The sequence below is a fragment of the Zootoca vivipara genome, chromosome 1, assembly GCF_965207765.1.
Source record: "Zootoca vivipara chromosome 1, rZooViv2.hap1.1, whole genome shotgun sequence".
NCBI classification, from domain to species: Eukaryota; Metazoa; Chordata; class Lepidosauria; order Squamata; family Lacertidae; genus Zootoca; species Zootoca vivipara.
The window spans coordinates 132175504-132247592 of record NC_142582.1 but is presented as its reverse complement, the minus strand read 5'-3'; the positions used below and the strand labels follow the sequence as shown (position 1 = coordinate 132247592).

The following is a 72089-nucleotide window of genomic DNA, read 5'->3' as shown; positions in this document are numbered from 1 at the left end:
CTCCAGCACCATAATTCAAAAGCATCAATTCTTTGGCGATCAGCCTTCTTTATGGTCCAGCTCTCACTTCCATACATCACTACTGGGAAAACCATAGCTTTAACTACAGGGACCTTTGTCAGCAAGGTGATGTCTCGGCTTTTTAAGATGCTGTCTAGGTTTGTCATTGCTTTTCTCCCAAGAAGCAGGTGTCTTTTTTGTGACTGCCGTCACCATCTGCAGTGATCATGGAACCCAGGAAAGTAAAATCTCTCACTGCCTCCATTTCTTCCCCCTCTATTTGCCAGGAGGTGATGGGACCAGCTGTCTTCTATACAGATGTAAATAAAATGTTTTAAGTGTGTTGTAAAGTGATTTTACAAATGTGACACTAGATGACGATGGTGAGCTATAGCAAATTCAATATATTTTTCAAAACTTTTTTTTAGGGCATTTTCACAGCATTTTTTATATGTGTGTAGATTCCACCCTTGTTTCTCCATTTGTCACAGCTTTGGATCCAGCACAGAGCAAGCAGCCCTCTGTGTCTCCAGCTTCCAGCCTGCTCCCAGCCCAGCTCACGCACACTTTCACTACATAGCTATTGAGTGGGGTGGAGGAAAGGCCCACCATTGGAGGCCCCCATCCCTAATTGTGGCTCTTGCAACCTGGCTCATAAGACAGCGTGCCTCCTCCTGGGAACTCCTGCAGCCAAGCTGGTGCCAAATATCTTGCTCTGCTTTCCTTTGGGCCCCATCAATGAGGCTGAGATGGGACTCTTGTCGTCTGGCCAGCCCAGGACCTCCAACACACTGCCCAGGTTTTCGCCCCATGGTGGTCACTTCAGTGCAGCTATCACAGCAGGTTGCCTCATTCCCCCAGGTGCGCTCCATTGCCTCTTGAGACAGATGGATATTTTTTTTAAAAAAAACTGGGAAAGAATGAAAGCGAATGTCACTGATGCAGCTAGGAATGAATGGAATTGGAAGTTTTGTTTTTTTCCAGATAATGATGTGCCAAAAAATAATAATATTGTGTGCATGGGGATGGGAAGACTGTGATTCCCCGTCTATTTATGAGAAAAGCAATTCTAATTCATGGAGGAGAGGGCTATCAGTGGCTACTAGCCAGGATGGCTCTGTTCTGCCTCCACAGTTGAAGGCAGCAATTCTTCTGGACATCAGTTGATGAAACATTAGGAAACATTAGGAAGAACTTCCTGACAGTAAGAGCTTTTCGGCAGTGGAATTTGCTACCAAGGAGTGTGGCAGAGTCTCCTTCTTTGGAGGTCTTTAAGCAGAGGCTTGACAGGCATATGTCGAGAATGCTTTGATGGTGTTTCCTGCTTGGCAGGGGGTTGGACTGGATGGCCCTTGTGGTCTCTTCCAACTCTATGATTCTATGAAAAGCACAGGAGGGGAGTGTGCTCTTGTGCTCAGATCCTGCTTGTGGTTTCCCATGATGGGCATCTGTTTGGCCAATGTGAGAAGAGGATGCTGGACTCGAGGGGCCACTGGCCTGATCCATCAGGTTCTTTTTCTGTTCTTAACTGCGGGATCTGGAAGATCACCAACAGTCTGTGATGGGTGTCTGGGCATTGAGTCTAGGAATAAAGAGGAGTTGATCTAGCCTGTTGTTAAAACCTATTGTTTTAAGGAAAACAGGATCTTCTCTTTTTCCTGTATCTGTGAGGGTGGCCATCCAATATGTAAGGATTAGCAAAGCTAAACTCTTTGCTCTTAATAACCTGGTTGGTAGGGCAGCCAGAAGAGAAGGAATCACTCAGATTACTCACCCCACCCCTGTTCCACGGGAATCAAATTCAAAATTCCATTTCTCCTGAAACAAATGGTTTGTTTCCTTGCTAACGGAAAACACTCTGACTTCTCCTGAGCCACTTTGCATTTGATCATGTTTTAGAGAGCTCTCATATTACAGGAAAACCTCCCAGAGATAAAAGCGACAGATCGAACTTTGTGTTAGGAAATTCACCAGGTGAGTTATTAACACTACAGATGGTTATTTATTGACTTTTTCCTTTCTTTTTTGGCCGGGGGATCCAAATATATTGCCTTTCTGTAGCCAACTGTCTTAAAACAAGCACCTAATGAGGACAGGAACAGAGAGTTACAGCAAACCAGAGGCAATAAAGCACATGATTTTTAATCAACAATGCCACAAGTGAGACAATGTATTTAAAACGAAAAAGAAGAGTGGAGAGACCGAATCTAAAATCCTGCCTGGTTTTTATTGAGTCCAATGTAGCCAGAGAAGAAAATGCAATGTAGCATTTTGTGTGTTTCATTTCAGATGTGCATTTGTGTATCTTCTTCTTCTTCTTCTTCTTCTTCTTCTTCTTCTTCTTCTTCTTCTTCTTCTTCTTCTTCTTCTTCTTCTTCTTCTTCTTCTTCTCCTCCTCCTCCTCCTCCTCCTCCTCCTCCTCCTCCTCCTCGGTGATCAATCAGAGCCAAGTAAGATTGTCTTCCATGAACACGTTCTTAACAGTGAGTACATAAGTGATTGGTGACTGTGCAGGCCAATTCTGGATCCACATATCCTTCCACAGGGAGGACATAGGTTTCTGGGCAGGAGTTGATCACAGTGTGGATTTGCCAAGCGTGCCTTCCTATTAGTACGTTACTTCCTTGCATCCTGAGTTCGAGCGTCTTCAAAGTCCATGACACATTTGACACATTAGGTAAAGGCTGTTCTCCAACTGGAGCGCTTGCAAGCCAGTGTTTCCCAGCTGTTGGTGTCTTTGAACCTCTTTTGTTGACCACCAGCATTACACTTTCCATTTTTAAGTTCGGAATAGAGTAGTCGTACCTCAGCTCCTGAACACCTTGGGAGTCAAACATTCCAGCTCCCAAACGATCAAAACCCGGAAGTGAGTGTTCCAGTTTTTGAACGTTCTTTTGGGAGCTGAATGTCCAATGGGGCTTCTGTATCTTCTGATTGGCTGTAGGCGCTTCCTGCAGCCAATCTGAAGCTACGCTTTGGTTTTCGAACATTTCCGGACTTCCAGAACGGATTCTGTTCAATTTTCGAGGTATGGCTATAGTTGCTTTGGAAGACAATAATCAGGCATCCGAACAACATGACGAATCCACTTGGGGGCCACACGCAAAGAAACTTCTATGGACACATAGGAAGCTGCATGATGCTTTGTTCATATAGCTCAGTATCACCCACACTGGCTGGCAGCAGCTGTCCAGGGAGTTTTCCCCAGTCCTACCTGGAGACGCAGAGAATTGAACTCAGGACCTTCTTCATGAAAAGCAGACACACGGCCACGGAGATGCTTCTTTCCACCTATGGGCCTGAAGATGTGCCTTCCGGAGGCACTTGCTGATGAGGGAATGCCTAGGCTACCCTTTGCCCTGACAAGCAATTAAATGTGTGGAAGACTCAAATCCATAGCAACCTGCAGTTGGGTGCCCACACTATGTGTGAGCCTGCAGCTTCGGGAACTTGCAGGGCAGATGACTGCCAGATTTTGGGTACCATCCTGCCTCTTTCTTTGCTAGGAGTGTGGCTGCTCCAGGTGGCAAGTCACTGCAGTATCTGCCTAGGTCAGGGGCTGCCAACACAATTCCTGAGGACTCAGTGGTGCTTTGTGGTACATCATATCAGAGAAATTTTCTTGCAAAAGTATGTACATTCAGAGCAATGCATTTTCACGAGGAGCTGCTTCTTCAAAAAAGAACAGCAAACTCTATAAAGCTAAAGGGACCCCTGACCATTAGGTCCAGTTGTGACCGACTCTGGGGTTGCGGTGCTCATCTCGCATTATTGGCCAAGGGAGCCAGCGTATAGCTTCCAGGTCATGTGGCCAGCATGACAAAGCCGCTTCTGGCAAACCAGAGCAGCACACGGAAACACTGTTTACCTTCCCGCTGTAGCGGTACCTATTTATCTGCTTGCACTTTGACGTGCTTTCGAACTGCTAGGTTGGCAGGAGCTGGGACCGAGCAATGGGAGCTCACCCCGTCACAGGGATTCGAACCGCTGACCTTCTGATCAGCAAGCCCTAGGCTCAGCGGTTTAACCCACAGCGCCACCAAACTCTATACTGCCACACTATGAAAATGTTTGCGAGACCAGTCACAATCCTGCACCCCATTCATTTCATTCAGATTTCATCTAGGTAATGGAAGCATTCCACAAATCCAATAAAATCCGTCTATTCCTACCCCAATGTGCACAACTCATTGCGTTTCTCCCTCGTTCCAGAAAAAGAAAAACATCTGGAGATCAAATCAGGCTTGATTGAGGAGATTCATCCCCCCCCCAAAAAAAAACACTCTCTGTCCCCAAAAGTTTTTCCTCTCTTTGGCCGAATTCCATAATTTCAAATGCCCATTATTATCTGCAGCTGGAATCAATTGGCAGGAAAGAGGATGGTGTGCAATAGCATTATGTTGACCTCATTTATGCTAATCATATTGTTTTAACCACCCGGATCAATTTGGTATCGCCAGCAAACTTGGCTGCTTCACTGCTCGTCCTATAAAGGTCATTTATGGACAGCCCTCCCCTCCCCCCGGAAACACCCAGTTACTGTGTCACTTATGCCCAGAATTCCACCCCATGGGTTGCTCTCACTGAATCACGGCAAGAGGACCAGCCCAAGACATTTTGCTGCCTGCGATGCAGAAAGTTGTCTTACAACGAGTCAGATTTTTAGTCTTTCTAGTTAAATATTGTATACACCGATTGGCAGCTGCTCTCCAGGAATTCAGGCGGGGCTCTCTGCTAAAGACATATTAAAGAGGACTATCGGAGGCTGCTTGCCATGATGGTTCAGCTCTGTCTCCACAGTTAAGAGGCAGTAATGCTTCTGAATATCATTTTCAGGAAAACACAGGAGGAAAGAGTGTTGCTTTTGTGTTTGAATCCTTCTTGTGGGTTTCCTTTAAAAGAAAAAAGATTTTTCATTTGATTTTCCAAAATTTAAACATACAACAACAATTCCCAATCTAATTATCACCTGACTTTCTCCCATCCCATCAATTCTATTTTCAACTGCATATTAATGCTTGTCAGATTTTCCATCTTCCTAAATTATCTATACCAGGAGTGTTAAACAGGTCGATCACAATCTACCAGTTCAATCGCGGGGCGTTCCTGGTCGATCCTGGTTGATTGCGTGATCCTGACAGATCTTTACAAGATCCTGATAGCCTCCCCATATGACATCCTTTCATATATTTGAACATGGCTATCATATCACCCCTTAACCTTCTCTTCTCCAGGCTAAACATACCCAGCTCCCTAAGCCGTTCCTCATAAGGCATCGTTTCCAGGCCTTTGACCATTTTGGTTGCCCTCCTCTGGACACGTTCCAGCTTGTCAGTATCCTTCTTGAACTGTGGCGCCCAGAACTGGACACAGTACTCCAGGTGAGGTGTGACCAGAGCAGAATACAGTAGTACTATTACTTCCCTAGATCTAGAGGCTATACTCCTATTGATGCGGCCACTGTGAGAACAGGATGCTGGCCTGATCCAGCAAGCCATTCTTATGTTCTTATAAATCTTCTGCTTCTGGATTCATTCAATGTTCTCATCATGAGATGCACTCAATCTCCGCCTCGTTCCATCCACACAGCAGCTCACATGCCTTCCCTCTTGCACCTGCTTTCTGAGGGAAGGAGCTTTTCACCATAAAGGGAGTAAGCTTTTCCAGGATGAATGCAACTGGCCTTTGACAATCCTGCACTGATCTCCAGCTGCAGCGACAGGACCCCACTCGCTTAAAGCCAGGGCCACCTGCAACACCGAAGCTCACAAATCTGAAATCATTTCAGTCTCGTGTTGTTGCCTGAGATGGTAATTACATCTGGGAAATGCAAAAAATGTCTTTCCCCTAATTGTTATTATTGTTTAATAATTACAAAGCAGATGTAAAGCCGAAGAGAAAAAGGAAGAGACCTGGTGGCTCAGGTGTGCTCTCCAGCAAATAAATCTGGCATTAAAAGAGGATTTGGTACCCGACGGAGGACAGATTGGAAACAGTCGGTGCCTGTTGCACACCTGTTTCTTTTTTCATACAAGGCGTAATTAACTTGTAGGGTTCATCCCAGCTCCAATGCCATTAAAGTGGATCTGATGATGGGAATAAAACATCAGAGATTCTGGGACCTGAATGAGGAATCACATGGTGCATAGGTAAGATCTAAGGGTCTAGTGACCTACCTTGATCGGTGCTTGGACTCTACAGCCATCTTATTTGTTTGACAATTTGCTTGATTATTATTATATTTGCATCCCACCTTCCCTCAGAGGACTTCCAGGTGGGATACATAGGTTCCCCCTCCCCATTGTAGCCTCACAACTGCCCTGTAAGGTAGGCTGGGCTGAGAGACAGACACTGGAACAAGATCATCCCAGGGAGTTTCATGGCCAAGTGGGAACTTGAACCCAAGTCTCCCAGGTCATAGTCCAACATTCTTCTTCCTTCCTTCCTTCCTTCCTTCCTTCCTTCCTTCCTTCCTTCCTTCCTTCCTTCCTTCCTTCCTTCCTTCCTTCAGCAATCACTCATAGCTGAGTAAGATTGTCTTCCATAAACATGGTTTGAACAGTGGGTCTGTAAGTAACTGTGGAGGCCAATTCTGGATCCACACGTCCTTCCATAGGGGGGACATTGGTTTCCGGGTGGGAATTGATCACGGTGTGGATTTGCCAAGCGTGCCTTCCTCTTAGCACGTTTCTCCCTTGCATCTGCATCCTGAGTTCTAGCATCTTCAAAGCCCATGATACCTTTGATAAAGGTTGTTCTCCAGTTGGAGCACTTGCAGGCCAGTGTTTCACTGGAAGAACAGATCGTGAAGCTGAGGCTCCAATACTTTGGCCACCTCATGAGAAGAGAAGACTCCCTGGAAAAGACCCTGGATGTTGGGAAAGATTGAGGGCACTAGGAGAAGGGGACGACAGAGGACGAGATGGTTGGACAGTGTTCTCGAAGCTACAAACATGAGTCTGACCAAACTGCGGGAGGCAGTGGAAGACAGGAGTGCCTGGCGTGCTCTGGTCCATGGGGTCACGAAGAGTCGGACATGATTAAATGACTAAACAACAACAGGTTTCTTTGGAAGATGATAATCAGGCATCCAAACAACATGACCAGTCCAACAAAGTTGATGTTGAAGAAACATTCACCACTGGCGATCTTTGCTTCTTCCAGTACACTGGTATTAGTTCACCTGTCTTCCCAGGTGATGTGAATTTTTTTTCGGATACCCCATTGATGGAATCTTTTGAGGAGCTGGAGATGGCGTTTATAAGTGTTCAATGTTTCACAAGCATATAGCAAGGTTGGTAGTACAATAGCTTTGTAAACAAGCATGCATTTTGGTTTCCCTGCGAATGTCCGGGTCCTCAAACACTCTGCACTTCAATCGGGAGAAAGCCGCACTCGCAGAGCCATTCTACCCATTACATCACAAAACAGAATCAATGTACTGTACGACAACATCTTTTTTTTGGGGGGGGGGCGGACCACAACCCAGCATATTTGACAAAGGTCTCTCAATGCATTGTTACTGAAAGTCATTTGCCATCATGCAGCGACCAGGACTTGCAAAATGCAGCTTCCCAGGTAAAGCAAGTTAAGTGCCTTGTCAAAAGCCCATCAGACTCTAAGTCCTCGGAGTGAGGCTTAAACAGGATTAGAGCTGTGTGGCTCATTGGGTTAGGTGCTTCACAAGCTAACCTGGCAGATGATCCTCCTCCTGTGGGGGAAGTCGGTGCACTACTTTCTGCTACAGGTACCGTAGGTGTCTATTTTGTGCCCTGTGATTAATCTTCTTGGCTTTTGTTCTGTTTGCTTTTAAAATGCAAAACCAATGTGGAAATGTGGCAAACCACATCAGAGTGGGAAAATGAGACACGGAGAGAAACTGAAACAAACACATCCACCCACCCTGATCCTAAAAGACATTTAATGGTGACCTTGAAGACAATGATGCAAGGGCTTTTCCCCTGCTAAGAGGAGCATTAGAACAGCAATGGCGGAATAAGTCACTATGGTCTGGGTTTTGCAATTTCCCTGTTCTAGAGACCATTGCATTTTCAGCGTAGGGGTATTTCATTTCTATTTCCAAAAAATTATACACTGCTTGATTGGGGATTCGACGTTAAAATCCATGGCATAGCTTGTTGAAGAGAGGTACTTGGTGTGCATAAAGAAAAGAATTGACTCTTTGGTTTTCCCATTTCAGAGAAACCATGTGCATATCTGTGTGGGCAGGAGAGTAGAGCAAAAGAGACTTTTTATGGTGGTTGGGGGAAAATCAGGATAGAGCTTTAAGGGAGCTATAAAATATTTAATTGCTTTTGATGCCCATGCTTGTGACAGTGGAGAGTTAGGTTATGAAGTCCATCTGCCTGTTTCCCCCCCCCCCCAGTAATAAAATAATTGAAACCACAGTAGAGGCAAGATCCAGAAGACGACTTAAGGAGGAATGCTTAGTTGACTCTCAGTAATTAATTTTCTTCCCCCTTGAGTGAATTAAACCATAGATCAGATTGTAGCAGGGAGGGGTGAAAGATCCTTGCGAATTAGGGGGGGGGGAGAGAAGGAGATTAGAAAGGGGAAATTGCTACTTTTCAGAAAGCCAGGTGCTACTTGATTTGACTGGAGCAGGCATCCCCAAACTGCGGCCCTCCAGATGTTTTGGCCTACAACTCCCATGATCCCTACCTAAGAGGACCAGTGGTCAGGGATGATGGGAATTGTAGTCCAAAACATCTGGAAGGCCGAAGTTTGGGGATGCCTGGACTGGAGTTTACTACATGTTTGTAAAGTTCTTTACACCACCCTGAGTGCTTACAGATAAGACTAACTGGTTTATTGGGGCAAGGACCCAGTTGAACTGCTCCTCAAGTGCCACATTTCTGAAAGAGCAACAAAAGCCTTGAAGATCAGCCCGAGGCTAAATAGAAAAGTTTACAATGCAATGTGAAAGTAGCCCTTTCCCCCAGAGGTTAATGCAGCTTTTGTCGGAGAAAGTGGTTTAATGTGAGCATAATGTTCCTCACATTTGCTAAAAGGCTGAGCTTCACTCTCAGATGTCTAGGAAAAGAAATGAATGTCCACTCTTTGGCTTGAGTTATAAGCCTTATTAAGAGGCCCGTATTGCCCTTAATGGCTTTCCTTTGGCCTGTTGGGGGTGGGGTGGGGGAATGCTCAGTGTTGAGTACTGCGGAGCCAGGGAGCAGCCCCAGGGAAGGGGGAGATATTGCAATAAGGATATTGCTTCCCATAAGTCTTTGCCTTTGTTATTACCATCTTGTTCCTTCCTTAATAAGGCCTTCTGGGGTTTTAAAGAACAGGGCCATCACAAGAGTTTAAAGCGGGCATAAAATGTAGAGCGAACAGGGTTCACTTTGAGGTGGACTTTCTGTTATTTGCGAGGCCACTGTGACCTACACAAGAACACCCTGTTATAAGCAAAAATCTGCCCTTATTCCCTTATGGGGTACACAAGAGCCCTTATTGGGTTCTCCATCAGTCGGAGAATATAACAGAGGCCAACCAGAGAATTTTGAGAAGCAAGGACCAGTCAAGGAGGAACCTAACGTTGGCCATTAACGTGAAAAAGAACTCAAGTTAAGGGTTCCAACATGTACAGTAAAAAATAGGTTGAGTGAGTTGCATTTCAAGGACTCTGGTTGGATGAGAGGTGGTGAAATGGCAGAAGGTGATTGGGTGGAGGTGGAGCAGCTAAGATGAAGTATCTTTTGCCTGTATAGGGTGTGCCCTAAGGGAAATGCTCTCTCAAATTCTTTGCCCGGTAAAATATTACTGAAGGAAGTCTGACGAAAAGGGAAATTGGGAAAAATTGAACCCCACGAGGGGAATGTATTCTGCAACACCTGGGCTGTGGAGTGTAGAAGGTTTTTGGGGGGGAGGGGGCTGCCCTTTTCCCTCCTAAGTCAGCTGCAGCTAAGACCTATCTGCAGGTCAAAGTAGTTGAGTGGGCACATAATGGGCTAGGGAATCCCACAAGTAAATTGGTCCCAAGCTATTAAAGGCTTTATATGCCAATTGTAAGCCCTTGAACTCAGCCCAGAAACATGTCAGTAACCAGTGCAGAACTCTGAGCAGAGGGTGCGGACAAGATCTCCCCCCTGCGAGCAGCTCTCCTGTAGCTTTCTGCCCTGGCTGCACTTTCTGAACCATGGGAAGCCCTACAAAGAGCACATTGCAGTAATCCAATTCTCAAATAATCAGTGCCTGAACTCATAGAATCATAGAGTTGGAAGAGACCACAAGGGCCATCCAGTCCAACCCCCTGCCAAGCAGGAAACACCATCAAAGCATTCTTGACATATGCCTGTCAAGCCTCTGCTTAAAGACCTCCAAAAAAGGAGACTCCACCACACTCCTTGGTAGCAAAACTCCTGCGGTCAAGCTATCCTAGTCCAGGAACAGCCGCAGTTACTGCCCCGGCAGTAGTTTCTAGAAGGAACTTCTAGTCACCGAGGCTGCCTGGGCCCCCGGCACAAAACTGTTGGCATTTCACCCCTCCCATTGCACGAATCGCCTGATCTTTGTTTTGCTCCCATGTTATGAGAAAGGAGGGGGCAGAAGCTGCTCTTCGGTTCTTCCGTCTCTTACCTGAAAACGTTTCGCTCTTATCTATGTAGAGATAAGATGTCTGCATGGGAACTGCTCTTCTCATGTATGTCTGTAGTGCTTTGTAGTGACTGTTAGAAATAAATTAGGTATGCTTCAAAACCTCCACAGCTTCGCTTCCATTACTCTGCTGTGTTTGAGGTGCTCACAATGAGCAGGTGTGAGTCCATTGTACCAGGACCTTTTCTCTGTGAATGCTGTCTTCGTTCCTGTGATCGGAAGGTCGGTGAAGGTGCTCCAGTCGCCTAGCCCAGGCACGCGCTTAAGACGTGGGCTAAACAGGGCATAGAGACAAAAACTGGGTCAAAAAGTACCCCAAAACTAAGAACCTGCTTCTTCAAAGGGAGTGAGACTGGGGCAGAGGGAGACAGAGGGTGAGTTAGAGAAAGAGTGAGCCAGGGGTTCCATGATAGAAGCGATTCCTTAATTGCAGTGCGTCCCTTCTGGTGCTACATGTCTATTCTGAACTTAAAAATGGAAAGCGTAATGCTAGTGGTCAACAATTTCCGCCCTCACCCTTCCCCTCAGGTGGGTGGGGTTTGCGACATCGCACAAGGCTTACCTGGAACGGGTGCCACCCACCTGCTCGGGTTGGCCTATGACCCACCACCTGGCCAGGTAGGACAAAGGATGGCTGGCCGGGGGGGTGTAGTTACGGCCAAAGAAAGTAGGCTGAGCCTTGTGGTCAAGCCTCTTGGTTCTTTCTTCCTGCTAGGAGGTTTAAAGAGGTTTAAAGACTGTCTCAAAAAAAAATGTAGTATAAACACCAACAATTGGGAAACAATGGCCTGAGAGGGCTCCAATTGGAGAACAGCCTTGACCAGCCTTTACAGCCTTTTGTTCTTTACTGCATCAGACCAACACAGCTACCTACCTGAATCTAGAGCCTTTACCAAAGGTGTCATGGGTTTTGAAAATGCTCGAACTCAGGACGAAAGGGAGAAACACACTAAGAGGAAGGTACGCTGGCAAACCTTCATTGTGATCAACTCCCGCCCAGAAACCAGTGTCCCCTCTGTGGAAGGACGTGTGGATCCAGAATTGGCCTCCACAGTCACTTAAGGACTCACAGTTAAGACTGTGTTTATGGAAGACAATCTTACTCAGCTATGAGGGAAAGAAGAAGAAGAAGAGGAGGAGGAGGAGGAGGAGGAAGAAGAAGAAGAAGAAGAAGAAGAAGAAGAAGAAGAAGAAGAAGAAGAAGAAGAAGAAGAAGAAGAAGAAGAAGAAGAAGAAGAAGAAGAAGAAGAAGAAGACAGGTCTATGATTCTAAGTTTAAATAATTTTGCATGGCAAGGAGAATGTGGCTAGAGAAACACGAGAATTCACTGACATCTGATGAAACTGAATATTGGGAGAGTCAAGACAGATAAAAGTCCTTCTTCTTGCAGCACAAAGTGTGGAACTCCCTGCCACAGGAGGCAGCAATAGCCACCAACTTGGATGGCTTTACAAGAGGGTCAGACAAACCCAGAGAGGAGGAGGAGAGGGCTGTGGATGACTGCTAGCCAGGATGCTGACCATGCTTTGCCTCCACGGTGGGAGGCAGCAATGCTTCTGAATACCAATTGCAGGAAACCACAGGAAGGGAGAGGGCTCTTGTGCTTGAATCCTGCTTTCAGGTTTCCCATAGACATCTTGTTGGCCACTGTGAGAGCAGGATGCTGCACTAGATGGCCTCGTTGGCCTCATCCAAAACGCTCTTCTTAAGCTCTTCACTGATCTGGAGCCTGCCTTCTGCTGCCAGAATGCTCCCATGGCGAGTGAGAGAGAGACTCAAGAAACCAATGTGGGACTTGCCTCAGTTCCTTCCTCTGGATCCATCATCTCTCCAGGCAGCATATAAATTCAACCAATAATCATCATAATAATTCTGCTCACAGTGTAAATACAGAGATGCAGAAACAGCTGCGGCATGGTTTGCAAAACGGGGCCAAAAGGCAAAGAGAGAGGGGGGTGGCGGTGGAAAAGGCGAGGCATTCACATGTTAATTTTAAAGAGGCCTTGTGGTGCACAATGAGCCATTTGCAGAGAAGGCAGGCTGTCAGAGAAACTGCCTGGAATTTAGCCTGTCAATAGAGTGGCATGCTGGAGACTCAGGACTCCTGCATATTGCATGAGCCGAGAACTTCTGGGCCCGGTCTGCTGCCATAAAAGATTCATGCTCAACGGTGCTTTTCGCTGCTGCGCCAGAAGGCGCTTGCTATATTTGGCATCCCAGAACGTTACCTGCAAGCAGTGAAAGGAATGACGGGCAGGAGCCAAGAGTAGCTGACTCAAGCCTACCTTTTCAGCGCTATCCAGCATTTTCTGCACACACACACACACGCACACACACACCTGTGATGATGTTCTGGGGTGTCACTGGTGCTAGCCTAACAGCTGCACAAATTTAGGATGCTATATTCAAGAGCCAAGCCAGTGTGGTCTAGAGCTTGGACTAGGACCTGTGAGACCAGGGTTTGAATCCCCACTCAGCTAGGAAGCTCAGTGGGTGACCTAAGGCTAGTCATAGCCTCTCAGCCTAACCTGCCTCAAAGGGTAGTTGTTTGGGTAAAAAGGGGAGGAAAAAACCATGCTCATCCCCTTGAGCTTGTGGGAGAAAATACTCTTTGGAGGTTCAATAAGGATGCTCACACCAAATTTCCAATTAGATATTATTCAGAAATGCATCGCTGGAGCCCAAAAAGGTATGTGAAAACATGTCCATTAACACATACTCTGTATGGGAAATAAATGTCATCTTAGCTGTTCCATCCTCCACCCGAGCATTTTCTACCACCTTTTGCCACCCCAGCACCTTATCCTCCTTTCATCTAAACATAATCCCTGAAACGTAAAAGGTAAAGGACCCCTGGTACAGTACAGTCAAAGGCGACTATGGGGTTGCGGGACTCATCTCGCTTTTAGTCCGCGGGAGCTGGCATTTGTCCGCAGACAGCTTTCCAGGTCATGTGGCCAGCAGGACTAAACTGCTTCTGGCTCACTATGGAACACCATGACAGAAACCAAAGCGCATGGAAATACTGTTTACCTTCCCACCTCAGCAGTACCTATTTATCTACTTGCACTGGTATGCTTTTGAACTGCTACGTTGGCAGGAGCTGGGACAGAGCAACAGGAGCTCACCCCATTGTGCAAATTCGAACTGCCCACCTTCCAATCAGCAAGCCCAAGAGGCTTGGCGGTTTAGACCACAATGCCACCCACATCCCCTGAAAACACTTACTCAACACAAGTATTTGCGCTGTATGTGCAAAGACCTCCTCCTCCTTCTCATTACTACTACTATTATATGTATAGCATCCTTCACTCCAGGTGACAGCAAAGGTTTCAGAAGCACCCCCAAGCTCCGTGCCCTCTCCTTCAGAGGAAGTGTAACCCCACTCACAGCTTATAATTGCCCTATTTGCATTTGTTTTTCACTCTTAACAGTCAGCCATTAGATTCCTCTTATATATTGGCACTGATAATGCATTTTACAGCATTTCCAGCTCACAAGCGCTGAGAATGATTTTGAAACAATGTGTGTTATCTTTGCAACAGGTGAAGGAAATCACTGACAATGGGAAGTGGTTTTTCAATACTCATGAAAAACCAGCTTGAAACTAGCCCTGGCTCCCTGCGAACTAAAAGGTGGCTTTGGTAACAACAAGAACAACAAAGTTTTCTAGGCCTTCAGATGAGAAGATAAGGTTTGGCATTTATGTACACATTTGGAAATATCACCCCACCCCGTAAAAAAAACACCCAATTGACCATTATGTTGTGTAAGCACCTTTGTAGTCCAGCCTTCGCTTGCCAAGAATGCTCAAAAGCGCCAAGTTGTTCTTTTTCGAAAGGGGAATTACCTGATGAGCCATTTAGCACCTGGCATAATTTCCAAATGCCAAGTCCAGAATTATGTTCTCTCTTGCAGCCTTGTTCTGGGGACTACAAACAGTGATGTGAGTGGAGTTTGCCTCCTCCTCCAGGTGGGACTATTGCCCTGGCTCTTTATTTGCGCATAACATCCTTTTTCTTTATGAACCTTCTGGACTGCTATTCTTGCAAAACATTTACCCTCTCTCTCTCTCAATCGGCCTCCTTCTGGTTTTGCAACCGTGCTTTGCAGGTTGTAAAAAACAGAAGGTGTGGGGTACATTAGAATGTGCTGCGTTGGGACTGCTCTTGGCATTTGTGCTGTGCTTTCTCTGACTAATCATGTCAACATTTGCAGAAGAACTGGCAGGGAAAAGTATGATTCCTGCTAAACATGAATGGGTAGACCAAGTCCATTCTGTGTTGTACCTTTTGAAAGAATGCATGAAAAGCCAGCATGTTCATTGTACACGTTTTTGGGTTGCATTCAACATAGCGCTAAGCAAAATGTTCCATCAGTGCATGCGTCTCTTCTTGCACAATGGGATGTTCCTCCAACCTCCTCCTGACCCCGTGCACACCCTAAATCTGTTCTGGGGATTCACCATTTGAGGATGGTGCAGGGTTCACAGGCTGGGGAGAAGAAATTGTTGCATTAGGAATAGTATTTGGTCTAGTGCAGCTATCATAGAATCATAGAATCATAGAGTTGGAAGAGATCACAAGGGCCATCTAGTCCAACCCCCTGCCAAGCAGGAAACACCATCAAAGCATTCTTGACATATGCCTGTCAAGCCTCTGCTTAAAGACCTCCAAAGAAGGAGACTCCACCACACTCCTTGGTAGCAAATTCCACTGCCGAACAGCTCTTAGAATCATAGAGTTGGAAGAGACCACAAGGGCCATCCAGTCCAACCCCCTGCCAAGCAGGAAACACCATCAAAGCATTCTTGACATATGCCTGTCAAGCCTCTGCTTAAAGACCTCCAAAGAAGGAGACTCCACCACACTCCTTGGCAGCAAATTCAACTATTCAGCTGAGTGCCACCGTTTGGACACACCCTTTACACACACACACACACACACACACACACACTATGATTTTCCCTCCAAAGCTTTTCCATGCATTTCCCCCAAAATAAGCATTTTGTTACATGGGCACTTTCTGGAGACTTGAAACTGCCTTGCAAAATCTGGAGAAGCACATAACCCAATCAATAGCTGCATTCTTAGCCACAAGCAAGTCTGGGAACATTGGATGCTGCAAAAAGACCAAAAGTTAACCTTCCCCCATTCTTCCTCTTAAACTTGGTAGTAATCCATAGCCTTCATGACCTAGAAGTCATTTATACCCCCACCCCCCATTCTTCTATATACCAGTTGGTGCTTGCGGGTTCCCCATTGGTTGCCCACTGTGAGAGCAGGATGCTGGACTAGATGGGGCCATTGGCCTGATCCAGCAATGCTCTTCTCATGTCCGTTTGAGTAACACCCCTTTGGAGCCCTCTGAGCTGGTGGCCATCATGGCATCTTGTGCTAGTAAATGTCATCGCTTAATTATGTATTGTGTGAAGAATGCATGTTTTCTCCCTATTATAAAAAGTGAAGTGGATATACAAGACTGTATATCAGAAGGTCTGGTAAAAACAAACCAACCAAAGTACAATGTAAGAAAAGACTTGTTGGTTCAGTCCAAACTGAGCCCTACATCTTAGCCAAGGAGCAGGGCAGGTGGCCCCATTCTCTGCCCACCAGAGAGCAGGTTAGCACCGCCCTCTTCTGGCCAGCTGCCAAGGGATTAAGGCAACTGGGTCTGACTCATCCTCCGTGTCCCCTGCTTGAGATCCCTCGCTGGGGCCTTACATGCTGACACAATTGCAGACTGACAAGTCCTGGTGTAAACCTTTTAAAGCTTATTGCAAAGCGAAGAGTGGAAAGGATGTTTTTGAGCATCTGCTCACTTTGGAGCTGACCTCCCGTTCACCCTGCCCACTCGCTTGGCCCTCATCCACAAAGTGAGCAATTGGCGTTTTAATTTCGGGGGATGGGGGAGAGAATTCACAGACACAATGGAAAAGAAGCCAGAGATATTACTGGGAATGTCTCATGAGCTGCTACATTCCAAAAGAAGAGGGGAGGGGAGGGGGGAAGAGGGGTGGTGAGGGAGACCTATTGGGGGGTGTCATTCATTCAATACAGGTAGGTAGCCGTGTTGGTCTGAGTCGAAGCAAAATAAAAAATTCCTTCAGTAGCACCTTAAAGACCAACTAAGTTTATATTTTGGTATGAGCTTTCGTGTGCATGCACACGAAATCTGTATCTGAAGAAGTGTGCATGCACACGAAAGCTCATACCAAAATATAAACTTAGTTGGTCTTTAAGGTGCTACTGAAGGAATTTTTTATTCATTCAATAGTTGGCATCAGCCAGCATCCTTTTAAATAACTGGAGAGTTGCTCAAATGTTGACCATCCTGAAAATGTGGACCCAGTGCTGGAAAATGGCAGCTAAGGAAACCCACCCCAGCCCATCCCTGGAGATGTTTAGAGAGAGAGATGCAAAGTTATCATTTATTTATTTACATGTAAGCTATACATTTCATGCATATAAACCATACATTTAATTCAATGCACAGCTTTAGTATTTTCTTCCTCTCTCTGACCAAACAGGCTGTAACCTGCACCATAAGAACAGAAGGAGAGCCTGCTGGATCAGGCCAATGGCCCATCTAGTCCAGCGTCCTGTTCTCACAATGGCCAGCCAGATGCCCCAGTGGGAAACTCGCAAGCAGGATCCGAGCACAAGAGCCTTCTCCCTTCCTGCACCTGCTAGAGGCAGGTATTCAGAAGCATTGCTGCCTCTGACAGTGGATGCAGGGCATATCCAGCTTTGCTAGGAGCCAGCCATGGTCAGCCTTATTCTCCCTGAATTTGTCTGATCTTCCTTTAAAGCCAGCTAAGTTGGTGGCCGTCACTGCCTCTTGTAGGAGCGAGTTCCATAGTTTAACTATGTGCTGCTTCGTAGGTGAGTGGAAAACCTCCGGCTGCTCCTTTTCAGCCACAGCATTCAGGAGCTCCTTGGTCCTTGCTTAATGCAAAACAACAGGATAAGGCACCAAATCCACATTGCTCCAGATCCAAGCCACAGCTGCAATGTTTCGTTGGCACTGTTCAGAGCTGTGGGTTTGCCTGTCCATGCCCAGTATCCTATGTCATTGGGTGATCGTGGAATCATAAAATTGTAGTTGGAAGGGACCTTGAGGGTCATCTAGTCCAACCCCCTGCATTGCAGGAATCTCAGCTAAAGCATCCATGACAGATGGCCATCTGACCTCTGGTTAAAAACCTCCAAGGAAGTAGAGCCCACAACCTCCCAAGGGAGACCATTCCACTGTCAAATTTCAGCTTGTACTGTCAGAAAGTTCTTCCTGATGTTTAGTTGGAATCTCTTGTAATTTTAAATCATTGGCTCGAATCCTATGCTCCAGAGCAGGAGAAAATAAGCTTATTACCTCTTCCATGTGACTGCCCTTGAGGTATTTGAAGATGGCTAGCCTATCTCCTCTCAGTCTCCTCTTTTTCCAGGCTAAGCATATCCAGCTCCTTCAACTGTTCCTCATAAGGTTTGATGGGCAATCCTTTGGATCTTTCCCAACTCCACAGTTCTGTGCAACAGCCTTGGAGGCCAAACAGGGAGAACTGGTAGGGCTGACTAGAACTGCTGCAAGCAGGAGGTTCACCACCCCAGCTCTATCCCTATTGTAGATCGTTTTCTGAATGAAGCGAAGGCTTCAGTTTGCATCATTCAACTTCTGGGTCCCCTTTGAACCTTCCACTGATCTTTTTCATCTATGGTGATGCCACTCTCTCTCTCTTACAGTGATTCAGTTATTTCTCTTCAGTTCTTCAAGTGCCTCTTCAACACATCTTCAGCTAGCACCCCTGTTTTCCAGACTGGCTTAAAATGTGTGGAATTCAATGTTGTGCTAATACAATTGTTCTGTCGATGCAAGCAATTCGGCTCGCAGGTGGAACAATCTCTGCTTTCCTCCTGCTGGGCCCCCCAGTGCACTTTTAGGGGGCTTCTCCTTATACTCCACACTGGATTAGGGGGATGTGTAGGGACGTGCAGGGGGAGATGAGAGGAAGCTCCACTGTGCTAGCAGGAGTCCTTTCACTGGCTTCCACTACTGCGCCAGGTTAGTTGAATCTGCCGCAATACATTTACATTCTCTTTTAACCTTTAAGCCTATTAGAAGGAGAGAGAAATCCTGGTTATGTTTCAATTTCTCCTTAATTGCCAGCTCCTAAGGCTGAACTTTGACCCTCGTGTGTAGAACCTCCCCTAGTGAATTTTTGACCTCCTGTGCAGGAGAACCTTTACAGCAAAAAAACAGACATTTAACAACCCAGGTTTTCCAACCCAAACTCAAACACTAGGTAGATGCCAGAAAGTCCTGTTCCTTCACACACACTCATTCGTAGGGCCTGATGCTAAAAACTAAACCCATGATGTACCGAAGATTTCATTTGCTCAGGACCCACTGCCCTCTTCAAGCATAGGAGGAAGCAGGTGTGTTTGTGTCTGGTATCAGCATCTGTGACGCAGTACGACATCACTGGATTGGGCAGGAGGCCTGTTGCGAAAAGGGTGAGTCCCGTGTTAGGCAGGATTAAGAAAAGGATTAGAAATAGTATTGCCACTAGCACCATGCTTTTACACAGATCCATAGCACGACCACACTTGGAATACAGTGTATGACTTTGAATGTTCTATTAAGTGCTATGCAGCACACAGTCTTACAGTCTTTATGAGATGAATGTGACTGAGATAATAACGAGGCGGGAGAAAATACATCTAATAGCAAAGCTATCCTGATCCACAGCTATCTCTGCCCCTGCCATGAGAAGGTGGCCGTTCAAATGAAATGATGGAAGCAGCCTCGGGGCTTCCCACGCCAGGTTTATGCTGAGTGAGGTTAGGACCCTGGACAGAGCCCAGGTTGCTGGCTCAGAATTCAGAAACAAGAGTTTCAGGACCATGGAGAGCAGCTCTGGTGCTAAAATCTCAAGATGGAAAGGTTGCTTCATTGCTTGTCACAATGGCTTTGAAAATCCAGATTGAAGCCCTTCCTCCTGGGCCAGTGCCATAGAATCATAGAGTTGGAAGGGGCCACAAAGATCATCTAGTCCAACCCCCTGCAATGCAGGACTCTTTCAATCAATGTGAGCCTCGAACCCGCGACCCTGAGATTCGGATGAGTGCTGCCATTCAGTCCTCCTTGGTGGTGGGTTCAGGAATTAGCAGAACTGCAGGGTTCCTAGCCAAAGGTGTACCCTCAGGTCTGTGGGGTAGGGCAAGCGAAATGCAGAATCTGGTGCCAGTGAGTATACATGAAATGGGCCAAGGAGTTAACCCGTCTCCTCCTCAGAGCAACTACTGCTCAGGGACTCTCGGTCCAAGGACTCTGAATGTAGGGCTAGACAGCTAATTCTGCCCCATTTCTGACTCACTAGCACTCAATGATAGGTCATTTGCATCCATTTTGGGTCCTCTTTCATCACAATTGGGTCCTGTTGCACAATGTGGTTCAAAGTGGTAGAATACACATTTTGTGAGTATCATTTACATAAAGTATGTACATTTGTACATGGAAAATGCATTGTCAGATCCGCAGAAGTGCATCATCGGACCAGGAGTTGCTTTCTGATCTACAAGCAAGATTACAAGTATCAGATTAGGTCACCCCACTGTGAAAATCAAGTTGAATTATTTCTTCTCCCAATCCTATCTGGCCCCATGGCAAAAGTAGGGGCAGGTAAGAGCAGCTGGGGTGATGCAGGTGAGGGTTTGCTTCTAGGTCTCTCCCTGCCCAACCCAATGGTTTTCCTACAGCAGCCTCCACAGACATGATGCCCACTCTCTGAGGCTGAGAGGAGTTGCAGTCCAAAACATCTAGAGAATGCCAGGTTGGCGGAGTCTGTTTTGCTGCATTGCGCATCTGCAAACAAAGTTATGTCTTGCGTGGGGTTTGCTTTTATTTATTTATTTTTTCCTCCTTCCTGCCATTATGGGCAGAGAACTCTTCTGAAAAACATAGCTAATCTTTTCGAAATTGCTTTCCCCTTTCCTACGGTTCTCATCTCTGCTTCACTTTAGGTGAGATTTTGTGGGAATGCAGGGCTTATTCCACCATCACCAGACAGCTGCAACATATAGCATCGAGCGCTCTGGAGGAGCCAGCCCCTGAAGCTGCGCAGCGCAACGCACAATGCACATGACATCACACATGCAATGCACACCAGGCTCCCTCAACATTGAAGGGGCCTGGCCCCCTTCAAACAAATATGCAGGGGGCCAAAGGCACCTTGGCACCCTGGAATTGTTGCACCTGTGTAGAGGTGTGCTGAGCTCCCTTCCCTGAATCTTAGGACTTATCCACACCTCGATTCACCCTACCACTCCACACACACACACCCGAAACCCACCCTTTAGTTCTTACTCGGAACAAACGGCAACTGGGTTTTGTGCAGATTGCAATTGGTTCCAATTTAGCAATAAGAGTGAGTTTTCCAGGGAGGAATAACATGGCAAAGGCAAGCAACTCAGACCCCTGCCTAGAAAGTGTGGGAGGAGAAGAAAATCACTTGGACCCATGCTTCCTAGGTGCCAGGAGTATGGGCAGGAGTCAGGCTCTAGGGCCTGTAGTGCTCTGCAGGACTGGGGCCTGCCTCAGCTTGTGCTGGAGAAGCAAGGCGTGGCCACTCAGGTGAGACCACTTGATAACTCACTGCACCTGGTGGCAAGAGCTGGGAGGGATAAAAGCTCAGCATTTCCCTTCAGCTCTTTGCCACAGCAACGTGATCCCTGCCTTGTTGCATCTGGCCTCCTGTTCCTTGATCCTTCACCTTGCTCCTTGGACCTTTGCCTTGCTGATGCCTTGCTCCTCGACCCTTGGACCTTTGCCTTGCTGACGCCTTGCTCCTTGACTCCCAGACCTTCGCCTCCGCCTTGCTCCTCGACCCTGTGACTGCCTGCTGCTGGACCCTCAGCCCTGCACCTGTTCCTGCTTCTACACCACCATCTTGCCTCTGGTCCTGATGTCCTCAGCCAGGGCTTCAACTGCCCACCAACTGGACCATGACACTAGGTATGGGAGAAGCAGAAATGCCAGAGTGGCGCATGCAATATGCTCTATGTGGGGCTATCTTTGAAGGTGACCCGGAAACTACAACTAATCCAGAATGCGGCAGCTAGACTGGTGACTGGGAGTGGCTGCCGAGACCATATAACACCGGTCCTGAAAGACCTACATTGGTTCCCAGGATGTTTCCGAGCACAATTCAAAGTGTTGGTGCTGACCTTGAAAGCCCTAAACGGCCTCGGTCCAGTATACCTGAAGGAGCGTCATCACCCCCATCGTTCAGTCCAGACACCGAGGTCCAGCTCCAAGGGCCTTCTGGCGGTTCTCTCTCTACAAGAAGTGAGGTTACAGGGAACCAGGCAGAGGGCCTTCTCAGTGGTGGCACCCACCCTATCTGATGTTTTGAAGATATCTGAAGGCAGCCCTGTTTAGGGAAGTTTTTAATGTTTGAAGTTTTATTCTGTTTTTAGTGTTCTGTTTGGAGCTGCCCAGAGTAGCTGGGGAAACCCAGCCAGATGGGTGGGGTATAAATAATATGATGATGAACAAGCCCATGCTGGCCTTTCCTGGACCTTCTTGGAGAAACTGTAGGCTCACAACTAGACTCTAGTTGCATCTGCTCTCTTTTTCTAAGTTGATTTCACCAGAGAAACATGCTAAAATCAACATCCCAACCTTCAGAATTAAAGAAATCTTTAAGAAACAACAACCAGCTGAATAAATATTCCATCTTAACAAGCTCCCGCTATTTGATGTTGCTCGGCTGATGCAGCGGCTTCCCCTCAAATTGAGCCATGTCTAGCTGCTCCCAACCCTGCAGTCTCTCTTCCCTTTTCCTAAATTGGTTCCGAGTGCCTGCTTAAATTCCCAATATAAAGCAGAGTCGTACGCGGCTGAGAGTTAGAGATGTACTGAGAAATGAAAGGCACGCAACACTCTCCTCGTAAACCTCTCTCTGTTCTGCTCCCGCTGCATTGCTGGCTTCCGTAGAGGCTGAGCACGGGCCCTTTTGTAAATGTTACCAATTAATTCCGAGCTCTACAGCGTTTTCTTTTCTTTTAAAAAAGATCTGCTCAGAAATTCATTAACTTCACAATATCAGTGGACGGGCTCCAGGCGGCTTGTTGCACCACGAGAGTATTGCAAATAAATACAGTAGAGAGCAGCCCTCAATAATTGGGAAAGAAATACCCACACAAATCGGAAGCCTCTGTGGCTTCAGAAAGGTGGAGACACCAAGGAGAGATCGCTAGGAGGACCAAGTGCAGACTGCCAACTGGTGCAATGATTCCGATGAAGCAAGATGTCAAATGCTTCTTTTCGTGGGGGTGAACATAAAAAGAGTCGGCTGGATCAGGCCAAGGGCCCATCTAGTTCAGCATCCTGCACTCCCCATGGCCAGCCAGGTCTGCAAGCCAGACATGATTGCAACAGCACTCGGCCCACCGGTGATTCCTGGCAGAGGCAGAATTCAGAGGCAGAAGAAGAACAGCGTTTTGACAGCTTGTAACGTGGCCCCAGGTCCATGGAATCATAAAATTGCAGAGTTGGAAGAAACCAAAGAGTCCTCTAGTCCAACCCTCTGCACTGCAGGAATCACAGCGAAGGTTCCCTTCTGTTATTGTGGAGCAAAAACTACGGTTGGAGGCAGCATGCCTCCGGATAACAGTTGTTGTTGTTTTTAAATTTTATTTATGTTTTTCAGGTTCATACATTTCACTAATTTTACAATCATTTTGACGTTTCAAAAGTTGATTTCCTCCCCCCCCCCTTAAATTTATTTTTAATATCTTCTGCATATCCAAATTAACTTAATTTATTCATCTACTTCAAATATATACTGCAGGTTATTACAATATTCCTGCCAATGTTCTTATCTGTTTACAATTTATCTCTAAATATTCAACAAGCCATTTCCATTCTTTTATAAAAAGTCTGTTACCAGGTAACAGTTGTTGGTAGTCACAAGTGTGGAGAACACTGTCGCACTCGGGGGGGCAAAGGGAGACTTGCCGTTGTTAGACCGAAGTCAGAAACTCTTTTTCACTCTATTGCTCTGTTGCACTGTGATGTTCAGATAAAGACAGATGATACATTTTAAGAAGACTCATGAATGAACCCAGCTTCACAATTCATATTACGAATGGACACAAGCACGTGGCGAATGGGGGGGGGAAGTAAATAGAACCTCCCTGTTGAGTGGCAGTGTATCACTGAATACTGGATACCAGGGATGGCAACTCACCTTGATGAGTGCCATCATCAAGCACATGAGCTTCCAAAACCAGGAAGCAATTTATCGGACCAGATCCTTCTAATTCCAGGTATGAGGATCAGCTCTCAGTGTCGGAGAACCAGCCGGCAATGGTGCGAATAAGTTGAGACAGACAGGGATCCGCAGATGCAAAAGGTATGCCGAGAAGTGCTGAGATTTCTCCCAGCCTCTTTATTAAGCATTCTCCCCTCGTAAATATACATTAACCTTTAACTTATACATCACTCATGCCAACAAGGAAGATGTGTAAACAGACAGACTGGCGCCAGTGGTCCTGTGGTCCTGTGGTAAATCACTTGATGGATTGCCCCCCAATAAACCGTGCCTTGTACAGATAACTCCATTTGTACACTCCCACATCTCAGTATTTTTCTTCCCCTTGTGCAGGGAGGCTGATACCTTAATCTAGATAGGGGTTCATACGTCACCTTAATTCAAAAAAGAATTTGCAACATCTTAGCATGGTTGCAAAACCACTCATAACACCTTGGAATTGGAGAGTTGGAATGTACCCAAGGGTCATCTAGTCCAACCCCCTGCAATGCACCCTTGAGAGTCTGTTTGGGTGGATGTTGGTGACTTCACAGTTGCTAGCCAATAGGTATAGCTCAGCTGTTCAAATTGAACCATAAGTAAAAACCTGCAGAACATATTGTGTGTGTGGGTGGGTGGATGGGTGTGTGTGTTTTCCCCCCATTCAGATCTTACTCCAAGGAAGAGGTTGATCTCAATCAGCTCCAAGAAATCCAGCTCCAACCTCCAAGAAAGAGGTTGAGCTCAACCCTTTTAAAAAATGTAACATCTGTATTCAGTGTTAGTGAGGCTCCTTGCCAAAAATAAAATAAAAATAAAAATGCCCTTGCTTTCAGCAGGAGGTCTTCCCAACAAGTGGTCTACCGCTGAAAATAAATTTGCAGAAATGTTTAAAACGATTGTTATCCTTTGCTCAGAGGGCTTGCTGTGCACACAGAAAACCAATGATCCGTTTTCTCAGTGAAAAGCTGTCTCTTTCCAGCTGTAAATGAATGCCCTGTGCAATCCATCAGTCATTCTCTCAGCCTCTCCTGCCCACTGATTCCTTCATTCCCCACTACAACAAGTCTGCAGTTCAACTCGGCACCTTTGGGAGAGTCCCTTTGTGCACGACTTGTCCCCGCCAGGGTGGAAATCTAACAAGCAATCTTGCGCTGCAACAGGGGCCTTTTATAGATGCTGCAAACACTCCGGCCTCATGTCAGGAAGCCAATGTGTCAAAGCAGCCGGAATTTCCAAGCAGGACCTGCGAATATGCCTTCTGGGAAGCAGAACGGAGAAGCACAGGGGGGAAAAAGAGCACAGGGGGGAAAAAGAGCCAGGAGCGTAGTGTCGTTATACAAATCTATGGTGCAAGCACACCAAATGGTATGTGGTTCTGGTTGCCTCGCCTAAAGAAGGTTACTGTAGAGATGGGAAAGGTTTGGGAAAGGGCAACCAGAATGATGAAGAGGATGGAGAAAGCCCGGGGGGGGGGGATGTTCATGGAGGCAGGAGGGGATATATTGCTTATTAATATCCTTTCTAACTTGCGCTAGCAAATGCTAGAACATAGCAGAGTTTTAACATTCCCTTTTTAAATGCACAGCGGGGAGCTGGTTGAAGGTTTGTTTAAGGTTCTCAATATAGATTCCTGGTAAGAGCCCTTTATTTCCCTCTTAAAAGAATAAACACACCACAATCTTATTTAAGATATATAAAAGTAGTTTACTGACACCATCAGTTCACAGTTGGATCCCTGAAGGCAGACTTGGTTACAGAGATAGATAGATAGATAGATAGATAGATAGATAGATAGATAGATAGATAGATAGATAGATAGATAGATAGATAGATATGAGAGTCTATTTCATATGGGAATAATTCCAGCTATCAGCTATCTCATATGGGAATAATCCCAGCATCCTCTGTTGGCTGGAAGCCAACAGAGCATTTCTAGCTAAAAAAAAAAAAGCTGCTCCAACGAAAAGAGGAAGTCAAAGAGAGAGAGAGAGAGATGGCTGTGTGCCTTGTCCCTTTTGTTACCTGGACAGGTAAGGTCACGCCCACCTCTAGTCACATGCAAGAGGAAGTATGTCCCAGCCAGGAGGAAACAGGAAGTCTTCGACTGGCTGGACCAAACATTCCCCCGCATGTCCACTCTAGGAAAACAAGGAATGTTGTACTTGACTGCTACTTATGTATCACATCCCACACTGTGAAGAAAGGTTGCAGTGTTTTGGACTTTAGAGGAAAAGCAATTAAAGGCAGCATGACAGAAGCTTATAAAATTATGCCTGGCATAGAGGCAATTGGAAAGTTTCCTCCCTCTCTCATAACACTAGAACTCATGGATGTCCAACGAAGGTGTTGGAAGATTCAGGACAGAGCAAAGAGAAATCATAAATCAAAAATGGAAGTACATCTGCATACAGCACGTGGTTCAGCTATAGAACTGCCTCCCACAGGAGAGAGCGATGGTCTCCTGTTTGGAAAGCGTCAAAAGAGGATTAAACAAATGACTGGAGGAGAGGTCTATCATTGGCTACTAGCCAGAGTGGCTGTTCTCTTCCTCTGCACTGCTTCTGAATACCAGTTGCTGGAAAACACAGGAGGAGAGAGTTATTTTGATGCAGAACTAACTTGTTGCACAAAGGTGAGCATGTCCAAAATTTGACACTCCCACCCCACCCAGCCCTCAAACTGCCTTCCCAAAGCCCAGCAAACAAGGAGCAGGGCTTTGGGGAGGAAGTGCAAGGCTTTGGCAGAGTCCTAGCACCGTCGCAATTCCGTCCCAAAGCTGGGAAATTGCTAACTAGGCTTTGGGAAGGAGTTGGGAGGGTCTAGGACCCCGTCAGAGCCATCGCGCCTCTTTCCCAAAGACCAGCACCTCAACTGGCTTTGGGCAGCAGTTGTGTGTAGGGGTGGGGTGTCAAATGTTGCCTAGGGCTGCCCCAAAAGGCCTCAGGCTGCCCACTGGATCTCTCTGACCTGTGTGTTTGTGCACAGACATTGGATGGATATTGAGTATAAATTGCCTTTTAGAAATTGCTACAAATAATAATGAAATAGGTCTTTCACTTCCTGACATTGCTGTGTTTGGAGACTCTCATTTCTCAATTTTAAAAATTGCTAAAAATAATAATTGCTAAAATTAATAATGAAATAGGTCTTTCGCTTCCTGACATTGCTGTGTTTGGAGACTCTCATTTCTCTGTCTCTGGACAGGTGAAGTTTGGACCAGACCAACAGAGAGGTGGAGCAGAGGATGGAGTTCATTCGAGGCTAAAGCATTGGACAAGCTCTCCTGGCTCCTCTCGCTCGCCTGTTAACCCCAATAAGGGCCCAGGGATGTGTAGTAATTATGCCCAGCCTGCAGACACTCTGGACTGCGTTGGCTGGAGTCCATGCAGGCCCTTCTCCAGACTGCATTTGTCAAAACAATGACAGCAGCAGAGATCAAAGAAGCGAGAACATCATGGAGAAGTGAAGTGGAACATCCTTAGTGATACTACTGGAAGGGATGGGATCCAAGCCATAGACTTCATGATGATTTTAAGGTCCAGGATTCCCCTTGGGCGCACAAATGGCTCCATCATGCGTGGCTCCACATAAGAACCTAAGAAGAGGTTGCTGGATCAGGCCAATGGCCCATCTAGTCCAGCACCCTGTTCTCACCATGGCCAACTAGATATCCATGGGAAAGCACACACTGTGTCAGCTCCGTGAATCTCAAACCTCTCCTGCCTCCACTGACAGAGCCTGAGAATGTGAGGGGAGGGCAGCCAAGCTGTAGACTCAAGAGAATCTGTGAGAAGAGGGGGGAAGAAAGAAAGTGAAAGTGGAGGCTTCTTTGCTGGAGGAGGAAGGGGCGGAGCTCAGACTCGGCAACTGCAAGCTGGGGTGAGCACCCCGAAGACTGAGCTCCGCGGTGATTTATGAGTTTGAGCAATAAACCTGAGATAATTACTGCTGGAGTTGTCTCGCGTCTGTAGGACCCGAACCAACGGATTCATGTTACAAGAAAAGAGATTGAACTAAATGTTAGGAAGCACTTTCTGAGAGTAAGAACTGTTCGACAGTGGAATAGATGACCTTGGAAGATGGTGAACTCTCCTTCACTGGAGGATTTTAAACCAATGTTGGGTGGCCATCTGTCAGGGTTCTTTAGCTGAGAGTCCTGCATCGCAGGGGTCTGGACTAGATGACCCTTGGGGTCCCTCCCGACTTTACAGTTCTATGATTCTGTTCCATGATTTCAAGAGGTAGGTCACCTGAAGGTGCTGCGTCGCATAGAAGATAGTAAAGACCACAACACCGTACATTTAAAGCACTCTTATACCATTCCAGCAGTCATGGAGAGTCCTGGGAACTGTCATTTAATAGTGCTGGGAATTGTAGTTCTGTGACGTCAGCACCCCTGACCAGTTCCTGTTACAAGAATTCTTTGGAAGGGAAGCTATGACAGTTAATATGGTTCAAGACAACTTTAAACCTGTGATGTAGATGTGCCCTTGTTTTTGTGGGATGGAATACTGGGGCAGACAAGTCACAACAGTTCCTAGAGTGTACACTAAGAGGAACTCACCTGGAGGAACACCTGACCAGGTTAGTGTCAGTTTCCTGTTCCTCCAGACATGCAGATGAGATGGATTAGCTGGCAGATAGAAGCTCCCAGCCTGCAGCCATTCTCTCTCTTAGCCATTTCTTCTTCAATGGGAACACAACTCCAGAGAATCTACAGTTAGGATGGTTCTCCCTCTCGGCCTGATGCCAAGAGAGAGACCAAATGGAGCCTTACTTTACTAAGTAGTCTCCACATGTACATATTTGTAACTTTTCTACATAAGCCTGCCTTTCTGAGATTATGCTGTTAACTCAGGATGTCATGTGAGTAAACTCTATCTTATTTTTATACTATCGTGTCATGTATTTCTTTTAAGAGGGAAAAAAGGGGATTTGCCAAGAAGTATGACTGGACGTAATGGTCAGGGGTCCCTTTACCTTTTTTTTATAATGTTGTAGAGGTTTTAACAAACCTGAACGCACACTTTTGCTGCACACAAAAGGAGAATGTCACTCTGCTGATATTGGAAGCTTGATAACACAAGCTTGGATAGGATCTATCTAATAATATATGTGAAATATACTCAGAGTCGAGAGTGAATTTCATGCTCTTTATTCAGCTCATAGTCATCAAGGAGAAGAAGAGAAGAATGCCCTTTTCCCAAAACCATATGCTTATATACATTATTTACACAATGGGCTTTGCGTGATTGGCTACTTCAGGGCTACACCTGTGGGCCAATCAGTTTGTGGATTGACTTCTGCCAGTAGCCTGATTGGCTGCTCCTGCAGGCCAATCAGGTTGCGGATTCACTTCCACCTGGAGTTGGATTGGGTGGCTCCTGCGGACCAATCAGACTGCTGATTCTGGATCCTATTGTTCTATGATTCAGCTCAGTACATAACAATATCCTAATCCACATCCCTAACATTCCCATAGTTTTCTGCTGTCCTTGAGGGCATGGCTGGATCTGATAGGCAGGAGGGTAGTTTTTGGCGGAACATTAAGAGAAAAGTCTTAAGGGTAAGAGCTAGTGGATGATCAGAGAGGCAGGGAGATTGGGTTTTCCATTTTTAGCAGAAATCCAACAGTTGAACCTCCATGCTAAGGAAAGCTGCCCCTCTGGAACAGCTGCCTGGCCTAGACCTCTTCACAACAGAGTGGGGGGAAGCTATTCCTCTAGTTTTCAGCAATGGCAATCCCAAATGACTAGGAGGAAACCTGGTTTTCAAATGTTGCATTTATGTATTCTGTTTTTCTTCCTCCCTGTGTTCTTACTCACCTCCCAGGGCTGCACATTATCAAGGTTATCCAGGATTTTCATCTTCCAGGTTCATATTCCATTAGTTCCTCTAGTGCTCCACATAAGTCCAATTACAAATGGGTAAGTTCCTCCCCCTCCCCCACCCCCAGTCATAGCCTCATTGGCAGACATTCCCCTTCACCTCCCTCTCTTGCAAGCTTGCAAGGTGCTCTTGCATTAAACATTTGAGGGCATGAAAGGAACTGGGAAGGGGGGGGGTTGAGAAATTCAGAGGCAGACATTCCTCTCACAGCACATCTGTTTAGATCCATCTTTGCCACAGGAAAACCTTTGATGGGCCGAGGAAAACAAAACAAAATGCAATGGCTGGCTTTCTTCATCGGAAAAACCGAGAACACAAGCAGGATTCGAAACAATAGCTCTGCTCTCTTCCTGCTTTGCATTCCTCCCTCCCCTCGCTACACACCAGAGAGCAAATGGTTGGTGAGTTCTGATGTGCTGAGTGCTGCAAGATGCCGCTTCATCGGGCAAAGGTCTTCAATTAGGGCTAGATGTCAGGGCTGCACATGTTCCTTGTAGCAAGAGAGATCAACGCCCTGCAGGAACAAGAGTCGGGCTCAGAGCTGTGGAAAGGCAAGTCCAGCAATGACCGATATAAATTAGGAGCGTGATCTTTCTCCAGGAGCTGCTCATCTGTGCTGGGCTCCTGAACTGCCCGGTTCTTCTCCTTTTACCGTACCCCCCATCCCACTCTGAATAGGGGACACAGGAAACTGCCTTCTACTGAATCAGGCTATGAACCTAACATCAGAAGAACATCTGCTGGATCAAGTCAGTGGCTCATCTAATCTAGCATCCTGTTCTCACAGTGGTCAACCAAATGCCCATGGGAAGCCCATATGAAGCGTTGCCAGGATCAGGCCAGAGTCCCATCTAATGCAGCCTCCTGTTCCATACCCTCCAACATTTCTCCAATGAAAATAGAGACGTCCTTTTCAATGATGATGATGATGATGATGATGATACCTGCCCATCTGACTAGGTTGTCCATCTACTCTTGGTGGCTTTCAATGCATATAAAAACATAATGAAACATTCAACATTTTTTTTAAAAAAACCACCCCTTCCCTCTACAGGGCTGTCTTCAGATGTCTTCTAAAGGTTGTATAGTTACTTATCTCCTTGGCATAACTCCATACCCTCCGACATTTATCCAATGAAAATAGGGACATCCTAAGGAAAAGTGGGACATTCTGAGATCAATTCAGAAACCGGGACAGCCTCTGTAAATCTGGGACTGTCTCTGGAAAATAGGGATCCTTGGAGGGTCTGCTATTCTCATTGCTTGCTGACCATATGCCTGTGGAAAGCCCACAGGAAGAGCTGGCTGGATCAGGCCAGTGGCCCATCCAGTCCAGCCTCCTGTTCTCACAGCAGCCAACCAGATGCTGCAATGGGAAACCAGCAAGCAGGATTTGAGGACAACGGCACTCTGGTTCCCAACTAATGCTTTTTTAGGAGCATTGCTTCCTCTTAAAAAGCAGAGACATCACCTTGCCGACAAAGGTCCCTGTAGCTAAAGCTATGGTTTTCCCAGTAGTGATGTATGGAAGTGAGAGCTGGACCATAAAGAAGGCTGATCGCCGAAGAATTGATGCTTTTGAATTATGGTGCTGGAGGAGACTCTTGAGAGTCCCATGGACTGCAAGAAGATCAAACCTATCCATTCTGAAGGAAATCAGCCCTGAGTGCTCACTGGAAGGACAGATCCTGAAGCTGAGGCTCCAATACTTTGGCCACCTCATGAGAAGAGAAGAATCCCTGGAAAAGACCCTGATGTTGGGAAAGATGGAGGGCACAAGGAGAAGGGGACGACAGGGGACGAGGTGGTTGGACAAGGTTCTCGAAGCTACGAACATGAGTTTGACCAAACTGCGGGAGGCAGTGGAAGACAGGAGTGCCTGGCGTGCTCTGGTCCATGGGGTCAAAAAGGGTCGGACACGACTAAACGACTAAACAACAACAACAACAAGCTTCCTCCAACGGCAGAGGCCGAGCACAGCCATCATGGATTGTGGCCATCGATAGCCCTCTCCTTCATGAATCTGTCTAATCCTCTTTCAAAGCCATCCAAGCTTGTGACCATCACTGCCTCCTTGGGGAGCGAGTTCCACCTGTCTTTCACCTGTCTTGAATCCTGTAACCATCAGCTTCATTGGATGTCCACGACTCCTCATGTTAGGAGCAGAGGAGCCAACTCCAGGGGGCCGTGGATGCTTGGGCACCCACAATAATATACATGTGGGGGGCGGGCACCCACAAAGTCAATGAAAATAGCCGGCAGGTGGCAGCAGCCTCCGAGAGAGACACAGACAGGCAGCAAGGCATCCTTGGGGCAGCAGGGCTCAGATATAGATGCAGAGTCTCCTAATCTGAGCTGCTCCCAGTGGAAAGGGGTGCATTGCTGGGTGCGGAGAGGAGCCGACATGCAATGTCACATGCACACAGCTACACTATTTCCAGGCATACGCATGTGATGTCGTGCATCCACATGGCAGCAGTGGGCACCCACAATCCTAAGGGCGACGTGGCACCCATGGTTATCAGAGGGGGAATTGGCGCATCTCGTTCCATGCAGCCTTTTGCACGGACTGACTGCACCACTCCTGGCCGCATGGGAAGGCAAACTAAGGCCCGGGGGCTGGATCCGGCCCAACCGCCTTCTCAATCCGACCTGTGGACGGTCTGGGAATCAACGTGTTTTTTACATGAGTAGAATGTGTCCTTTTATTTAAAGTGCATCTCTGGGTTCACAATTGCAAGCCGCTGTGGCGACAAATAAACAAAGACCTAAAGAGATGGGACAATATGAATTTCACTCTCTCAGATAAAATAGCCATGGTCAAAATGGTCATCCTCCCAAAACTAACCTACCTATTCCAAACCCTCCCAATCTGGATCCCCCCCCCAACCCAACTTCGCAGATGGCAGGGAAAATTACACTCTTTTATCTTCTCACATAAAAAACCAAGAATAGGTACCAAATACCTTCACCTCCCCACCTCAGCAGGAGGATGGGGAATCCCTAACATAGAAACATACTACAACGCCAACCAAATACGCCATATAATCCCATATATATTAGAAGACGAGACAAAACAATGGGTACACTTAGAGAGGGACTCAATTGAAAATATCTGCACCACAGCATACCCATTCCTCCCGAACAAACTAAGGAAAATTCCCACAACATTCAACAGATACACACAAACCATGTTCAAAGCATGGAAAGCAGAAACAAGCAAACTTTCCCCAACCCCATCCCCACTAATCCCCCTGCCTTACCACCCATTATTCCATCATGCAGCACAAAATCTCCAGATAAAAACCTGGCAAACCAAAGGTTTACACCGCCTAATAGACTTCTATAAAAACAACAAACCTTTGTCAGCACAAGAAATACAGGACAAACTAGAAGACATCCCAAAGCCCTGGTTAGCACAACATCAATTACATGCCTTTCTAAATAACCCAACGGTAAAATCAGCAACAACTAGACCCCTGGCGGCTTTCGAAAACCTCCTCCTAATGACAAAAGGACACGGCAAAGGAATGGTATCTGCAATATATAAAATACTACTCAAAAATCCCACCAACCCCCTAGGCGCTATAAAAAGACAATGGGAGGATGACATAGGATATGAAATCGACCCTACCCAATGGACCAGAATGTGGTCTAAACCCCCCTTTAAATCTATATCAATGAAAAGAAAAGAACTCACCCTAAAACTCACCTACAGGTGGTACCTAACACCAAGAAAGCTAGCACTAATACTCCCAGGAACCTCACCAAAATGCTGGAGAGGATGCACTTCCGCAGGTACATACCTCCACATGTGGTGGGAATGCCCCAAAATCCAATTATTCTGGGCAACAACCATACAAGAAATATGTAAAATAACTGGACAAGTATTAGAAATTACCCCAGAATTGGCCCTACTAAACATCTTTCAAGATAATAATGCCCATTTAGACCACAAAGACCTCATAACCCACCTACTTTTAGCAGCCAGAAATGTCATAACCAGACATTGGAGAGACCTGTCAGGAGTAAGCCTGGACCAATGGTACCAAGTAGTATGGGAAACAGCCTTACTAGAAAAACTAACCAACAAGCTGAAACTGGCACGGGGACAAATAGAAGAGGATGCCTTCACCCCGGTATGGTTCCCCTCTATCACACACACACAGCCCAACAAGATAATGACAAAAATTGACCGCCAGCATCAGTATGGCTAACCTGACCCAAAAATACCCACCCACCCCACTCACACATGAAAACGAAGACTATCATAGCCAATCACAAATGAACAACCACATCCTTGGCCAACCCCAATCTCTCTCACCATCAAAAGAACACAAGCAAATAAAGGAGTACCAACACAAACAAAGCCGACATCAAGCCCTACATATATTAAGCAAAACAGAAACATCGTCACCTAATCCCACCCCCATCCACCCTCCCACCCCCTATCTACCTCGTTTTCCCTCTTTCTTCTTACTGTCTTAAACAAATGAAACTGATTTGCAAAAATGATACATGTTAAAATATGAGAGACACTGCACACACCTTTGTAATTCAAGAAATCTTTAATAAAAAAATATTTTTTAAAAAAAATGTATCTCTGGGTTGTTTGTGGGGCCTGCCTGGTGTTTTCACATGAGTGGAATGTGTGCTTTTATTTAAAATGCATCTTTGGGTTATTTGTGGGGCATAGGAATTTGTTCATTCCCCCCCCCCTTCAAAATATAGTCTGGCCCCCTACAAGTTCTGAGGGACAGTGGACCAGCCCCCTGCTGGAAAAGTTTGCTGACCCCTACCCTGGAGACAGAATCGTGAACCTTCTGCATGGAATGCATGGATTCTGCATGGAATGCTGTGATTCTGTAGGGGGGGGGGTCTTACTCTCCTGAGTAAGCTGGGTACTGAGCCAAGAACCTCTTGCATGCATTGTTGTTGCTGGATGATTGAGCTACAACCACCCCCCTAGTAAAGTGCCTCATAAAGTGCCACATTGAACACACTTGAGAAGGATGGTGAGATCCTGCAAACAGCTGATCTCAGATTCCTGGCATGCTCCATTCTGACTCCAACCACATCTACAAAACTGCCGCTCTGCCTAAGCAATGTGTGCTAGGACCAGAGCCCGTGTGGACCGTGGAATATTCCAGAATCCAGTTGCCTTCCTTTGAGCATAATAATTGCCAGTAATCAGGTAGGATTATACGTCAGTTCAAGGTGCTGACTGAAATTCAGTGGAAGGTATAGCTATATTTCGAGCAAGCAGGAAAACACAAGATCATTATTCACTTAAGCAGATCATCATTCACTCACTTTGCATTGCAGCCCTTATTGGATTTTAATAATAGTTTGGGTCAGAATCAATCTTCTCATCCAGGCGGAACGTCACCAGGTATCTCCTAATGGCTGAAGTGTTCAAAGGCCAAGAGGAAAAGCAAAAGGCTTTAGGGCCGAAGGGATGATACCACCAGACTTGGAAGCAACGGTGTGTTGCCGGGGGGAAGGAATTTGCGGGGCTTTTTTGTTATCGTTTTCCAGGAGTACTTTCAGTGACGGCATCAGGAAAGGACTAAGATGTGTTGATATATAATTAGAGAAGGTATGCCGAGGGTCACCCACCGGATGTGGAATTCCAAACCCATTCCCCAGCAGATGGGTGCATTCTAACCCATGGAATCATATAACTGTAGAGTTGAAAGGGACCCCCAAGGGTCATCTAGCCCAACCCGTTGCAATACGGGAATAGAATCCCTGGCAGATGGCCACACACCCATCCCATGCCCCTGTTGGCTGCACTCTGACTGCATGCCTCTTTCACTTTGCCAAATTATGACACCATCTTTGAATGGCTGGCACTGTCAACAACTTGTTACTCGTGGAAGTGAGGCATGTGGAGCCAGGTGCCTTGTTTAAAGGGGTAAGATAAATGATAGGCGCCCCTTTCCTTTCCTTTCCTCCCTCTCCCTCTCTTTCTCCAGGGCTCCAACGTGAGGACAGGGAGAATCGCCTTCTTCCTGGTTGCTTTGTGATGACGACCGTATGGGGTGAAGCCAACTCAGAATGAGGGTGAGGCTTCATGCCCTCACTCTTAAGCCTGGTGTTTGGTGGTGGGGATAACACTTGGCAGCTACCACGAGCCAGTGCATCACGGCTACCTGGGCTACAGAGAAGCCATGGCAGTGAAAAGGCCCTGCCAGGTGGGAGGAGGCCCTGCAAGACCCCCACCTCCACCTCCCCAGCAGAGCCCCTCACTTTCAGATGAAAAGTTCTCTGGCTCACCTCTCACTTTGGCAAATGTTCATAATGGAGCCATCATTTTTTTTGGGGGGGGGGGTGGAAAAATCTCAGCTTGGTACAAATGCAAAGGAAAGCCCTCCTCCGCCATCCCTAGACAGTGGTACCTCTACTTACGAATGTTTCTACTTACGAATGTTTCTACTTACGAACGGAGCTCCGTCCGCCATCTTGGATGCAGTTTAGATAGGATTTTTTCTACTTACGAATTTTTAGATAGGGTTGCTTCGACTTACGAATTTTTCCTCCCAATGCGTTCCTATGGGATTCGACTTACAATTTTTTTCCGACTTACGAATGTGCGTTCGGAACGCATTAAATTCGTAAGTAGAGGTACCACTGTACTGTTTCTCTCCTTGGGGAAGAGGCGAGACGTGGAAGAGCAAATGATGGGATGATTCAGTCATTGAATCGTGAAATTGTAGAATTGGAAGGTAACCCAAAGGGTCATCTGGTCCAACCCCAGGACCAATAAAGGAAGCCCAGCTACGGTATCACAGCTAACAAGACGGTGTATTGGTTTCGTCATCTTTTTTTTATTTTGTGTTTCCTTCCTTGTCCCTGGGAGCATTACTTTTTTGATCTTCAAGACTTCATTCTAGACCTCCATGTTCTCCATCCCTAGAGCCTGTGCACCTCTGGTGCTCTCCATCTCCTTGAGGTGCCAGCAGCCCTTGGCCATCAAGGGTCAATGGTTCTATCAACTACCCGCGACCCGCTGGAGTTGGCTGTTCGTCTCTGCTGACAGGATCATCATCCATGCCGTCTGCTCCAAATCCTTGCGTGTTATCGTGGCTTGGCTCTGGAAATCCCACTGGGCCATGTGTTTTATTGTGGCTTGGCTCTGGAAATCCCACTGGGCCATCTCTTCCAAATCCTTGCATCTTATTGTGGCTTGGCTCTGGAAATTCCACTGGGCCATCTCTTCCAAAACCCTGCGTCTTATTGTGGCTTGGCTCTGGAAATCCCACAGGGCCATCTCTTCCAAAACCTTGCGTCTTATTGTGGCTTGGCTCTGGAAATCCCACAGGGCCATCTCTTCCCAACCCTTGCATGTTATCATGGCTCGGCACTGGAAATCCCACTGGGCCTTCTCCAAGTGCCTGTTGCTGGTTAGCACCTTCCGATGACAGCTCCACATCCTCTACAAGGACTTGGTCGATGTGCTCCTCCTCTGTCTGCTGACTGTGAGATTCCAGCAGCTGGCCTGTTTTCAGGTTCACCCAACTCCCTTTCTCCAAAGAGACAGCCGTGTACAATGCAGTTTCATCCCCCACGTCTGGAGACTCTACACTCAAGAGCATAGCCTCACTCAGGCGACGGCTCAGGAGTTTCTCAACATCGTCTGCACACTGAGATTCTCCCCCTGTAGGCTTAACTATGATAAGGCTGGCGTCTCCTTCTGAATCTTGCTGATTGCCATGGGGGCTTTCCTGGTCTGACAGGGCTTCTTCTCTTTCAGATTCCTCCTGATCACTCCTGGCTCCATCTGTCCCACTTCCAGGAGACCCAAAGGCTCTTCCTGATTTGCCTCCCTTTGCCAGGAGAGATGTCCTGCTGATGGTTGGGGCACCAGTCTTTCCTGTTTGCTGAAAGTGACTCACCACTAATTTCCCAGTTCTCCTGTTCATCCAGATTCCATCTTCCAGTGAAATGATGCTGTAGACCTGGTCATCTTCCCCTTCCATATAGTATGAGTATGAGTATGGCATGCCGTTCTCCATGTACGACCTCTGTTCAGAATCATCTGGCCACTGGAGCGAGCTTCGGACAGGCTTGCTGCTTTGGGGGTCCTTTACAGTGTGGACCAGCAGTGGTCCCTTTCCATCTTCATGAGAGCTTTTCTGGCTACCTTCCTTCACCACCCCTGCAGGGCCACCGTCCTTCACCATCTCTGCACGGCTACCGTCCTTCACCACATCTGCAGGGCTACCTTCCTTCACCACATCTGCACGGCTACCTTCCTTCACCACATCTGCATGGCTACCTTCCTTCACCACATCTGCACGGCTACCTTCCTTCAGCATCTCTGCATGGCCACCGTCCTTCACCACCTCTGCATTGCTACCGTCCTTCACCATCTCTACATGGCCACCGTCCTTCACCACATCTGCACGGCTACCTTCCTTCACCACATCTGCACGGCTACCTTCCTTCACCACATCTGCACGGCTACCGTCCTTCATCACATCTGCACGGCTACCGTCCTTCACCACCTCTGCATGGCTACCATCCTTCACCACATCTGCACGGCCACCTTCCTTCACCACATCTGCACGACTACCGTCCTTCACCACATCTGCATGGCTACCGTCCTTCACCACATCTGCATGGCTACCGTCCTTCACCACATCTGCACGGCTACCTTCCTTCAGCATCTCTGCATGGCCACCATCCTTCACCACATCTGCACGGCTACCTTCCTTCAGCATCTCTGCATGGCCACCATCCTTCACCATCTCTGCATGGTCACCTTCCTTCACCATCTCTGCACAGCCACCATCCTTCACCACATCTGCACGGCTACCTTCCCTCACCGCCTCTGCGCGGTTACATTCCTTCACCTTCTCTGCACCACATGGCTCATTCTGCGGTGACAATGAAACTGAACCATGGAGCAGGAAGCCTTTGGAATCCTCATTTCTGCGCATAGTGCTGGCTTCCCCAGTCCTGGGCTGCTCCTTCTGATCCCTAGCAGCAGGCATGGATTCCCTGCTCGCATTCTTCATTTTCATCTCTGCATAGCGCTGGAGGAAACTCTCGTCAGTCTGTTGGCTGGTGCACTTCTTGACCTTCTGCCTTTTGGCTGCACAATACTGAAGCCAACTCTTGTCCGTCTGCTGGCTCCTGTTCTTCACAACTTTGCCCGTCCTTTTGCTGATCCAGGTGCCTTGCTCAAGAGGATGTTCTTGGGTGGCTTCAGTTGCCCTGCTTTGAAGACCAGCTGGCATCTCAGAATCCTTCCCAACACCCACATCCTTCCCAATGCCCTGGGGTGGCCTCCTCTGGAAATCCACTGCAGTTGGTGTGCTTGGCTGGGACTCTTCCAACACAACCTCTTGATTGGCAGGCTGGGGTATTTGGGCCTCTTCTTGCCAGCTGCTACGGTGAGAAGCAACTCGGGCTCCGACCAAGGCATCCCTCTGTTGACTGTGGTCCAACAATTCTTCCTTTAGACTCTCACAGCTGTCTGTCTGCTGGGCCTGCTCAGACATAATGCTGTCCATTTTAGCGTTCCGGTATGCCGTTGCCTTTTGCTCCTCCAGTTTCTGGGCATCCTGCCAGGATTTTACGGCTTCTGGAACTAGGCTGCCTCGGCGAGATTCCTGACCCGTGGGCAGCTTGCTCTCTGGCCGTTGGGCAGTGCGCTGTGACCCTCGCCTGGCTCGATGTTCAGCCTCGGTCTCGGAAGAAACCATGGCATCCTCAAACTCCGTTGTATCTGTTTCTATAGTATTGGGGAAAGATTCCTGACTGGAAGTGTGCAGGATTTCCGAGAGAGTTTTCAGTTCCCAAATAACGCTTGTCTGTTGAGCTTTGCATTTCATTTCCTTGCCAGTCTTTGGGCTGATCCAGGATATGTCGTCGTCAAGGCAGATCCCCTTTGGGAGCAGCAGAGGGGTCTCCATGGACCGCTGGCTGTTCCTGCGAGAGTCCCTCTTTAGGCTGTTGCGTTTGGACCCCTTCCCTTCTAACTGCTGGCTGCTGCGGCGCCCTTTGCTCCCCAAAGACTCTTGCAGTGATGCTTCCTCCGAATAAGTCATCTCCGACTCGTCTAGTATATCCAGGGTTTCCATTGATCCCTCTCTGCTTCTGTCGGATTCGTCGCTGGAAGGGCTGAGGATATCGGAGAAGCTCTTCTGCTCCCATATGAGGCTCGTTTGCTGGGTTCGACACGTCATCAGCTTCCCGGTCCTTTTGCTCACCCACGTGATGTCTTTCGCATCCGACTCACTGATGGACTGTGTCCGGGAAGAGTTCAGGCTCAGCGGGGACTGCACACCAACAGATTGCTGGCTGCTCCGGCGGGATTCGTGACCAGGAAGCCGTGGGATGCTGCGGCGGGATGGCTTCCGTAGACTCGACACGCTGCCCTTGATGCTCCCGGAGACGTCTGGGGCCTGGCTTTGGTCCTTCCTTCTGAAAATGCCCCCTTTGTTCTCTGTCTGCAGGGCTTGGACTGGCACATCTTTGCCCAAAAGGGGTTTCTTGGTGGGTTCCTGATCCATGAAGGGGCCGTTGTCCCCACCTTCCTGGTGGATGTTCACCTCGTCCTCAAGGGTGCATTTCTGCATCTCCGCGACGCTGAATGATTGCTCGCTCACTTCGCAGCTCCCAAGGACCGATTCGTCGAGGCTGGGCTCTGGGTCGTCATCCATCCTGCTTCTCTGCTATGACACCTCGGTGGGGCAGCTTAATGCACAGTTCCTCTGTCCGTTGGGTGGGCCTGGACCACTGGCAAACGTCTCCCAGCCCTTTCACTCGGTGCTCTTCGTGGGGGCTAAACTCACTGCTCTTGAAACAGACGGAGAGTCCCTTTTCCCCTCGCATACGATTTCACTTCAAGGTCTCTCCTCCTCTTCCTTTTTCTCATCAGGGCTACAGGTGGCACGTAGGTTGTGTCATTGTCCAGAGGGGAAGATGTTGGGTGGTGGTTGCTGTTGTTTCCTTTCTACTGGCAGCCAGCTGGAATCATGGCCCTTGAGTCGTCTCAGTAGCCCTCGGCACTCTGGACTTGCCCTTCCCCTGCAGTGGTCTCCTTGCTCTTCCTTCAACTGCCGTGCATTCTAGAAGCTTCCAAAGACTGTGCGTCTGTGACATCATTGTGTATTCTGAAACACATGAATTTGTCATGTCCCAGCTCCCCTGGGAAGAAGGTTCACAATGGTTTTAGGGACCCAGAAAGATGCCTTATACCAAGTCAGATCATTGGTCCCATCTGTGGTCTACACTGACTGGCAGCAACGCTCCAGGGTTTCAAACAGGGGGCGAGAAGTTGGAGAAGAGTCATGTGGGCTGCCAGGCCAATCAGGAGGAGGAGGAAGCTGTGCAAGCTGGCTCCACCCCAAGCACTCCATTCTTCCCTCTGCAATTCCCTCCCTCTGTACACAGCCTTGGCTTTGCTAGTTGCCTGTTTGGGAGCTGAGTGGGAATTTTTAGGGGCCTACCTGGTTTCCCCCTCCTCACTCAATCCCCACATAGGCAAGTGACTTTTCTTTTGAAAACGCACAATGGTGTTGTGGAGTTGGGGTGTGTGTGTGTGGATGGTGCCCTGGGTGCCTTCATATTCTTGGGGTCCTGTACCCAGTGAGGGTTAGAATAGGGCTGCCATACATCCAGAAATTCCTGGACAGAGCCAGAATAAAAATGGCTCAATAATTTTGGGCAAAGCTCAACAACTTTGTCCAGAGAGGAAGTTGCTGAGCAACTCAGACAAGTTTCTTTTTAAGAGAATGGCCTTAGCTGGCTCCTTAAGTATGCTCATCTGCATCCTAGAAGATTGAGCTGCAACTAAGATTGCAAGGGCTGCAACTAAGTAATGTTGGCCTCCAGGGTAATGGGTGGACCCTTTCTCCTCCAACATCCCCTCACCTAACTGCGAGTGATTGAAGAAGAAGAAGAAGAAGAAGAAGAAGAAGAAGAAGAAGAAGAAGAAGAAGAAGAAGAAGAGAGGTGTGTGTATGAGCTGGATTGGCAGCAGGCTGGAAGCTGGAGACACAGAGACCTACTTGATCTGTTCTGGATCCAAAGCTGTGACTAACAGAGATCAGGAGACTCTTGAGAAAAGATCAAACCTATCCATTCTGAAGGAAATCAGCCCTGAGTGCTCACTGGAAGGACAGATCCTGAAGCTGAGGCTCCAATACTTTGGCCACCTCATGAAAAGAGAAGACTCTCTGGAAAAGACCCTGATGTTGGGAAAGTTGGAGGGCACAAGGAGAAGGGGACGACAGAGGACGAGATGGTTGGACAGTGTTCTCGAAGCTACAAACATGAGTTTGACCAAACTGCGGGAGGCAGTGCAAGACAGGAGTGCCTGGCGTGCTATGGTCCATGGGGTCACGAAGAGTCGGACACGACTAAACGACTAAACAACAATAGAGATCAAGATCTGTTGGGGTGTTGGTGTTGTGAGCTTCGTCTTATGATCAGTATAGGAAAGCTTTTTAATGTGTAATGTTTTATTGTGTTTTTATATGTGTTGGAAGCAGCCCAGAGTGGCTGGGGCAACCCAATCAGATGGGTGGAGTACAAATAATAAAATTGTTGTTGTTACATACCATATTTATGTGAATCTAATGCTTCTTCGAATCTAATGCGCACCTCAATTTTCAAAACCTTGAAACCATAGAAGTATCTATGTACAACTGGGAGGGCTGTGTGGAGAGTGTCTCTTCCTTTAAATTCGTAGTTTATCTCAGTGAAGACCTTACTTGGAAAATCAATACAAGCCAGGTGGTTAAGAGAACCGAACAGAGACTCCATTCCCTTAGAGTATTGCGAAAGATGTCAATCAACATTTGATGATCTCCTTCTACCGGTCCACAATAGAAAGTGTTCTTTCATACTGCATCGCACAAGATATTATGGGCTCGCACAAGATATTATGGGCTGTCCCGTGAATCCACTGGATGACATCGCAGAAGACCGTTGCCTCAGGAGAGTGAGGAACATTCTTAGGGATGATTCACACCCTGGCCGGCACTTTTTGGATCTCCTGCCCTCAGGCAGAAGATATAGAAGCATGATTAGTCACACCAACAGGGTAAAGAACAGCTTCTATCCATGGGATGTTAGGCTGCTGAATGAAAAGATAACAGGGCAACTGGCTTTCGGGTTTGGTGTGTGTGTGTCAGTAAACGAGTGGAATTAAGACTAAGAGAGCTGAGTGGGGGTGCTCATGTAATCTCACTGTATACAAGTTGTACAAGTGACAATAAAGTGATGAAGTGTGCATGCACACGAAAGCTCATACCAAAATTAAAACTTAGTTGGTCTTTAAGGTGCTACTGAAGGAATTTTTTTATTTTGAAGTGACAATAAAGTATTTCAATTTCAATTTAAATCTGCTGGTAAAGCTGGCCCCCTGACAAATGGGAGCAACCACAAAACTCACACACAAAACAGCATCATGAAGCAAGTTCTCAAACCCACCCAAGATTTTGTGGAGCTCAGGAAGACCTCAGGCACTTAGCACAAACAGCAGGTGGCAGTTGGGGTGGTGTGTAACAATATTATTATGCTTCCAAATTCTGCAGGGGCAACATCAGCCCCCACCATGGCACCGGAAGATATCCCTGTCTGTGGAGATGGGGTCTTGTCTGATGTATTCCAAGAACTGCCTTAGCCGTCTGGCAGGGACTGAGCCCGCGTACCGTACCCAACTAATGGAGTTTCTTTGTCTCTGTTGCAAAGAGTGCCAATCTCTGGAACGGTGCCTCCAGTTCTGCCCCATTAGTCTCCTTTTCAACATGCTGGGACAAAGAATGGAGCTTGTCCTCTCCCACTCGCTCGAAGGCCTCCCTGCTGAATTCCCTCCTCCCTTTCTTGGTTCGGCAGCTTCTTCTGCTTTGCCATCGCCAGCACACAGCCAACCTCCAGCTCACTTTCTCCCATCTTGGGCCTTTGTAGCTATTTCTCGAGTGCTGAAATGCCTTCCGGGCATCTTTGCAGATGCTTGGAAATATAAGTCCCAAAGCAGCATTTTAGGTAAATATAGATGTCAGGAGGTCGGGAATGTCCCCTATTTCCTACACACACACAACCACACACACACACGTATCCTAAATAGGAAATAATCTGTAGCATAATGCTACAGATCCATTGTCATGTAACATCACATCTGGTATGTATAGTTTATTTATGGTATTTATATTATTCTTGTAAAATGTATAAGATTACTAAAATGCATTTGTCTGTATTATCTTGAATTCATATCATTGATGAAGCCCAGAAAGGCGAAACAAGGACAAAATATTCCGTAAATCATTGTCAACCCTTGTCGTCTTATCTAATTACAACAACCTACATATGGATTGTTTTTGGACTTCATGAACAAACACATGTTGAATGGACTTCAGGATCTGACCCACTGGGTCTTCTCATCCTTCAGCTGAATTGTATGTCTCATCTTTGTTGATATGTTAACATGATACAGAAAAGAACAGATTTTATTTGTGGTATAACGCACCCGGTTACGTTGATTGTGTTTGAGATGCATTCGCCAGTCTTGCCATGCACTGATAAATGAATCTTGGCCCTAAATCCGTGTAGAGGAAAGTAGGCAGACTCGTTTCCTTTTTCACAAAGCGAGATTCCTGCCGGCAGCCGGGAGTCTAATTTCCTGGGCCACAGAGACTTTTCTGATGCTCTGATGCTCCAACAATGAGGTTGCGCGATCAGAGCGGCTGTCTTCCACAACCAGACCTTATTCCGCAAAGCCCCAGACGGCGAGGACACCCTTGCTCAACCTGTTACTAAGAGGCGGGCAAGATTTTCCAGACCTCCCCTGCTGGTTCAGGGACACGGTTAACAACCCCAGAGTCCTCCAAGCGTCGCTTTGCTCTCCATAACCAGCCAGATGGCATTTGACATCTGAGGGCCCTTGTAGAGAGACATCGAAAGGTTGGCTGGCAAATGAAAGGTATTGCTCTTCACAGCCTCGGGGTCTCTGAATGAGCCCATCCACTTCTGAGAGACAAGTGTGCCGTGGAAATTCTTGACGTCCTGCTATATTTGAAAGGACAACTCAGAAGCTTCAATTGGTTCAAAGAAGAGAAGAGAAGAAGAGTTTGGATTTGATATCCCACTTTATCACTACTCGAAGGAGTCTCAAAGCGGCTAACAATCTTCTTTTCCCTTCCTCCCCCACAACAGACACTCTGTGAGGTGAGTGGGGCTGAGAGACTTCAGAGAAGTGTGACTACTAGCCCAAGGTCACCCAGCAGCTTTATGTGGAGGAGCGGAGACACGAACCCGGTTCCCCAGATTAGGAGTCTACCGATCGTAACCACTATACCACAGCAACCAGATTACCAGCTAGGATAACGATGATGATGATGATGATATCCCATCTTTTCCCCAGACCAGAACTCAAGGGGCTCATATGAATTAAAAAAGGTACAATGTAAAAGCTGAAAACATAAAAAAATAAACTTTAATAGAATTAAAACAATGTTTTTAAAGATCAAAACAATGTTTTAAAACAGATAATAAAACAGTAAGAACAGTGCAGCCCCCTCTTTTTTGGAAAAAAACCCAATCAGTTCCCATAGGCCTGTCAGGAAAAAAATGTCTTCACCTGCATACCCTCCAACATTTCTCTGATGAACATAGGGGGAAGAAGAAGAAGAAGAAGAAGAAGAAGAAGAAGAAGAAGAAGAAGAAGAAGAAGAAGAAGAAGAAGAAGAAGAAGAAGAAGAAGAGGAAGAACCTGCCCATCTGACTGGATTGCCCCAGCCACTCTGGGCAGCTTCCAACATATAAATACATAATAAAACATTAAACATTAAAAATCTTCCCTCTACATGGCGGCCTTCAGGTGTCTTCTATAGGTTTGTCTAGTTTCTTAACTCATTGGCTCGGGGGTCTCATAATCCCATGCCCTTCAACATTTCACTGATGAAAATAGGGAAGTCCCAAGGAAAAGCAGGACATTCTGGGATCAAATTAGAAACTGGGGTAGCTTCTGAAAATCCCTGGAAAATAGGGACACTTGGAGTGTCAGCACCTGCGGGTGGAAAGACAAAAGGACAGATTCTGTTTAGGTCTCATAGAATCATAGAATCATAGAGTTGGAAGAGACCACAAGGGCCATCCAGTCCAACCCCCTGCCAAGCAGGAAAAACCATCAAAGCATTCTTGACATATGCCTGTCAAGCCTCTGCTTAAAGACCTCCAAAGAAGGAGACTCCACCACACTCCTTGGTAGCAAATTCCACTGCCGAACAGCTCTTACTGTCAGGAAGTTCTTCCTAATGTTTAGGTGGAATCTTCTTTCTTGAAGTTTGAATCCATTGCTCTGTGTCCGCTTCTCTGGAGCAGCAGAAAACAACCTTTCACCCTCCTCTATATGACATCCTTTCATATATTTGAACATGGCTATCATATCACCCCTTAACCTTCTCTTCTCCAGGCTAAACATACCCAGCTCCCTAAGTCGATCCTCATAAGGCATCGTTTCCAGGCCTTTGACCATTTTGGTTGCCCTCCTCTGGACACGTTCCAGTTTGTCTGTATCCTTCTTGAAGTGTGGTGCCCAGAACTGGACACAGTACTCCAGGTGAGGTCTGACCAGAGCAGAATACAGTGGTACTATTACTTCCCTTGATCTAGATGCTATACTCCTATTGATGCAGCCCAGAATTGCATTGGCTTTTTTAGCTGCTGCATCACACTGCTGACTCATGTCAAGTCTGTGGTCTACAACCACTGTTTGAAAACAGCTGCACTGGTTGCCAGCTCATCTCTGGACCCAATTCAAAGTGCTCACGTTGGTGTTTGAGACCCTGGATGACCCTGGTCCCAAAGACCTGAAAGGCCACTTTCCTCCCTACAGACCCTTTTGGGTGCCGACATCAGTACAGGGGTCCCTCTTGATAGTCCCTCCACCTTCAGAGGTTCAAAAGGTGGCAGCCCAGGGGGAGAGGGCCTTCTTTGTGGTGGCCCCTGAGCTGCGGAACTGCCTCCCCATAAAGATGCATTGGGTACCTTCGCTGTAGAGCTTCCAGTGAATGCTGAAGACGTACCGCTCACTTGAGGCACATCTTTTACCTTTTTCTTGTTATCGTAAGTTGTTTTTAATTGTTTTTAATATTATAACCATTGCAACGTTGCAATCTGCCCTGGGGTCCTTCAGGCTTGCAATAAATGGGTAAGTGAATCAATCTCCCATAACAAAGAAGCCCTTGGCTAATTCTACAGCTAGCACACACTAGCTGAGTTTCCAGTTCCAATCCTGTGCATTTGGGATCACAGTACAGTGGTACCTTGGTTGTCGAACGGCTTGGCTCCGGAACAAATCGGCTCCCGGACGCCGCAAACCTGATAGAGTTAGCCAGCTGAATGCTTGATGTCTCAAGTAAAGGTAGATGCCCAGGCATACAGAAATGAGAATTACCCTTCTTGCGATTACAACAGGAAATGACTGTAGTTGCCTGCCAAAAATGTAAAAGGTCTTTTTACAGTTTTAAGAGAAAGCCTTTTTAAACTCTTTCCACTCATTGGAAATCTATTGATTTCTATTTAAACCTCCATTGCTAATCTTTGCAGAATCCATGCATTGATGAGTGTCCTTATGTATGCTGTTTCTAATGTTTGCCAATACTTCTGTATGGAAATGTATCTAGTCTCTTTATGAATAGTTAAAGAGAAGAAAGTTTCTAGTCTCGTTATGAGAGCTGGTCATCTGGCTAAACGCCTAGAAATGTGATGTGTCCTTGATAAGGGAAAGCTCTAATGAAGTGGGATAGAGGATATTGCCAAGAGTGTAAAAGCCTTTTAAAGTCTTTTAAAATTTGTCTGTTCTTTAAGCTGTTTCCAAGCCTGAAACCTATTGTATTTTATAGGGAATATATTGAATACTTAATTGATTTACCAACTGCCATAGGCTGCTGATATCTATGTATTGATGAGGTGTATTTTATAAGTAAAAGTAAAGGGACCCCTGACCATTAGGTCCAGTCGTGACCGACTCTGGGGTTGCGTGCTCATCTTGCATTATTGGCCGAGAGAGCTGGCGTACAGCTTCCAGGTCATGTGGCCAGCATGACAAAGCCGCTTCTGGCAAACCAGAGCAGCACATGGAAACACCGTTTACCTTCCCGCTGTAGCGGTTCCTATTTATCTACTTGCATTTTGACATGCTTTCGAACTGCTAGGTTGGCAGGAGCTGGGACCGAGCAACGGAGCTCACCCCGTCACAGGGATTCGAACCGCCGACCTTCTGATCAGCAAGCCCTAGGCTCAGTGGTTTAACCCACAGCGCCACCTGGGTCCCATTTTATAAGTAGTAACTTTGTATTGAAAGCATCTAGTCTTTCTATGATAGTTTGCTTGCTGTGAGTGTTCCGGTTTGCGAACGCTTTTCAGAACCCGAACGTCCGACGTGGCTGACCGCGGTTTCCTGCGGTCAAAAGGAAGCCGTGCCTTGGTTTTTGAACCGTTCCGGGAGTCGAATGGAATAAGTTCGACAACCAACATACCACTGTAATCCATCCATCCAAATCCAAGGTTGTCATCCAGAGCAGTGTTTCCCAACCAGTGTGCCTCCAGGTGTTTGGGGACTACAACTCCCATCATTCCTGACCACTGGTCTTGCTAGCTAGGGATGGTGGGAGTTGTAGTCCCAAAACATCTGGAGGCACACTGGTTGGGAAACACTGATCCAGAGGACGCTCAGCGTGGGGTGGCAACTGATCTTTGCACCCTTCAGCCACCCACCCCGATAATCTCTCACAGCAAGCAGAAAACAGTCCGTACCCTTTGATGTTCTCCTGATGGCCTGCCATGATTGTAATAGATGGAGTGGTTTCATTAAAATAATTTGCCGATACTTTCTTCTTATTATGTGGCCAGGTTGCTGAGTACCAGGTGCCAAATTTGAGAAGCAAAATGAGGAGTGCGTTTGACTCACTGGTGCACAGCACATTGGGCCAATCTCCCTCAGAAACCCCCTTCTTTTTAATGGGGCTCTGAAGGAGAAATTCTAAACGGTTCCAAACCTGCCCAAGAACAGAGAACAACTCAAAGGGTTCTCTAACCAATCAGGCCCAGTTAGGAAACCCTTTTACCTCCCCTAATACAGAAGAGGAAAATCTTAGGATATTCCAGTGGCATATGCTGATAAACGGCATTTGAAATCCACTCTGGCACTCCGAGCCCTGCCAAAGGCTCGAGACTCCATTTATTTTTAAGGGCATGCACACAATTTGCGATGAAATTGCATCAACAGAATGCCCCTGAGGTAAAAGGAAAATACAGTAAATTATCAGTTTATCCTGCAATTTGCCTGCAATCTCTCCACAGCAAGATGAAGGTTTGCGAAATGAGCTCTCTCTCTCTCCCCCCCCCAACCACCCCCTTCTCTCCTGCCTATAGTGCTATTGTTGCATTACCCAGAGTGATCTTAGTGTTTTCATCTCTGAGTACAAAAAGAGAGAGAGAGGCTTCTCTCCGGCTCAAGATAAGGAACCTTCTGATGACACAGCCAAATGATCTCTCAGCATTCATCTTCTCATATCTGAGATCAATCGGAATGGCGTGATGCAGGGAGGGAAAAGGGAAATAGATCAGACAGAGGGACACAAAGCCTTCTCCTTCTGGCGTTCTTGGTTCTCCTGCTACTTTCGGTACTCCAATCTAAGACCATAAGGAGAGCCTGCTGGACCCTACACACACACACACACACACACACACACACACACACTTTATTGAATTTTCTGTTTCACAATTTGGAATATTCCTGTAAGCAACCTTAAAATAACAATGACTTCCCTTCTTCTCTTTCCATGGTTCATTTTTGCAAAACATAAATCCCTGCATATTTTATATAAACTAATTACTAAACCATTCAGTATTACATTATTACATCCATCAAAACTTATCTACACTGTTGAATTTATCTTAATGTTGCCAATGGTTCCCCCCCCCATATATTCAATAAACATTTTCCAATCTTCTTTAAACAAATGTTCTTCTTGTTCTCTTATTCTATAAGTTAGATCCGCAAGTTGTGCGTATTCCATCAGTTTAAGTTGCCATTCTTCTTCAGTTGGGACCTCACTCGTTTTACATTTTCGGGCTAACAAAACATGGGACAGCATTGTGGCATACATAAATAACCTTTTTTTGACACCTGGGAATTTCCATCTGAATTATACCGAACGACAAGGACTCTGGCATGTGTGTTTTTTTAGAAAAGTGCTTTTAAATTTTTTTCCCCCAATTCCTTATAAATTATTTCCCAATACTCTTTTACCCTTTTGCAAGTCCACCACATATATTGCAAACTGCCCTGTGACTCTTGGGCAGCATAGAAATTTAAGTACACAAGCTCCAAGCCCAGGTCAAAAAACAATTCAGGAACGGGGCACAGAGTGTGGAAGGATCTCTCTTTCTGCCTGAGTCCTTAGAGAGCTGGGCTCCCTGTCCAGTCCCCACTATGGCATATCACTGCCCAGGATAGAGAGACAGGATAGTAAAATTCCAATACACCAATGCTTCTGAATGCCGGTTGCTGGAAGACACAGGAGGGGAGAGTTGTTCTTGTGCTCCAGCTATGCTTGCATATTTCCCATTGGGACAGGTTATACTTAGGCTATTACGTCCTCATGATTTCTAGATTGTAAACACCTTAGGGCAGAGACTTCCGCCTTCATTCTTTGTAAAGGGCCCCTACATAGAATCATAGAATCGTAGAGTTGGAAGAGACCCCAAGGGCCATCCAGTCCAACCCCCTGCCGAGCAGGAAACACCATCAAAGCATTCTTGACATATGCCTGTCAAGCCTCTGCTTAAAGACCTCCAAAGAAGGAGACTCCACCACACTCCTTGGTAGCAAATTCCACTGCCGAACAGCTCTTACTGTCAGGAATGTTTACGTGGAATCTTCTTTCTTGTAGTTTGAATCCATTACTACATGAGCAACCTTCTTCTTTGGCGATCCCTCGTATCCGAGTAAGATTGTCTTCCATAAACACAGTTTTAACAATGAGTCCGTAAGTGACTGTGGAAGCCAAATCCACACATCCTTCCACAGTGGGACATTGGTTTCCAAACGGGAGATGATCACGGTGAGGGTTTGCCAAGCGTGCCTTCCTCTTAGCACATTTCTCCCTTGCATCCTGAGTTTGAGTGTCTTCAAGGCCCATGACACCTTTGGGAAAGGCTGTTCTCCAACTGGAACGCTTGCAGGCCAGTGTTTCCCAATTGTCGGTGTTTAGACTACATGTTTTTAGATTTGCCTTGAGAGAGTCTTTAAACCTGTTTTGTTGACCACCAGCATTACGCTTTCCATTTTTAAGTTTGGAATAGAGTAGTTGCATCCCAAACCCAAACCCCAAAAGTCCCATGGCGATTGGCAAATGGTAACGGGGGCAGGATCGTGAAATCTGGAAGCCCCTAGTCATGAGCTGGCACATGGGCGGTGGATACAGATCCAGTCATTCTGATTGGTATATAAAGCCCTTAACAGTTTGGGACCAGCTTCCTTAAAGAATCGCTTGCCTCTTATGTGTCCAGTTGATCACGAGGAACTTGCACTTTAAATGTTACATGATGCTCATTTAAGCATTGTTTTTCATTTCATTAAAAATTATATGCCATTTGACTGTCAAAGCGGTTTCCAAAAAAGACAAAACAATAAAATCATCACTAAGGAAGCCAGATTATCCTCCGCCAGGGCCAGGGCCTTTTCAGTGATGGCACCGACCTGGTGGAATGCTCTGTCCTATGAGACTAGGGCCCTGCAGGACTTGATCTCCTTCCGCAGGCCTGTAAGACAGAGCTATTCCACCTGGCCTTCATGGGCACATGGGCAGTGCCTGGGGACTCCTTTTTCACTGTATCTGAAGAAGTGTGCATGCACACAAAAGCTCATACCAAAATAAAAACTTAGTTGGTCTTTAAGGTGCTACTGAAGGAATTTTTTTTATTTTACTTCGACCCAGACCAACACGGCTACCTACCTGTCACCTGGCCTTCAGTTTGAATTAGCCGATCTTCTATTCCCTTTCCCCTTTCCTCTTCTATGAAGAAACCCTTTCTGGGACCCCACATTTAAATTCTTCCCTGGTCTCCTTGCTGGCCCTAGTAGGACCAACTTGGCCAGTTAGCCCTGGTGATCATTTGATGTCTACTGACTGGGTTCTGTTGTTTTTTCTCTCCCAAAAATGACCCCTGAATTATTGAATTTTGTTGATATTGATGCTGCATTTTATGTTGTATTCTATGCTGCTTTATGCTGTTTTTAAAGTCACATTTTAATTTTATTGTTTTATATTTGATGTTAGCCACCCTGAGCCTGGTTTTTAAACCAGGAAGGGTGGGGTATAAATAAATAAATTTATTATTATTATTATTATTATTATTATTATTATTATTATTAATTTGTTGCCATAATTTAAAACACTTTGTTGTTGTTTAGTCGTTTAGTCGTGTCCGACTCTTCGTGACCCCATGGACCATAGCACGCCAGGCACTCCTGTCTTGCACTGCCTCCCGCAGTTTGGTCAAACTCATGTTCGTAGCTTCGAGAACACTGTCCAACCATCTTGTCCTCTGTCGTCCCCTTCTCCTTGTGCCCTCCATCTTTCCCAACATCAGGGTCTTTTCCAAGGATTCTTCTCTTCTCATGAGGTGGCCAAAGTATTGGAGCCTCAGCTTCACGATCTGTCCTTCCAGGGAGCACTCAGGGCTGATTTCCTTAAGAATGGATAGGTTTGATCTTCTTGCAGTCCATGGGACTCTCAAGAGTCTCCTCCAGCACCATAATTCAAAAGCATCAATTATGGTGCTGGAGGAGACTCTTTAAAACACACAGAAAGTTAAAACCACAACATGATAGACTAAAACAATAGACCTTTAAGTGTGGCACTTCCTACACTCTGGAACTCCCTGTCCAATGACACGAGGCCAGTGCTTTTGCTGTACTCTTCTCATAACAACATAAGAGGACCAATGGCCAACCAGATTCCTGTAGGGAAACTTGCAAGCAGGATCCAAGCACAAGAGCAGCCCTCTCTCCTCCTGCTGCTGTGAAGCTAGAACATAGCCATTGTGGCTAGGAGCTATGGAAAACCCTCTCCTCCTCCATCAATTTGCCAAGTCCTCTTTTAAGCCCTCTAGGGTGGTGGTCATCTTTGCCTCCTGTGGAAGGGAGTTCCATGGTCTAACTACGTGCTGCCTGAATAAGTGTTTTCTTTCATCTGTCCTGAACCTGGAAGCATTCATTGGAACCTTATAACCACCACCACTCTGAAAAAATAGAAGGCAAAGCATCTATAAAAGTAATAAAACACCAAAAAAGAGGCAGACAGCACCTCCCCATGAACAGGCAAGCCGCCACCTCCCAGCCCCCCAAACAACCCCTCTAATATTAAAATAAAAATGGGGGGGGAGGGAAGATGGCCTTGGTGAAGAGACCTCTTCTTAACAAAGACAAATCAAGCAAAATCAGTGAAGTTTTTACATGTCCCTAGATATCGGACCCATTTTTTAATCTCTTCTATTAACAAAAGATCACCTGGGTCCAAAATCTGCTCATCTCCATGGATCACTTAACCATTGTTTCCTCGGTAGCTGCAACGCCCTCCATGTTTATAATGCCCTTTCTCTGCCCGTCTCCAGCAAATGTCAGGCTTATTTCTTTCCATGGAACCAGAGTGAAATGCCACTGGGAGCTGGTCTTAAAACAAGGTGCATCTAAACGGGCTCTCGTGGTTCATTTTGACATACACATTTCCATTAATTCCCTGTATCGTTTTTCCTGCAGAGATTTCCCCATCATTTTAAAAAAAATTAAGAGGACAAGCTCTGACCCTGTGCCATTTCAGTGGGGACTATACTCATCTTTTGTACGTGATTTTTATATTAGCTTGGTAGAAATGAACTTCTGTTTCATTACGGTATTTATTTCCCAAGACTTATCCAAATAATTATTCTCGGGCATGCCCATCAGTTTCTCATAAAACATATAATTATGCCTTAAGGAAGCCAGTTAGCAGCCGAAAAGCTTTTACAGAGACCATAAAAGGGATACAGAGAGGTGCTTTGCAAAGAGCAAACAAACCGTTAAAATAAGAGAACACAGCGGCTGGGATATTGAACCCTCTGTGTATTTACCGAGTTAAAATAGTTCCTGCATTATGAACTCTGCTTTACAAAAGATGGAATTTGTTTCAATAAATGCTGCAAGCTCCCTGCTCTACCCACACCAGCGATTTCTAGCCGCGGTGAGTTTTGCACTCGGAAAAGCGTAGGAAGGCAATTGTCTACAGTGTCTGGCAGTGGCTCTCTGGGGTTTCCGATGGGGCTCCAGCCCCACCTGAGGATGCTCTTGGGCCATCCTGAATGAGGGCAAACTTTTAGATATCTTGGAGTTCTCTTCAGTGAATCCCTGACCTGGAAGTGGCATATTGGGGCAGTGAAAGCCAAGGCTTAATTTCTTTTCTTTTAAAAATAATTTTTATTGTTTTTCTTTTTAAAAAACACAAAATATAACAAGCTTTCAAATACATATCAAATACATTTGCTCCGCCGAGCTTGTGACTTCCCTCCTTCCCTTCAACTGGTTTTCCAATTTCTAATACAGTAAATTGTCTGCGCATTTTAACTGCCAGTCTCTGTCCTTCAATATATATCAAGTCCCTTTTTGTCCATGGTCAGATACTATTTTTCCATTACGTTACAAGATTTATTTTAGTCCTGCTAGTGTCTTCACATTTTTGCAATGATCTTTCAAGTAATTTCAGTAAAAAAATTGGGAATTGGATTGGGAAAGGTTATGGAAAAAGAATATGAAATTTACGGCATGCATGGTTTTGAGAGAAAATATGATGAAAATGATGTATAGATGGTATTTGACTCCAGTAAAACTTGCAAAGATGTACCATAATCAGGATAATAAATGTTGGAAATGTAAGGAGGCAATAGGAACATTTTATCATATGTGGTGGACGTGCCCATTAGTAAAGGACTTCTGGGAAAAGATTTATAATGAATTGAAAAGAGTCTTTAAGACTACGTTTATTAAGAAACCAGAGTCCTTTCTTCTGGGCATAACGGGAAGAGAATTACCTAACAAAGATTGGAATTTGTTTTTGTATGCCACGACTGCGGCAAGAGTTCTATTAGCAAAGTACTGGAAGACATCTGATCTACCTACTGTGGAGGAATGGCAGATGAAAATGTTGGACTATATGGAACTTGCTGACCTGACCGGGAAACTACGCGACCGGGGAGAAGAGAAGTTGCAAGAAGAGTGGAAGAAATTTAGAATATACGCTAAGAAGTATTGTAGTTTAGACATTTGAGGGAGATTTTAAGCAATTATATTGGTTGCAGATTATGAAACAGGAGATTTTTTTAAAAAATGAAACCTGTAAAGTGGAGCTGATATTGGAACCGTTAAAAAGGGGGCTCGAGGGGGTCCAATAAGGAATTAAGAAATTTAAAATTAGGAAATTTTACTGTTATTATTATTCTTTTTCTTATCTGTGTTTGTATATCTTTTTTATGTTGTTATTTTATGTTATACTTTGGATGTGGACATATGGACTCGGAAATAAGATTGTCATGATTGTTTTTTTCGTTGTTATTATAATTTGGAAAATCCAATAAAAAATATTATATATATAAAAAAAACAATCAAGGCGAGACTGTGCACAGTTTAATTACCTGGAAAGAATGACACCCTTACCCAGTGAGCACCTTCCATTCATTTTCTACATGGAACTGGGAGACACACATTGGGGAAAATGAAACATTCAATGTAGTCTTGATTATTATTATTTGCAGGAGCTGAATGAGGTTCTGAACATGGATAAGCATCAACTAAGGGACTTACTCTAATGGATAGAATCCAGAAGGGACCTCCAAGCAACTAAATCATCTAAATGTTCCCCATATTTCCCTCTAGTGAAAATGGAGCATTTTAGACCCAGTTACTTGTCTAAACTTCTGCCTGTACCATTAGATTGGTTGGCATCCATCTGTCTCAGGAGACCTTTGGGGGTGAAGTCAAACCGTTGCTGTGGCTGTAGGGACCAATATGGGAGAGATATGTTTGGTTGCAGCTGGGACAGGTGAAGGTGTCCGGTTTCACTGTTACAGATTCTCTTTGTTCCTCCCAGCTGTCATTCATTCTCTGGTCACTGCTGTGGATGCACAACTTAACTGTTTCTAGGCACTGCGGTCATCTGCAAGGGATTCCCACACAATGGGGTTAATGTTGCCAGCCTCCATATCGTGTTTGCAGACATCTACCATTAGGATCCACTTTTACTGAGTTGCAATTTCAAGCAAAGCGCCCAGCTGTGCTGTTATTCCATATGCATATAGACAATGTATATGTGAGCAACCGCAGGTAGAGGATATCGAAGACAAGACACCCTGAAAGTTGTTGAGCTTTTTTTTTTAAGGAAACCACTGAAATTGTTAAGCTTATTTTGTTGTTGTTGTTGTGGTTTAGTCGTTTAGTCATGTCCGACTCTTCGTGACCCCATGGACCAGAGCACACCAGGCACTCCTGTCTTCTACTGCCTCCCACAGTTTGGTCAGACTCATGTTGGTGGCTTCGAGAACACTGTCCAACCATCTCATCCTCTGTCGTCCCCTTCTCCTTGTGCCCTCCATCTTTCCCAACATCAGGGTCTTTTCCAGGGAGTCTTCTCTTCTCATGAGGTGGCCAAAGTATTGGAGCCTCAGCTTCACGATCTGTCCTTCCAGTGAGCACTCAGGGCTGATTTCTTTCAGAATGGATAGGTTTGATCTTCTTGCAGTCCATGGGACTCTCAAGAGTCTCCTCCAGCACCAGAATTCAAAAGCATCAATTCTTCGGCGATCAGCCTTCTTTATGGTCCAGCTCTCACTTCCATACATCACTACTGGGAAAACCATAGCTTTAACTATATGGACCTTTGTCGGCAAGGTGATGTCTCTGTTTTTTAAGATGCTGTCTAGGTTTGTCATTGCTTTTCTCCCAAGAAGCAGGCGTCTTTTAATTTCGTGACTGCTGTCACCATCTGCAGTGAGCATGGAACCCAAGAAAGTAAAATATCTCACTGCCTAAACTTATTTTAGGAAAGCCCCAAAGTTGCTGAGATTATTATTATTATTATTATTATTATTATTATTATTATTATTTTACAAAAATGCCAAAAAAGCTACAATTTCTCAATTGACTTGCCTAAAATCCAAGACAAAGGCACAGCCTTTCGGAAATTCCACCCGGACATCAATTCTGCCTTTGAAATCCCAGTAATGTCTGAGAAAATCTGGACATATGGCAGCCCAAATATGCTGACACAGGGAGTTGTTTTCAAAAGCACTTGTTTGTTCAAGGAAGTTGTCTTCCCCCAATAGAGCAGTTTCAGTGACTACTGAGTGATGGCAAAGCGTTAGTGACTCATATTGAGTGGCCATATTTGCATTGGTGGCAAGGAATATTAGGAAGAAGGAACAGGACTAAATAGTTGTGAACTGTAAGGGGGAATCAGAGATCAAAATCTGAAATACACTTTGTGTAGCATTGGAGGCATTTATATTTTGCATCTGAAATTGCTCGTGCTTCTATGCTAAGTCATGGCCTTTGGCTAGCACAATAAACTTACTGAACTGAACTGAACCTGGTGATATTTTTGGAGACTGAACCATGAAACCGTCTGCATGTAAAGTGGCCTCAGCCCCAACTGGGAAGTTCAGGGGAGATGGGAATTGTAGTCCAACAAGAGAAAAGAGCTGGACCATAAAGAAGGCTGATCGCCGAAGAATTGATGCTTTTGAATGCTGGTGCTGGAGGAGACTCTTGAGAGTCCCATGGACTGCAAGAAGATCAAACCTATCCATTCTGAAGGAAATCAGCCCTGAGTGCTCACTGGAAGGACAGATCCTGAAGCTGAGGCTCCAATACTTTGGCCACCTCATGAGAAGAGAAGAATCATTGGAAAAGACCCTGATGTTGGGAAAGATGGAGGGCACTAGGAGAAGGGGACGACAGAGGACGAGATGGTTGGACAGTGTTCTCGAAGCTATGAACATGAGTTTGACCAAACTACGGGAGGCAGTGCAAGACAGGAGTGCCTGGCGTGCTCTGGTCCATGGGGTCACGAAGAGTCGGACATGACTAAACGACTAAACACAAGAAGAGAGAAGTGATTTGATAGCCATCTTCTAATATCTAAAGGGCTGTTGGAAGGTGGAACAAGCTTGTTTTCCAAATGACAGAACCCAAACCAATGGATTCAAAAGAAAGGAGATTCTGACTAAACATTAAGAATAACTTTCTGAGGAATCTGAAGAAGTCTATCTGAAGAAGTGTGCATGCACACGAAAGCTCACACCAATGACAAACTTAGTTGGTCTCTAAGGTGCTACTGGAAGGAATTTGTTTTGTTTTGTTTCAACTTTCTGAGGGTAAGAGCTAACTGCCTTGGAAAGGAGTGGACTCTCCATCATCGGAGGTTTGTAAACAGATGTTAGGTGGCCATGTCTCAGGGATTCTTTTAGGATGTGATCCATGAAAGCCAGTCAAGTACAACATTCCTTGAAATGCTAGAGAAGACATGTGAGGGAATTTTTGGTCCAGCCAGTCGAAACTTCCTGTTCCTCCTTGCTGGAGCATCCTTCCTTTTGCATGTGATAGAAGGTGTGACCTTACCTGTCCAGGTTACAAAAGGACGAGTCACACAGCACCCTTCCCTTCTTTTTGACTTCCTTCGTCGTTTGACCAGCTTTTAGCTAGGACTGCTCTGCTAGCTCTCAGCTAGCAAAAGCACTGGGATTATTCCCCCATATGGGGTAGATCCACATGTACATATTTGTGACTAAGTCTGCCTTCAGGAATCCAACTATGAACTGATGTGAGTAAACATCTTTTATTGACTTTGAATAAGATGGTGGTGTCTTTATTCTTTTAAGAGGGATTCAAGGGAACTTACCAGGAATGTACAATTCAATCTGAGACAGACTGAATTCTATAATAGTGAGAGGCTCACACGAGCCTGCAACCAGCTATCTGCTGTGCATGTAAAAAAAGGGGAATGTAGCTCTGCTAAATAAAGGAACTTGCTAGTGCAAGTTAGGAGGGATATTAATAAACAACATATCCTCTCCTGCCACCCTGAACATTCCCACATTCTTTAGTTATGATTCCTGCATTACGGGAATCACAAATTTGTAGATTTGGACAGTACCTCAAGGCTCATGTAGTCCAATGTCAGGGGAGACAAGAATCACAGCTAAAGCCTCTAAGAAATGAGAGTCCTTCTTGTGCATTTTTTTTCTTGTCTGTTGTCCCCGCACTGAAGTACACGAAGTGCTCATACATGAGCTGCTGGGATTATTTGCGAAATAGAATTAAGACACCGGGAAGATTTATTTGCTAAATTAGCCCTGGGCCCTCTGAGAAAGGAGGCCATGCACTTCATTAAAACAGATTAATGTAGAACAACTGCAGTGGGGGAGAGAAGCAAAGCGCCTTAAATAAACCAGCCTTTTGCAGTCTGGAATGTGGCAGAGAACGAGTTCTCCTTAGCCCCTTCGAAGTGGATCTTGTTTGGAATTGGCATCCTGCCAAGCAGCTGAATGAGTGAGGCAGAGAAATGCAAGTACCGCTTCCCACAGAGACAAAGCACTGGGGAGGAACCATCCTGCAAAACCGCAGAGAAACCCCGCTCTGTTTTATCACAGGCAATGGGCACATCTGCTTGGAATCGTAGGGAAGTTGCATGAGTTACTATTGCGGAACTTGACTTTCTTTTTTCTTTAAAAAAAATATGCATACTCTTCAGGTTTATACGTTTCATTAATTTTACAATCACTTTAACATTTCAAAGCTTGACTTCCTTCCCTCTCTTTCTGCGGTTCCTTAAATTTCTTTTTAAATATCTTCTGCATATCCAAATTCATTTAATTTGCTCATCTATCTATCTACTTTACTCTTATGATATTTGATATATGATATATATCTATATACTCTTATGAAACTGCAGGTTATTACAATAATCCTGCCAGTGTTTTTATCAGTTTGCGATTTATCTGCAAATAGTCAATAAACCATTTCCATTCTTTTATAAAAAAAAGTTTGTGAAGGACAGATTGTGAAGCTGAGGCTCCAATACTTTGGCCACCTCATGAGAAGAGAAGACTCCCTGGAAAAGATCCTGATGTTGGGAAAGATGGAGGGCACAAGGAGAAGGGGACGACAGAGGACGAGATGGCTGGACAGTGTTCTCGAAGCTACGAACATGAGTTTGACCAAACTGCGGGAGGTAGTGGAAGACAGGAGTGCCTGGCGTGCTCTGGTCCATGGGGTCACGAAGAGTCGGACATGACTAAACAACAACAAGGAGCCCAGCACAACAAACCAGCCCGAGGCATCAGCGTTGGCAACTGAGCGAAGCTGGGCACCTCGTGGTGTAAGCAGCGTGCGTTGGGCAGGCCTCTCCATGGCCCTACGCCAATCCCAGGCATGCAGGGAGCCCGAAGCCGATGGCTGCCTCAGCGCCTCGCTGGTTCGCTCGCCCCCGAACTCACGGCACAGAGCCGCCCACAGCAGAAGAGCCCACCGTGGCACTCCAACCGATGGGCGGGCTCTTCCCTGGACTCCAAAACTCGGGTCCCAGACTCTTGGTCTGGCGCCCCTGAGAGTCCGGCACCTGGGTGCCCCGCACCCCTGGCACTTATGGGTAAGATGGCCCTGAAGGTGAGTACAACCCTTGCCCATCACATTGTTACCTTATGGCTGTTGCATTGGCTGTATGGAAGAAACTAAAAAATGTGCATTTGGAAGCTCCTTTTGGAAATAAAACATTGTCAACGCCCATAAGTTTAATTAAAGTTTTACTTGCAGAAATTCCTTCAAAAACATCAAAGATACATCAAAATAATTCCATACGCACATGGAAAGAAAGATAGCTATGTTTGTGGGGGGTGGGCTAGCTGGCTCTTGTGGTCCCTTCCAACTCTACAATTCTATGATCTGATGAACTGCTTCCCAATTTCCTTGAAGCTCCCAGCATCCTTTGAGAGAAAGGCTCTGGAGGCACAGATGAGATATCAATTCTCGTGCAGGATGCATCCGAACAGGGCACGGTTTATTTCTGATTATTCAGCCTCTTGCCTTACAGCAGCATTTTGACTTCAGGCTATGGAGACATAGAAGTTTCGCTATCTCTTCTTGTATGCATAACGACTCCTAGCAGTGAAATATTAATTGTGGTTTGGGGGCATTGACTAAACGAAGGTGCCATCTTGATATAAGCGAGTGGAATCTTACAATGCTATCCCTCTGTTCTGGACAGTGTTATGCTAGAGGGGGGACTGGAGAAGGGATCGTGGCTCCAGCAGTAGTGATGACTGTGGGAATGTTCAGAGAGGCAGGAGAGGATATATTGTTTATTAATATCCTTCCTAACTTGTGCTAGCAAGTTCTATAACTTAGCAGAGTTTTACATTCCCCTTTTAAATGCACAGCGGATAGCTGGTTGCAGACTTGCTAAAGGCTGGAAGCCAACAGAGCATCTCTAGCTAAAAGCTGCTGCAACGACAGAGGAAGTCAGAGAGAGAGAGAGTGCTGCATGACTTGTCCTTTTGTTACCTGGACAGGTAAGCATAGCTGCCAAGTTATCCCTTTTTTACAGGGATTTTCCCTTATGCTGAATAGGCTTCCTCGCGAGAAAAGGGAAAACTTGGCAGCTATGCAGGTAAGGTCACGCCCACCTCTAGTCACATGCAAAGGAAGTATGTCCCAGCCAGGAGGAAACAGGAAGTTTTTGCCTGGCTGGACCAAACATTCCCCTGCATGTCCACTCTAGGAAAACAAGGAATGTTGCACTTGACTGCTACTTACGTATCACATCCCACAATGACGTCATCTGCCACAGCATCAAAGTAGCTGATGGACTCTCCTTCCTCTGGCAAGTGAATGAGGGGATGAGGAGGCTTTCAAGTTTGTTTGTAACAGATTAGCCACTGAAATGCTAGCACCATAAGGACCTCAGAAGAGCCTGCAGGATCAGGCCAATGGTCCTTCTAGTCCATTATGTACTAAATTGTTTTCATTGTTTTTATATAAGTACGGTTGCATATAGCTGCCTGCTGTTAGTGTTTTTTCTTTTTCATGAACAGTATGTGGCACCTGGGAAAGTCCGGCCATAAAGCACTGGAGAATGACTTTTCTTAGGAGCAAGTGGAGAATTACGTGAGCAGCTATAGAAGAGCGCGACTTGTTGAACTTTTGCCAAAAACTGCCATCCTGCTCGGAGACTTTTAAGATAGCGCTCAGAGAAAGGGCAAACGATTTGTGCATTAAAATCTATTTCCTGACCACTCAATACCTGCACTTAGCAGTGACCCCATAAACCCACGGGAGAGGAGATCTTGGCCCGAGTAATGCCACCTCCATGATGAGATGTCACATGGCCATTATTTTGCTTTATCCCTGGGGCTGAGAGGTTAAGGATCTCTACAGGCAGGAAGTCCCTCCAGCTTCCAAGACAGACTTCCTTCACCCCGAGTGCCCAGGAAGCACCCAAGGAAGGCAATGCCACTCCAGGAAGTGAGCGCATCACCCCCAGCATCACATAACCCTCGAGTGTCACAATTTAACTGGGGCATCCCAAATTGACAGAAGCCAGCTTTGGACCCCAATCCCAAATGCCCCAACTTTGCTTCCATGTGCTGTCCGCACCAGAGCAAGGGACCCAAAGACAGGTGTTTTTTTGGTTCTACTCTGGGGCAAGTCCATTAGCTCACACCAGAGCGGGGGGCCAAAAAACAGAAGGAAAACTTACCTTGACCCTGCTCATCCTTGCTTCTCTTCCTCCTTACCTACGCCTAGAATCTGAAGCCGTCCTAGTAATCTAGTGGAACCCAATTAAGAGGATTACAATATTGGCTTATGAGTTTGGTATGTTGCTTTAGCTACACATTTGTATCTTTCTCTCCATTTTCTTCCGCTGAACATTAATGCGAGGTGACGTGAGCCTTGACAGTTCAATGCTTCACTCCACAACTTAATTAATGCAACCCAGCTAATTGGCAAGCAGTGATGTCCAGGATTTCTACTCATTACTGAAATGTTTGACAATTCTGTTTGCTAAAAGGCTTACATGTAAGTCAGGTCCATTTCCAAGTCCCTTTATCTCGACGGAAAAGATGGCAGTCTAAATCCGCGGCCCCTGAGATGTGCTTTGGGACAGGAATGTGTTTTCAAATGTGTGGCTATCATCAAATCAACTAAGCCACCTCTTGTGAGAAATTCAGCTTACATGATAAATGACGGTGGCTTCAAGTTAAAACCTCTGGGGACCATTCCTACTCTACAACTCTATCTTACCTTCCAAGTCCTGGACTGCAGAATCCGGGACCGGCAGCCTTGTGACATTGGAAGTTGCGCCGACGTAACTTCCGGTGTCGCTTTGCCCTTCTATGGGCACCAAAAATGGCCACCGCCGGCTTCAAAAGACACTTCTACACATGACCGGAAGTGCATCGACGCGACTTCCGGTGTCGCTCCGCCCATCGATCGGCACCAAGAATGGCCAACACCGGAAGTCGCGTCGACGCACTTCCGGACATTCATAGATGCGACTTTTGAAGCCAGGGCGGCCATTTTTGGTGCCCATAGAAGGGCAAATCAGAAAGAAAGAAAATGGCCGCCGGCAAGAGAAAATAATGGAGAAAAACGGGAGACGAAGTGATACGGGGGACCACCGGGAAAAGGTAAGTAAAAACGGGGGGAAATGGGGTACTTGGCAGCTATGAACTCTATGGTTCTACGGTTTTGCCAGCTGGACGGTCTGGGGCACTCCAATATCTCACCTTCCCTGAGCCAGGAGAAAGGACCGCCCACCCTTTCCTATCTCTTTCTCTGAAGCATCATTTCGAGAAGGGTGGTGGGTACACTTTGTTCCCTCCAAGCTCTCCCCACCCCCTCGCCACATGGCAAAACAATGTTCCCAATTATTTAAGAAGAAACCAAGAAAAATAGTTACTTTGGGGTTAATTTGATTGCCTCAGGCTCCTGGGTGCGGGATTTATTAAAAAGTGATTTGGATGATACAGTCATGACGGCGGCTTTGTAATCAAATGCCAGCCACCGTTCAGCCATGTAATAACCAGACGCCAAGACATCTGCCTTCCTGAGCATATTTATAAGGAGAGGGCGAATGGTGCTTAGCTACCTTCATTAGTTTCATTGCCTCTAATTGACTGAGCTGCTAGGCCCCAGATCCAGCCTGTGAATCGGAGATCTTTTTGGAAATGAGAGGGTCGCGCTCACCTCTGTTGCCGGGAAGAGTCTCAGCTCAGCAGCAGAAGACACCCTCTGCATGGAAGAGAAGAGGTCCTTGTTTCAGTCTCTGGCATTTCTAGGTCGGGCTTGGAGAAACATCTGCCTGAAAACCCTGGACAGCTGCTGGCAGTCATTGTAGACCAGATTTCAGGGCCAGGATCAGCTGCAAGTCCGTACAAAAGATGCCAGGCTCTGTTGTCACTGAAGTTAACTCTCTGTTCAAGGCAATGGCACACAGCTCAGCAACCCTTCTGCCTCGCCAAATGCAAGGTGGTTCTTTTAATGAGATTCAGAAGCAATGCAAACACAAGTGAATGAGAAAATTAAAGATTTTATTCTAAACAGCAAGCATTATATACATTAGCAAGCGCGCAGGTCATTCATTAGTCACCCTCTTCCCAATGCTTCTGCATCAGCGAAAGTCAGAAGGTTCCCAGAAGGTATCAATTCTTCCTCCTTCCACCATATTATACATTAAAGGCTGCTCTCTCAGCCATCAAAGAACTTTAACAAGAGATAGGGAGGGGAAGTAAACAGAGGCTAGATCAACTAACCCAGGCATTCCCAAACTTCGGCCCTCCAGATGTTTTGGACTGCAATTCCCATCATCCCTGACCACTGGTCCTGTTAGCTAGGGATCATGGGAGTTGTAGGCCAACACATCTGGAGGGCCGCAGTTTGGGGGTGCCTGAACTAACCCCTCAAAATTACAATTATCTTCCGGAAAAGATTGCCCATACACCATTCCCTTTGGAGAAGTTGCCAGGACTGAAGGTCCCTGTTGTCCACCCTTTGTAAGGCTCCCCCTCTCCCAGATGTTTCCCAAGCTGTCTAAGGCTGCATCTGTGCACCTCTGGCCTCTGTTCTGCTCTTCCCATTAATCTGAGAGTTCTTGGAGATCGAGGGAAGGGGAGCACATTGCAGCAGAAGGGGGAGACTCCCAGGACTCTCCAGCAGCCTTTTGACCCCCTCCTCTGCTTTGGCGGGAGGAGCGTGGGCCAAGAGGGGAGCTCGGCGCCCTCCCGCCTGTGGAGGGGATGCTTTGAGCTCCTCAGCGGCGGCGGCAGCAGCGCCTATAGCTGAAGGTAGGTAGCCATGTTGGTCTGAGTCGAAGCAAAATAAAAAAAAATCCTTCAGTAGCACCTTAAAGACCAACTAAGTTTATATTTTGGTATGAGCTTTCGTGTGCATGCACACTTCTGAAGAAGTGTATCTGAAGAAGTGTGCATGCACACGAAAGCTCATACCAAAATATAAACTTAGTTGGTCTTTAAGGTGCTACTGAAGGAATTTTTTTATATAGCTGAAGGCTTCAGCTGCGGGCGCTGGCGCTGCTTGCTCGCTGCAGCTCGCTGCAGCCGCTGGGGAGCTCACAGCGTCCCCTCCGTGGGCGGGAGGGCGCTGAGCTCTCCTTTTGGCTCACGCTCCTCCCGCCAATGGAGGGGACGCAGGGGCATCAGCGGCGTGCGTGCGTGCGTGCGTGCGTCACGACGCATGCGCCCAGGGGGGCGCCAGAAAGAGTTTTTGTCTAGGGCGCAATAAGCCCTAGCACCGCTCCTGGTGGTTACCAGTGAAGTGTGTGAGAACTGAGTTGGAAGCTGGAGACCCAGAGACCTGTTTTGGTTCTGGATCCAAAGCTATGAATGATGGAAAGCAAGATCTGTTGGGGCTTTGTTGCTGTGAGCTCCTCTGTCTCAGTCTCAGCCTGTATATATGTGGAATTAGGATCATTTATCCCAAAGACACCACGGTCTCCGCTGACCTTCATTCCAAGCAAATTGAACCTGGGTCAGTGCCTGGAATCCTTTGAGTCTCTCTCCACTTAGAGGTTGGGGTGGTAACAAACAATACGTATTTTCTGCAAGACTCATGCTGGCTGTCCTGTGATGTAGCTGCCATCCTGCCTGTGCTCTTTTGTTCCAGAGCCACTGATGCAGATTTTTCTTTGCAAAAAAAACCACCTTAAGCATCAAGTGCACTTCACAGGTTCAATGAACATTAAACTTCCAGCTTAATGCTTCGGAGGCTCTAGTCATATTGTTCAGGAACTGGAGTAAATGAGATAAATTGAAGCTATCATTAGTAATGTTCTGCTTAGGCAAGTTAGGAGAGGACCACTTTGAATCTTTTCCCTAGAGCTTCCCTGCAGAAGAGTTAGCAGTGCATTCTGGGTAACAGCCCACTCTTCACGTGCTTTGTGAGATGCGCTGGACTCAGGTCTGGCCAAATGTGGCCATGGATGAGGGGTTCCCACTGTTTCCCACTTTACCTTGTGACCCTAGTGGGACCTGGGGAAGTTGTATGGCCATGAGAGAAATAGGCGGGCGGGGACAAGCATCTTAGATTTGTAGAATTGTAGAGTTGGAAGGAACCCCCAAGGGTCATCTAGTCCAACCCCCTCCAATGCAGGAATCACAGCCAAAGAATCCATGACAGATGGCCACTCACTTTCTGCTTAAAAGCTTCTGGTGAAAGAGAGTCCACAACCTCCTGACTGTTCTACTGTCAAACAGCTCTTACCGTCAGAAAGTTCTTTCTGATCTTAAGTTGCAATCTCCTTTCTTGTAACTTGAAGCCATTGGTTCAGTTTCTGGAGCAGGAAAAAAAAAGCTTCTTCCACCTTCCATGTTTCAGCCCTTAAGATATTTGAAGAAGGCTATCCTATCTCCCCTCACTCTCTTCTTCTCCAAGCTAAACATACCCAGTTCATAGAATCATAGAGTTGGAAGAGACCACAAGGGCCATCCAGTCCAACTTCCTGCCAAGCCGGAAACACCATCAAAGCATTCTTGCTTAAAGACCTCCAAAGAAGGAGACTCCACCATACTCCTTGGTGAAGTTCCTTCAACCATTCCTCATAAGGCTTGGTTTCCAGACCCTCGATCATCTTGGTTGCCCTCCTCTGCACACGTTTCAGCTTGTCAACATCCTTCTTTAATTGTGATGCCCAGAACTGGACACAGTATTCAAGGTGTGGTCTGATTAAGGCAGAATAGAGCGGGACCATGACTTCCCTTGACATGGACTCTATACTTCTGTTGATGCAGCCTAAAATAGCATTAGCTTCTTTGGTTGACTCATCTTAAGCTTGTGTTTGCCTTTCGCAACCTAAGAATAGAAGAACAGTGCTGCTGGATTGGGCCAATGGTCCATCTAGCCCAGGATCCTATTCTCCCAGTGGCCAACCAGATGCCTCTTCTGGGAAACCCGCAAGCAGCATTTGAGCACCAGAGCCCTCTCCCCTCCTGAGGTAAACTATAGGCATCATGCCTCATAGCCATTTATGGCTGGCACCTTTCAGATGTTTGGGGCAATAATAATAATAATAATAATAATAATAATAATAATAATAATTTTTATTTATACCTCATCTATCTGTCTGGGTTTCCCCAGCCACTCGTGTGGCTTCCAACAAAAGATTAAAAATACATTAAAACATCAATTATTAAAAAACTTCCCTAAATAGGACTGCCTTCAGATGTCTTCTAAACGTCAGATAGTTGTTTATTTCCTTGACACCTGATGGGAGGGTGTTCCACAGCGTGGGCGCCACTACCAAGAAGGCCCTCTGCCGGGTTCCCTGTAACTTCACTTCTCGCAGTGAGGGAACCGCCAGAAGGCCCTCGGAGCTGGACCTCAGTGTCCAGGTTGAACGATGGGGGTGGAGATGCTCCTTCAGGTATACTGGGCCAAGGCTATTTAGGGCTTTAAAGGTCAACACCAACACTTTGAATTGTGCTTGGAAGCCATTGTAGGTCTTCCAGGACCGGTGTTATGTGGTCTCGGCGGCCGCTCCCAGTCACCAGTCTAGCTGCCGCATTCTGGATTAGTTATAGTTTCCGGGTCACCTTCAAAGGTAGCCCCGCGTAGAGCACATTGCAGTAGTCCAAGCGAGAGATAACTAGAGCATGCACCACTCTGGCAAGACAGTCCGCGGGCAGGTAGGGTCTCAGCCTGCACACCAGATGGAGCTACAACTCCCAACCAGACCCAACCCATGTGGAATTGCTTGAATACATTATCCTGCTGAACCCCAGCTTCTTGGTGCTAGAAGACAGTTGTCACTTTAGGGCATTTCCTCAAGGACAGGAAAGCAGAATGCAAAAAGACTTGTTGAATTTAGTCCACTGGAATTAAAAGGAGAGGGGTCAAATGCATCTTAGCTGTGGGTGAGTGTGCATTCTTTCCTAAGTGACACTTTGCAGAAGCAGCTAAAAGTGAAGTTAAAGGCTAATTTGGAACCTGAGGCATCTGGAGTAAGTATTCATTGTCTGCAGTGGGTCACATCCTTGGGAGATCTGAACGTATTTTTCTCTCTGCTTTCCCTTGTGACTATGTCACTACAGCAAGCGAAAAATGCAGCATTCTGGTGTAGGGCGGCTGTCTCTGTTTTGGCTTCTTTTTTAGAAAAGACACAGGAAGACACAGTTACAGGTAGGTAGCCGTGTTGGTCTGAGTCGAAGCAAAATAAAAAATTCCTTCAGTAGCACCTTAAAGACCAACTAAGTTTTTATTTTGGTATGAGCTTTCGTGTGCATGCACACTTCTTCAGATACACTTTCCCCGCAGGACCTATTGCAGTAATCAGGAGTCGTTAACAGCCATTAACAGGTTTACCACTCTTACAGCCCATCACCCATTCCCACCCACCCCCCACCCTCTGAATATATATAAGGGTCTGCTTCTGTTTCAAGTGTATCTGAAGAAGTGTGTATGCACACAAAAGCTCATACCAAAATAAAAACTTAGTTGGTCTTTAAGGTGCTACTGAAGGAATTTTTTTATTTTACAGGAAGACACAGTTCATGGCTGTAGGAAATGTGAGGGGCCTGAACTGCCTCCCCCTACTGAGAGAGATGTTCTCTAGTTCTTCCCTGGTCGCTTAGATGTGAGATCTTCATGGTGGAGCAGGAGGAGGAGGCTATTGAGAGCTCCTAGCCAGACTGGCTGTGCTCTGCTTCCACAGCTGGAGGAAGCAATGCTTCTGACCGATTTCAGAAATACTTCCGGAATGGAATATTTTGAAAAGTCCTCTGAAATGCACCTCCTCCTTCCATGCACACAGACTCTGCTGTCTCTGTAAATAAGCACAAGCCTCAAAGAGTTCTGGGTCTTTTGCCTGCAGGTAACGCAAATGAACTCAGGAGCGACCGGAGAGGATTCAGAGCTGATGGCTGGTTGGTTTGGTGTGTTGTTTTTTCCCATCATCGGGCTGAAGTGTTAGCAAAGTGGAAACGGGTGACCTGATTTAACCACCCCTCCAGCAAAGACACCCTGCAGCCTGTCTCCACTTTCTGAAAAACTTGTCAGCTCTGAGAGAGAGAGACCACAGCTACGCTGTCACTTAACACCCCTAATCTGTCATATTGACGTGTCCACAGAATAGCCCGCAGCCTGGTCTGTTTCACTGGCTGCCTTGACAGTTACAGGGATATCTCTTCCCCTGACAGTTTCTAGCTTTCTTGGGGAAGGTCCAGACCTTTCGAGAAAGCTATAACACTGCTTGCAATGCCATGTGGTGTTTTGTTTTGTTTTTAACCACCATCACACACACACACACCCTCCAAAATGTCCCCAGGGCAGGCTCCCATTTCTGCCGCTCCATCCCCAGAATTGACACTGGGGTGAGTTCTGAGTGGCTGCAGATCTTTTAAGGGCACTGCTGCTAAAACTGAAAGTTCTCACTGCTCCGAGTGCTACTGCGTAGAACATCAGAAGGTCCTTCTGAATCAGAACATTGGCCCATCTAGACTGGCATCCTGTTCTCACAGGGATCAACTAGAGCAATGGTCAGCAAACTTCAGACCTTGTGAGGGTCCGGACTATATTTTGGAGGGGGGGGGGAACCCCACTGACTCTCCCCTACCTCCTCCACAGCACCGGATGAGCACTGGGGGCTCCTTACCTGTGCCTTGCAAGTGGCAGGGGCTGGCGGCAGTGGTGGGGGAGGAATGGTGAGTGGCGCGAAAGGGCTGGCTCCAGAGAGGGGCTGCTTAACATGGCGCTCAGCTCAATAAAGCCCAGCCCCCTTCCTTCTCTAGGCAGGGCGGGGAGAAGCCAGGAGGAGGGAGGGAGAAGGCACTGCCGTGGTGTGTGTGAGGGAGAGGGGGGGAATGGCACAGCCCGAACGATCAGAATCCCCACGCCGATCCACGTGGGGATTCCCGGACCGTCTGTGGACCGGATCCAGAAGGCAATTGGGCCAGATCTGGCCCCCGGGGCCTTAATTTGCCGACCCATGAACTACTGTAGAGCATTTTCCACTCCTGTTTTTTCCAGTGTTACGGAAATGAGGGGGGGGGCACAGTTGTTACAATGTCACAAATCTTATGCCTGAATGTATCCTTTCAACTTGACAGCTCATGGAAGATACCTAGCTGTATAAATTCATAGAAAATCCATACTTTAACCGACTCTCCTCATTCCAATGCCATTTTAACCCTTAAAAAAAGGTGAATTTGGGCTCCACTTCCCTCCATGAACCAAGAAGCAGGAAGTCACGTAGGCAGGCAGGAAGAGGGCATTCTGCCATAATTCCCCAAGCATGAGAGCATGTACCCCACACCCCACCCAGGGAGTGACCAAGGGGGCAACAATAGACATCCACAGGGGCAGTTGAGCAAGTCAGGTGTTCTGAAAGCCCATCTCCAGACAAGTCCTGAGAGCAAGGATATGTAAAGAATTTTATTGTTCTTTTGGTGGTGGGTACCGTACTTAAGAGGGACGCAGGTGGCGCTGTGGGTTAAACCACAGAGCCTAGGGCTTGCCAATCAGAAGGTCGGTGGTTTGAATCCCTGCAACGGGGTGAGCTCCCGTTGCTCGGTCCCAGCTCCTGCCAACCTAGCAGTTCGAAAGCACGTCAAAAGTGCAAGTAGATAAATAGGTACTGCTCCGGCGGGAAGGTAAACGGTGTTTCCATGCGCTACTCTGGATCGCCAGAAGCAGCTTGGTCATGCTGGCCACAGGACCCGGAAGCTGTCTGCGGACAAATGCCAGCTCCCTTGGCCTATAGAGTGAGATGAGCGTGCAACCCCAGAGTCGTCCAAAACTGGACCTTACAGTCAGGGGTCCCTTTACCTTTTACCGTGCTTAAGAGGTCTTGGGAAAGGTGTCGGATAAAGTGACCTAATGTTGAACTCGTGTAACCCTCGTAGACCCCTCCCATTTGTGACATGCTCGTGATGTAGTGATGATGTATCAGTGATGCTGCTCAAAGTGTATTCTAGGGGAAAGAGGGAAGTTTTAAAAGAGGAGGTCACCCTATCCATGGGGTTCTTACTCTTGTGGGGACCTAAAGAGCCTGGTCTACTGACTGCTCTTTTGCGCCTATATTTGGCTGGAACTTCCTTCCTTTCTGACCGTATAGACCCACGGGTTCTGCTCCAATGAGCTGGGCTGTTGAGTAGCCTCTCACCCCAGAATTTTCCTTAACACCAGCACCCAGTATTCAGAAGCGTTTCTGCTTCCAACTGTGGGTGCAGAATATATGCGCCCTGGCTAGTAGCCATCAATAGCCCTCTCCGATGTGAATTTGAGCTCATGCACACTTGGGGTTTGTCTGTGACATCTAAGCATGGGATTGAGAGGGGGTTTCATTCCTTCTCCTGCCACTTTCCCCGGGAAAACCTGCTGCTTACTGATGAATCAGACCAAACATCCACCAGGTTCGAGATTTGTTACAATACGGCGGTAAACTTGGCAAGGTATCATGAAACGTGATGTGTGTTAGGGTTGGACAGCTGGGCAAAATATTGATATATCATCCAAAAACCAGTTTCAAGTGCATATCACTATATTGGTTTCATAGTTTTTGACTAGGCAATATATAATAATAATAATAATAATAATAATAATAATAATAATAATAATTTATTATTTATACCCCGCCCATCTGGCCGGGTCTCCCCAGCCACTCTGGGCGGCTTCCAACAGAAGAATAAAACACAATAATCTATTAA

At 46.5% G+C, this 72089-nt stretch overlaps 1 protein-coding gene across 1 annotated transcript; it reads right to left on the bottom strand.

Annotated features, from left to right (window-relative positions):
* Nucleotides 1-36674: 36674 nt before the first annotated feature.
* Nucleotides 36675-40890, bottom strand: LOC148687770 (uncharacterized). Its single transcript, XM_088675999.1, has one exon. The coding sequence runs from the start codon at nucleotides 40496-40498 to the stop codon at nucleotides 36824-36826; it is 3675 nt and encodes a 1224-aa protein (XP_088532125.1). The 5' UTR covers nucleotides 40499-40890; the 3' UTR covers nucleotides 36675-36823.
* Nucleotides 40891-72089: the final 31199 nt, after the last annotated feature.

Excerpts from the sequence above, each read along its gene's own strand:
- LOC148687770 (XM_088675999.1), bottom strand. The coding sequence starts at position 40,498 with ATGGATGACGACCCAGAGCCCAGCCTCGACGAATCGGTCCTTGGGAGC.